The sequence below is a fragment of the Erigeron canadensis genome, chromosome 2 (assembly GCF_010389155.1).
Source record: "Erigeron canadensis isolate Cc75 chromosome 2, C_canadensis_v1, whole genome shotgun sequence".
Taxonomy (NCBI): domain Eukaryota; kingdom Viridiplantae; phylum Streptophyta; class Magnoliopsida; order Asterales; family Asteraceae; genus Erigeron; species Erigeron canadensis.
Window position 1 is genome coordinate 32,620,329 of NC_057762.1, and position 59,982 is coordinate 32,680,310.

The 59,982-nt window shown below is 32.6% G+C and overlaps 6 protein-coding genes and 1 long non-coding RNA gene across 8 annotated transcripts; 1 reads left to right on the top strand and 6 right to left on the bottom strand.

Moving 5' to 3' along the window:
* Nucleotides 1-723: 723 nt before the first annotated feature.
* Nucleotides 724-3,855, bottom strand: LOC122587075. Its single transcript, XM_043759147.1, has 2 exons — nucleotides 3,693-3,855; nucleotides 724-3,055 (listed from the first exon to the last, which is right to left on the bottom strand). Exon 2 carries the CDS (start codon nucleotides 3,018-3,020, stop codon nucleotides 1,125-1,127), a length of 1,896 nt encoding a protein of 631 aa, XP_043615082.1. The 5' UTR covers nucleotides 3,021-3,055; nucleotides 3,693-3,855; the 3' UTR covers nucleotides 724-1,124.
* Nucleotides 3,856-15,031: 11,176 nt separating this feature from the next.
* LOC122588404 (probable galacturonosyltransferase 14) lies at nucleotides 15,032-20,773 on the bottom strand. The gene is made up of 6 exons (XM_043760509.1): nucleotides 20,183-20,773; nucleotides 19,614-19,669; nucleotides 19,333-19,488; nucleotides 18,098-18,688; nucleotides 17,523-17,825; nucleotides 15,032-15,818 (listed from the first exon to the last, which is right to left on the bottom strand). Exons 1-6 carry the CDS (start codon nucleotides 20,385-20,387, stop codon nucleotides 15,537-15,539), a joined length of 1,593 nt encoding a protein of 530 aa, XP_043616444.1. The 5' UTR covers nucleotides 20,388-20,773; the 3' UTR covers nucleotides 15,032-15,536.
* Nucleotides 20,774-28,267: 7,494 nt separating this feature from the next.
* LOC122588104 (zinc finger protein ZAT1-like) lies at nucleotides 28,268-29,398 on the bottom strand. The gene has a single exon (XM_043760244.1). It carries the CDS (start codon nucleotides 29,396-29,398, stop codon nucleotides 28,337-28,339), a length of 1,062 nt encoding a protein of 353 aa, XP_043616179.1. The 3' UTR covers nucleotides 28,268-28,336.
* A 1,620-nt stretch (nucleotides 29,399-31,018) lies between these two features.
* LOC122586394 lies at nucleotides 31,019-31,904 on the bottom strand. The gene is made up of 3 exons (XR_006321973.1): nucleotides 31,861-31,904; nucleotides 31,275-31,484; nucleotides 31,019-31,147 (listed from the first exon to the last, which is right to left on the bottom strand). It is a non-coding gene; the product is annotated as an uncharacterized LOC122586394 (long non-coding RNA).
* Nucleotides 31,905-37,330: 5,426 nt separating this feature from the next.
* On the bottom strand, nucleotides 37,331-39,898 carry LOC122586899 (UDP-glucose 6-dehydrogenase 5). The gene is made up of 2 exons (XM_043758920.1): nucleotides 39,746-39,898; nucleotides 37,331-38,973 (listed from the first exon to the last, which is right to left on the bottom strand). Exon 2 carries the CDS (start codon nucleotides 38,969-38,971, stop codon nucleotides 37,529-37,531), a length of 1,443 nt encoding a protein of 480 aa, XP_043614855.1. The 5' UTR covers nucleotides 38,972-38,973; nucleotides 39,746-39,898; the 3' UTR covers nucleotides 37,331-37,528.
* A 10,287-nt stretch (nucleotides 39,899-50,185) lies between these two features.
* On the top strand, nucleotides 50,186-53,781 carry LOC122589569 (reticulocyte-binding protein 2 homolog a). The gene is made up of 8 exons (XM_043761872.1): nucleotides 50,186-50,955; nucleotides 51,056-51,095; nucleotides 51,200-51,292; nucleotides 52,572-52,691; nucleotides 52,779-52,877; nucleotides 52,999-53,058; nucleotides 53,150-53,244; nucleotides 53,514-53,781. Exons 1-8 carry the CDS (start codon nucleotides 50,279-50,281, stop codon nucleotides 53,623-53,625), a joined length of 1,296 nt encoding a protein of 431 aa, XP_043617807.1. The 5' UTR covers nucleotides 50,186-50,278; the 3' UTR covers nucleotides 53,626-53,781.
* Nucleotides 53,782-53,973: 192 nt separating this feature from the next.
* On the bottom strand, nucleotides 53,974-56,040 carry LOC122587099 (H/ACA ribonucleoprotein complex subunit 4-like). Of its 2 annotated transcripts, XM_043759177.1 has the most exons (2): nucleotides 54,616-56,040; nucleotides 53,974-54,558 (listed from the first exon to the last, which is right to left on the bottom strand). In XM_043759177.1, exons 1-2 carry the CDS (start codon nucleotides 55,906-55,908, stop codon nucleotides 54,160-54,162), a joined length of 1,692 nt encoding a protein of 563 aa, XP_043615112.1. In that variant the 5' UTR covers nucleotides 55,909-56,040; the 3' UTR covers nucleotides 53,974-54,159. The 2 variants fall into 2 exon arrangements, with proteins under 2 accessions (XP_043615112.1, XP_043615111.1); XM_043759176.1 differs by having other exon boundaries at nucleotides 53,974-56,019.
* Nucleotides 56,041-59,982: the final 3,942 nt, after the last annotated feature.

A 59,982-nucleotide genomic window follows, 5' to 3' on the forward strand; every position in this document is an offset into this window, starting at 1 on the left:
CGTTTTGCATCAATTAAGGAAAAGACTTTCTGAATGGGGTATAAGAACTTGGGGTCGCGGATCTCTTCCTTGATGTCGATGGTGTGAAAACACTTCTTGATGTCGATTCCAAAAACCAAGGAGAGGTTCCCCACTTTTCTTTGATCCTCGATCTCTTTTTGTTCTTCTCTCGTGTGAGTTTTGTAATTTTTCTCTGTAAAACCTATTCACGTACCTTTTTTATGATTCCTATACTACTCCGTGTCTACTACGTACCACTGACAATTCAAGACAATATACCAAATGATGCAATGGTATGCATGCATTAAATAACCCATCATGGAATCTCAGCTTGAAATCTTTTCTTCAGTTTGACATACAATTGAATCACTAAGTTCAAATAAATTAACATATCCTTCATTTTAAAACACACATCTACCTCTTTGATAGATATTAGTGACCCGCACAAGGACTAAAAACAAAACCAACGGTTTGAACTTGTATGATGAAAAATGAAAATACCAAGCTATGATAACCATAGCAGTCACCCTAGGGTTGTATATCTGGGACTTCTTGCAAGTTCTCCTTTTTTAGCCGATTACATTGCAAATGAATATCGATCACAACATGATTCAAACCCGATAGACAAACCATTAACCCTAGGTTTTATCGGAACACAATAAAACATACCAACCTTGGTTCATATACATAGAAATATTAACACCTCCAGGAACAGTATATAAATGTTAAGTGAACAAACAAAAGTAACATGATATCACTATAGATTGTCAATATTGTTCTGCAAACCCTAAAAATGATCACCGCAAAACAAAGCCAAAAACATATACAGCTCAAGCACACACTCAACTATGTGCACAAGTTTTCATTAGTAAATCTGATAGTAACAAGACTCTTAACACTGTCATTTGATTTATTTGTGGGTAAGTCATAATACCAAAAGAAGAAAGGAAAAGAAACATGAAAACCGAAACCAAAAGCAGCCACTTACCTCAATTACCAGCAGCACAAATCAGTCCTCAAATCATCCTATTTGTTTGTGTATAACTCCCATCACAATCACCAGGCTTTTCATCTACAATTGCTTTACAAAACCCGAGTTCTTGTGAGCAGTTTTTTTTTTCCCATTATGGTTTGCCATCTTGAAGAGAGATTACAGTTTCAAAAGCACCAACCAACGCCTTCACTTTACTCTTCCTGCTTTCAACAAGCTTACTCGCAGTTTCTTCTATCACATTATTAAAAAGCACTTGAGCATCTTTCTTCTCCTGCTCACCTTGATGCTTTAAGACAACACTTTCAGGGGCATTGTTAGAATCGACCCTGTCTTTGGTGTTTTTCTTATCAAAACTTCTTCTGGCAATGTGTTGATCGGCTTCTTTACCCTCAACGACTCTCCCTTTTCTGAACTTAAGTCTTCTGGGACCGTTATTCTCAGACTTGACATCGAGAATCTTTCCCCTTCTGAACCTCAGCTTTATGGCTTCCTCATCTTTATCTTCTGAAAATGATGTTCTGCCCTTTCTTGTATACTTGTTGGGATTCCCTACAAAGGTCCCCACCTGCTCAGTATTAGTGAGTCCAGTTTCAATCTCTTCTTCTGAAACTTCTACTTCTTCATCATCAGTGTATTCAGACTCGTCATCTAGAGCAACCTCTTCATCATAAAAGGATTCAGAGCTTTCAGACACAGGAGGTGCAATAAACGACTCTCCTTCCAAGACATCTTTATCTGAACATGATTGCAAGCTTTCAGCCACATGAGGTGCAAATGCAGATTCTTCAAAAAGCTTCTTATCTGGAATATCCTCAGAGGTTTCATCAACTGTCAATTCTGCATTTCCAACATTTTGGCCTGGAAAAGACTCAGAAGATGAAGTAACAAAGTCAAACTCCAAAGTCTCGAGCTTGACCTCAGGTTTAGCCTCGACAAACTCTTCTTTTACAACATCTTTGTCCGGAAAAGTCTCTGAAGCTGGATTAATGAAGTCAGCATCCGGATGATTAAAGTCAAACTCCATGCTTTCAGCTTTGACCTCGGATTCAGTCTCAACAAACTCTTCTTCTACAACATTTTTGCCCAAGATAGCCTCAGAAGCCGGGTGAATAAAGCCAAACTGAATGGTCTCGTCTTTGACCACGGATTCAGCCTCAACAAACTCTTCTTCTACAACATTGTTTCCCGAAATAGACTCAGAAGCCGGATGAATAAAGTCAAACTCAATGGTCTCATCTTTGACCTCGGATTCAGCCTCAACACCATGCATTGGCTTTTTTACCTGAATCTTGTCAGAAACAGTTTGCTTGGGTTTAGTTTTTTGCAGCCTGTTTTGATCCTTTAGAGGAGCCACCTGTTTAATGCTCTTATACTTTATCGCTTTCAAACTTGCGGCTCTACTGAAAGAAGCTTTTGGGGACTTTGACTCAATCGGAACTTTCTTAGCAGCAACTGTTTTAGGTGCCATCACCGACTTATTGACAGTTTTAAGGTCTTTCTTTATTATCCCACCACTAGACCCTCCTGAACCATCAAGGCTCATCCTAACTGGACTCGGTTTCACAAGAGAAGTAGACCGTTGAAACAGTTTGGGCTCATTCTTTATAGCTTTTGAAGCCGGTTTCACTACTTGTGCTTTCTTAGACGGTAAAAAAATGTCCTTTTTATTTACCTCAACAGGGGTTTGTGTCTCTAAATCCGTAACAGGTTTAACTTTGGTCAATGTGGTCGGTTTCTTTCCTTCTACGGGCACTTTAGTTTTCGTAACTTTTTCTCTATTCACACTATTTGATGTTTTGAACTTTACAGGTATCGCAGACTTTGACTGTTCGTGTTTCTTACCGTATTTACAAAAATCATGACACGAACCAGTGGAAGCTCTAAGATAATGAGGAACAATATTACCTTCATCCCCAACGCTTTTTCGACTAATACCAATAGACGAAAACCGTCTAGTTTTTCCTCCTGAACCGCTTTCGGATTTCCTTGTCTGGTTTCCAATATCTTCTTCACTTAATGTATCCATGAAAACTAAACTTTTAAGTCCAAGATTTTATACACCTGAGATATACCAAACATCCTATTAACAAATTATATCAAGTTGATCAACAAATATTACTTCCAACATCACAATATGTGTGTGTATATATGCAGAATATATATAGATGTAGGAAAATGGTAAATCAACCTAAAAATGGCCTAAAAATCAGCCTAACAAAATGATGATGACAGTTGATAGATCATATTAATTATTAGTGTTAGATTTTTCTAGCCTATATATTCATTTTCATATTCATATGCATATATAATAATTAGCACATATAAAAGTTGAATCTAGACATAAAAGTTATATAAAAATCAAAAATAATAATAATAACAAAAAGAGAAAGCAATCCTAAATTTAGCAATAATATTAACACTGATTACTGATTACTGATTAATTGATTTCTATAAATAATTGGAAATTAAAAAAAAAATGAATATACAAATTGTTTTAGAAACATACACATTAGTATAAAAAAAAATACCTCAATTTTTTTGATCAGGAAAAATAAATAAATTATGTGTAACAAGCAGGAGATGAGCCGGAATGAATGAATCAATATAATGGGGATTGAATGAACAAAAAAGGAAAGAAAAATAAAAAAATATTAACTTAAAAAAGGGATGAAACTGAACAATCGGAGTGGTAAGCTACCTCTTTTTATTTATTAATTAAATAAGTTTATTACTAATATTATAACTTCGTTTTGGATTGCTTTTTTGAAACTGCAATATATAGCTTAATAACTAAGCTAATATAAATGGGGAGCTGAATTTAATGTATTTGCTGATGATGATGAATTTATTATTATTAAAAAAGAAAAAAGGATCGTAGAAGTAAGGTATTGAAGATGTGTGAGTTGAGCGGAAATGGATGGATTGTTATTTTGTTGTTGGGGGGTGTTGGATGTATGTATATGTATATTTGTATGTATATTTTTGGCGTGTGAATTTGGTAGATGAAAGGGAAAGAAAGAACAAAAGATGGGGGCGGGGAAAGCAAAATATTTGTTTAACAACATGGACGCCAATTGTGGGTCCAACTACGAGTTTCTCTTTGTCAATCTATCATCGCCTTTTCCTAAAATTCCACCGGACAAACTAATGTTTTTGCACATTGTATTTTGATAACTTAATAAAAAATATTCCATAATCTATCAATTAAATACTTGCGTGAACAATTCATATGGGTTAACACGTATAATATGTCACATGATTTAGATAATTTACTAAATTGTCAATATGTAATGTTCCAAAATTTTAATTTATTCTTACTCTATACATTAGGTTATAATTGTTATATTTTGAATACTTAATCTTTAAATAGAGTGAAAAACAATGGAAAAAACATACTCCGTAAACTAATTTACTTAGTAAATATATATGTATATATTTGACTGACTTTTTAAATATCTTTTACCATATATAGTTGGAGTGGCTAAATAATCTTCACCTTCCTCCTTAAGTGTATTATGTTTTTTCTCGTGGTTTATATGGGATGATATCAAAACACAACGTAGTGAAAACCAGTGGTTCAGTTTCCGTTTGGTGGGAGTTTTTCTCGTGTCTTGGGTAACTGTAATTCGTACGAGTTTTTTTTATTCTTTTTGCAATTCTCGCAGTTTAAGTCACGTGATGTGTCTAGATCGGGTATTAGTTTAGGCCTAGATAACGTTAATGTAATTATAATTGTATTTCTTTCTTGTACTAGCTAATCAAACCCGGGCTCAACCCGAGTGTTGATAGATAGCGTTAATGTAATTGTGTTTCTTTCTTGTACTAGCTAATCAAACTCGGGTTCAACACGTGTGTTGAAGTTAAATCGGTTCTAACTCATAATATCGAGAAAAAATTCAGATCAATGTTAGAAAAAAAAAAACTTGAAAAATTCAAAATTTTAATAAAAAAAAAAAGGTTTAATTATCATGTTGATGACTATTCATTTATCATTGTATATATGTTTTAAAAACTATTTATATGAGAATAGAAATAGGGATGAAAGTTTGAGATAAATAAAGAAGTAAAATATTGAGTTTAGGGTAAAAAAAAGCAATACAAAAATAAAAATACATAAAATTATGAAGTCAAATCTATTTAAAAATTATGCTAACAAAAGATGAGAGCTTGTCATTTTTTATTTTTTTTTAAAATAGTTTTTTGAAAATAATTTTATTTTATTAATATAAGAGATTTGGGCTTCTAGTACTTTATTAGAAATCTTTTATATTTTAATTTAATTTAATATTTATATTTGCCATTTTAAAAAAATGTATAGTTATTTTGGTGATGCAACTCGTATCAAAGAGCCAAAATCTTAAAAAGTTAGGTTATAATCATGTAGACATATAAGTAATAACGTAAAAAAGAGCATTAAATAATACTCGTAATTGTTTAAATATATATTCCCATCGACATTGACTGTTTGAGACGATAAGCTGTTTAAGATATCGTGAGAAATTGAGAAATGGCTCACCAAACTTGCCTCGGGGAAGTATATGGATTCCACGTTCGTTGAGACTTCAAAGTTCAAACCGACCATTTCCTTCTTCATTTTCGCTCTTTTTTACTTTTTCATCGTATATTTAATTGAATACGGAGTAATAATTAATAATTCTCTCATAAATAGATTCGGTCCGGAATTTTATTATTCTAAAATGTAAGTTACAAGTATAGTCCTTATATTATGTAAATATCTCGAAAGAGTCCTTCGTGTATCTATCTACATGTGAATGAATGAAATGAAAATCTAAAAAAAAAGATTGAGATCGGTAAATGTAACTGTAATCAGTAAGCTGCTGCACCATTATCATTATGGGATTATGACATTAGCCACGCATAAGAATTTAGAAAGAAAAAAAAAAATCAATAGAAATATGGAAGAAAAAAAAGACAAACCTATTTGTGTTGTGGAACTAATAAAAGTTGTTAACTATGCTTTGAATTTATAACATAGCGATATCCAAATATTTAAAATCGTCTGAGACTTGATATGAAACTAAAGATATGTGAGTTGATAACTTTGATTTGTCGTTTACTTGTTTAGATGAGGGAACATGTTATTTTTAAAGGAGCTAATATTCGTATCACAACAATTAATAAATTTATCATAGCTGCGTAATACATATTTGTGCAACATGTTGTGAAAATTGTACATTGTGATATATGTATCATTTTTTATGGTACGTTTATCATTTTCTTATTTTTAACTTTGATTGATGATGTTCAGTGAAATATGTATTATGCGTACTAAAATGGACCAAATGTATGGCTTAATTTTGTGCTTTTTGAACAATAATATGTAATTTTTGTCAAATTTTAAGTATGTAGAATATGAAATGTAGATAATCATATATCTAATTGGGTAATAGCTCGATGGTTACTAGCCATCACTTTTCAGGAGATACCGGGTTCAAGTTTTGCCAAAGGCAAATTTGAATAATCAAGGAATATTAAGTGGTTGAAATTCACCTGAATACTAGTCTGACTCGATGATTAGTGGATACCAAATGCTACATGGGATTAAAGGGTTTTCATCCAATTACCTTTATATCTATAATCTATATCTATAATTCTTTATAAAGCAAACTGGCCTCCTCCTATTCAAGAAATTCAACGTTTTTATAAATATTCTTAAAATACCCTTAATCACCCTAACACATTAAACATACAATTATGTCCCGCTTTCTCAATGGCTGTAGCAAATGGGGGGCAAAGGGGGCCGATGCCCCATTTGAAATTTAGATTTTGTTATATATTTTTAAATTTTTGTGTGCATTTTTAAAATTATACTATAAGTGTTTAACGTTTTGTTTTGTCCCATTTTAGATTTATTTTTAATTTTGTCCTCTCTAATTTTTTTTTCTAGTATTGTCTCTACTATTTCACACATAAACACTCATAAACAAGTACTTTATAGATTCTTATTTGAACGAGGTACTTAACAAATACATATACGTGAAGTTTGGATCTTGAGTCGTTATTCCCCACCTCGTTTCTAGTTATTATTGTATCTTGGAAGTAACTTGTTCAAAGTATTAATAAATTCATGTATTAATTTTTTATTTTCAATGTGCTCTTGGCAGTATTCAAGTATCCGAGAGAGAGGTGCCAGCCTCCGAGTTCAAATTCGGGTATTTGATTACTAATTTGGTTAAAATTAACTACTAACATTAATATTTTTCGTTAATCAATAATATTCATATTAATATATATTTTTTTAATATCAAAGTCTGATATTACATCAAATATGCCCATGAGTACTATTTTGTTTAAAGTTTGTATGTCACCGAAAGTCAGAAACTATTCAAAGTACTAATTCATTCAAGTGGTATACCACATAATCGCAAAATTATAGCTGTTAAAAATAGCATGCATGCAAAAAAAAAAAAAAAAAAAAAAAAATTAGAAAACATCATATTATATTGTGTAGTAGCAAGATTTTGAAAAAATATACAGTATATATATGGAGAAAAAATATAGCATTTATTTATATGTTTAAGACAAATGTAATACTCGTACAACATTATTAGTGTTTTAACTAAGGAGTTAGGTCTATTTAAAAACTTTGTTAAAGTTATCATTTCTGTATTAAATTCAGAAGTAATCTTTATATATAATAAAAAAAAATTTGTCTTTTAAAACTATTTTTAGAAAAAATATTACGTGGCACGTTCATAGTTTTTCTTAAAAAGATTTTAATTTATTTATGATGTCATATTTACTATTGAACATTTTTAAAAATAAATAATCCATTAAATGTTTGTTTTAAATTTCTATTTAAATTTAAAATGTATTTTATTATTTTTATTAATGCAATAGGTACTTATATCTATGATACTAGGTCTTTTACTCGCACGATGTGCGGATGTTAAAAAATATTTACTAAAAGTTTTATACAAACATTTTTAATTACAAACGTTTTAGTTATTATCGTATTTTTAATATCTTAGTTTTTTTTTCTAAGAACATGGAAAGAAATAAAACAAAAGACAAAATTTTTGATACATCAAGCAATCTAATAACATTATATGAGTTTAAAGAATCTATACTTACATACAAAGCAAGCAACAATTTGGTTGAAGAAGTAATGTCATAATTTTATTTATGAATGATGATTGATAACAAAAACTTGTTAGAAAAAAAAAAGTATTATTTTAAACTAATTAATAAACACTATAAGTTTTAACGCATGAGCATAAAATCCTCAATATATAGATTTAAAATAAAATAAAACATGTAGAAATACACACACCTTGATAAATTGTATGAAACTGAATATATGTTAAATATGTCAAACAAATACGTCCTCTGACAAAAGTCATAAAAAAAATCTGTCACAAAAGATTTATCCCTTACAATCCTCAAAGACATGTAATTTTCAACGTGAATAGGATCAATTATTTGACAGAAACAAAGCCTTTTTTTCTAAACCTACATGATAAAAAAAAATACATCAAAATATAAAAAATATATAATCAAAGTTGTGTTAATTTAGTTGTCTCCAAAAATACTATAAACAAAAGAGGATGTCAATTTAATAAAGAACAAATAAAAATACAAAAAATAAAATATAATAAATAAAGAATAAAAAAATAATGAATTTGTTTCATAATCATAGTTTGATATAATATTTTGTATATGTAAAAAAAGATTTTGAATATTTGTATAGGATTTGGTATTATCATTGTCTATAAACATCTACGACATTTGCAATTTTTTAATAGTTTTTATTTAATAAAAATTCAAATTAACATGGAGATGCCACATAAGAGAAAGCTTATGGGGCAATATTTTAACATAGTTTTAAGATTAAGGAAAGTTTTAGAATGCTAGGATTCCTACTGTTATAATATATATATAGATATAAATATATATATAAAACATAAATTATGTTAACTAATTTAGTATATTTCTAAAAAAAATATTATGTGGCATGTTCATAGTTTTTCTTAAAAAGATTTTAATTTATTTATTATGTCATATATAGTTATCTTTATATTTTTAAAAGAATTTTAATTAATATACCCGGGTTGAACCCGAGTTTATTAGCTAGTGTTGTAATAAGGCTAAAAGGAATGGAGCTAGTTGGAGAGGAGGGGATAAAAGCCATGTGACGCCATGTAAGCAAGAGAGTTTTGGTGGAAAAAGGGAGGAGTGAGACAAGTTTTGAGGTTGGGGGAGTTGCGACACTTGTCACATTATTGGTGGTGGAAAGGAGTAGGGAGTAGGTACCAAAGCTTGGTCAAAGATGATTTTGGGAGAGAAATAAAAAAACGCCTGGAGGGGGTAAGGGGGGCGGTGTTCTGGGCGAGTTTTGGGCAAAAAAAAGGAGAAACACGCCCCACTCCGAATAGCCTAATATTTTATGTTAATTTGTAAGATTAAGGACAATAATAACTTTTACAAAACTTTATGATCTCGGGAGAATATCCACTAACATTTGCCACCATTCATTGAACATGTTATCAACAAAAGATAAGGAGAGTAGGAAACAAAGTTACGATATTTTTTTCATATGGGGCACACTTGATAGTTGATACATTCATCGTTTGCTTTCTTTCTTTGTATCGTTATCCTTGTTAAAAACAATGTTGTTATAACTTAATAAAATTTGGCTTATAACACCTTAGAAGCGGTCAATAATATGCCTAAAGAAACTGATATTTTACATATAAAAGTTCACCTATTTAATTTAATGACAAATTATATGAGTTTTTATACGTATTAAAAAAAACCCATAAAATGTTATTAGCCAAATCGATTATTACTAAAAATAATATAGGTACAGTAATATATTTCCTTGGATCCTTTCGTTCTTTATAATGTAAGGAATGTGGTTATGGATTGGCACTCCTTTCCAAAAGGTCCCCTCCCTTTATCTTATTTTGCATTTTCATTTTCTAAGTGTTAAATCATAGGACCACAAAGTTCATCATTCTTTTGTGAAGGATGTAAAGTAATTATTAAGGAGTTGTTTAATTCACAAAATTTATAAAATAATTGTTTTTACAGGAATGGAATTCGATGAAATAAGATTATAGAATAATGGATTGTAATTAGGGCCGTAAACGAACTGAACGAATACGAACGGGACATTGTTTATGTTTGTTCGCTTAAATTAACGAACGGTTCATGAATGGATAAACGAACATTATGTTATGTTCACGAACGGATAAACAAAGATAATGGTTTGTTCATGTTCGTTCGTTTGTGTTCATGAACGAATGTTCACGAACATAAACAAACGAATACTACTGAACAAACACTAAAGAATGAACACAAACGAACGAACTTAAACAAACACCAATGAACAAACAAATAGTCATAGATATTAGACTTTAAACTCAAGATTACAAAATATCTATCGACTAAAAGTGTTATGGAAAGCTCCCACTTATGATACAGAATATACAACATTTTTCTAATCAAAAAGAGGTTTATATCCTTTCATTTCCAAAAAAATAGGGTTAAAAGCTCCAACTTCAAACCCAATATCACATGATCAAATGTTTTTTAATATAAAAGAAGTATTCACATTTAATTTTTTTAAAAAAAAGTATAGATAACTAGGTATTGACAATTAAATACACATTTATATATAAAAATAAATATTTATATATTTACACTATTTTTTTAAGTATAATTGATTAGGTATTTGTATATTAACGAACATAAATGAATAGATGTTCACGAACATAAACGAACGATTATTCACGAACATAAAGGAACGAACGTTCACTAACATATTATTGAACGTTCATGAACGTAAATGAACGAATAGGGGCTTTGTTCAAGTTCGCTCATTTAATTAAATGAACAGTTTTTTGTGTTCATGTTTGTTTAACTAACTAAACGAACGAACACAAACGAACTTCCCGTTTAACAGATCATGAACTGGTCAGTTCATTTACATCCTTAATTGTAATGGATCAAATTATAAAAATCCATAGCTTTCCTAATTCAACAAATTTTTCCCTAATTTATTATATACTCAATTTATTATATACTCATTCTTAAGTAAATTGGTCACACTTGTTTCAGAGAAGCTAAATAATTATTTTGTTTTTATTGTTATAAATAAATATTTATTTATTTTCATTTGTTTAATTTAAATGATGTTGATTTATTACCATAATTTTTTTAAAACTGTGTTAAATATTTAGCTACGGACTAAGAACATAATATTCTGTCGACATCTCTTCTATATAATCGGTCAAAAAGCGTGTCTGTCAGCCGTCGCAAATTCGTCACAAACTGTGTCCGTCGCTAAACAGGTCGTCCAAAATCCGTTGCAAAAGTGTCCGTTGAGAAACGGTCCGAAAAGGTGTCCGTCGGTAAAAGGTTGTCACAAATCCGTCGGAAAACTTGCCATCGTAAATCCGTTGCTAATATTTAGGGCCGTCCAAGAATCCGTTGAAAAAATTTATCAAGGGTGATTTTTGGGTCGGCAAGAATCCGTTGAAAATTCGTCGAAAAGTGAGTTTAGTGACGGAATTGAGACAGATTTGGCCGTCGGAAATTCCAGATTTTCTAGTAGTGTTATTTAGCACATCCATTATTCATAAAAAATCAGATGAATGAAAAATAAAACTTAAAAGTATTGATGCCTTAATCAAACCTGACTCAACCCATATGACTCATGTTTAAAATTACTTGTTCTGACCCAAACCCATTAGCCAATATTTCAGTTAGTTGATTGAACATGTAGAGAACATCAAATATTATTCACATCATATATGCTTAATAATGAATCACACATATTATGTAATTCACAACAGAATTGATTGTTAAATAATAATGTACTTGTATTATAATATTTATCACTTAAACAATATACCACGTTAAGATAATATCTATTACTTGCAATAAGCAAGATAGTTTATTAGTGAAATGTAATAGAGATTAGTATCTTGCTGTTCAAAAACAAAAAGGGTTTGCTACGGTGCATTTAATGAAGCCAAATTTTCCTTAAATATTTAATTAGATATTTATGATTCATGTAAAAATGATAATTATCAAGTTAAATTAATGAGCATTAAATGTAATTTTTAATAATTTAGGAAAAATTTGACTTCATTACATGCAACATAACTAGTGCCAATCCCAAATAAAAATAAAAAATTAGAGATTAGTATCTCATAATGTAATTAAGTATAGATGAATGGTTATAGTATATAACTAGCTATTAAACCTGGGTTCAACCTGGGCTGGTTAAATAAAAAGTTAAAACGAACAAATATATAGACTTATGTATGTTTGGTTCAACCCTATTTGCTTCTTTGGCTTGCTGGGAGGGGGTTTAGGGGAGTTCTTACACATACCGCTCGTAATTGTTGGATTCCTGCTTGGTTGTATGCACATGGACATGTTTAATAGGTTTAAATGCCCTTTTTACTATGTATTGTTCATTTTGCGCTAAAGTGTGTAATGTGATGTCTGCTATTCTTCTCTAGTTGTAATGTAGTCAGACTATATTCGATCGACATGTATGGCTACTAAACTTTTTACACTCTATCTTTTGCCTCTTTTTGGCCATAAATCCTTTTGGAAGCAACCTCTGTACCTTCGTGTAGGGGTAAGGTTGTCTACATTCTACCTCCCCCAAACTTGGCTTTTGCCGGATTGAGTATCGTTGTTGTTGTATGTAATTTGTTGTCAATCTATTACGGGTATATTTTTTGATATGGAGAAAAAAATATACTTATAAAGATGAAAATTAATATATAAACTGATTAGGGTGATGAAAAAGTAAAAAGTAACTAACATAAATCAATGGTAGATATAAAATTAAAGTTAAAGAGCTTAAGAAAAATAATTTGTAAGAAAATAAAGAGCTTAAAGAGTTTTTGAAAATAAAGAAAAACAATTATGACAGCATAAATTTGTAGAAAATAGCTTAACAAAAAATGTTAGCATGCCACATAAAGAAAAAAGTTCTAGAAACAATTCTCTTTAATTAATATAAGAGAAGCGGTGTACATTAATTTTGTTCATTGTATTTAAGCAACTTCTTACTTTGTCCAATTCATATAATAAACCGGCTAAATCTAGTCGTCTTATGGTTGCACTATGCTAAATCTAGTCGTCTTATGGCGTATGAATACAGCCGAAACGATAATGCATTCAGAGTCTTAGATGTGGTCATGGGAGGAGGTGAAGAAGAAGAAGAAGATACATTCCTAGTGGTGAAAGCTCTGAATAACATCAAGAGGTATAATATTCTGGACCAAAGTTTCACAATTATTCTCTATCCCCGACGACATTGAAAAACGATCCAGATACAAGCAAGTGTATACTCATCGTTACGTCGAGAAGATAGGTTCTTTCTAAGTAACACAAGTGATGTTTGGATATATGTTTTGAAACTAATCATCATATCATGCCTGTGATTGATATTAAAAGTTGAATGAATGGTAACTTCTTCATTCATGCCCAAGACTATATATGGTTTTTGTATGGGACTAGTCCTTATCTTCTACAGTATTTCGTTGTTATAGTGGTTTTATTAGTATCAAGTTAGCAACATAATTTATATATGCATCCTAATTTATTTCAATGTACTTGTTACCCTGTCTCTATAGCCATTTGTCTAGGAAGTTTAACGCAATTACGTACCTTTTAAAGAAAATTGTTTAATTGACCGGGTATAGATTTTAGATTCACTTTTACGCTCCATGAATCATTAATTTGTTGCTTGCTATATATGTTAATTTAGTCGCATCTATCAATCGTTTAACGAAGTCTGGGCCAGAGCCACCTTATATATTAATGGTAGTTGGTTCGATCACTTGGACCTTGCTTTGTACAAAATGGGCAGTTGTATTATAAAAGTCAGCTTGGTACTTTGCCTCTTTTGCCAGATGCCCAGATTGATTAGTAATTAGAAGATGAATTAATTGAACAATATATATAATGGAACTTATCTTTCAGATATTTTTATTATCATGAGTACGTTAATTACACGAGAAAATTACATTTTTGATACTTCACTTGGCAACTTTTGCACTTTTAGTCTCAAACTCAAAAAATTACAGGTTTCATACTTAAAGTTTTGTGTTTTTTTCAGTTTTCGTACCACGTTCATACGACGTTAAATCTTGCCGTTAACGCCTTCACGTGACAAACACATGAGGGGTATTTTAGTCTTTTGACCCCCTTTTTTCTGAAAAAATTACAGTTTTGATACCTCAAGTTATCAATTTTTTCACTTTTGGTACCTCAAGTAGACAACATATTTTTATTACACTCTCCAATTTTCATCTAACACATTAGCACCTATAAAAGAAAACACACTCAAAAATGGTCGGATTGGGATTACCTGCATACGTTTTGCATCCATTTCTTTTTGAAAAAAAATGAAAATTTGATGTAAGTATAAATGTAAACATGATGGTAATAAGATAGATAAAATGATGGAATAAACCAACTTAAAAAGAGGTTAAACGCATTTCAACAACACGTGGTTGACGTTGAACCCATTTGACTAGCCCGATTCGTTTCTGCTTGTTCCATATTCAATCAAGTTTTTAAGCTTGATCCATTCAATCTCTTAGAGATCTAATCTATAACCCAAAGCAACCAGCTTCAAGTAAACGAGCTTGACAAGATAAAATACATGTATGACGGGTTTCTAGCACACTTGGAGACACAACGTATACCTTACAAAATGCTTATGCGCTGCTAAGCAGAATGCGCGCCTTGCATGCTCTCCAACAGATGTTGGAGTTCTCATAAAGATCATACATTCATACTTGAGCCTTGAAAATCAGAAGTAACAAAAAATCAGTCAGTTTCAATCGGCACATAAACGAATACTATATGCACATGACAAAAAGCATCGTTTATGAGACCATATATATAGTACATTGATAAACAAATATGTTTTATCAGAAGATTCAAGGGGCAATGAAGAAAGCACGGATGCTATAAACAACACAAAAGGGTTAATGGCACAAAATCGATATTCATGTTATACAATAAACAAAGGAAGAAAAGTTGGGATAAAAAAGAATCAACTGCACATTATAAATGCTTTTCATGAATAGTACATGGCCACTACTTATAACCTATGAATAATGTTTCCCGCTACAATATTCCCGTAACAAAACAATTTCCAACCATCTATGGCCACTAAAATAGCACAATTATATAAAATCAAAACTTTATATGGGAATAAAGAATCATATCATTTCTGAAGCTAATTGGGCTAAAGTTAAGGACATTCATCTTCTCAATCTCAGGTACTTTCAGGCAAACAGCATTCTTCGACTCAGCCCCATACTTGATTCCTATTATTTCATCCTATCAACTAACGTATACCCAATCACCCTCCTAATCGAGAGGGTTAAATACTGTCTGAATAAAGAAACGGTTGTGCTACAGGTCGAGAGCATGCTGCTATTGATTTGGGCCCCAAGGTCCACAGCCAAGCTTTTTCAAGAGTTGCACTGCCATCTTTTCAATATATGTTGACGATATTCTATAAATTGCTTATCTTTGACTACTCCAAAATGTGACACGTCTTGACAAAATCATTGGAGTAGTTGACATATTTGGACCAAAAAGGACGAAGATGCTCATAGCCTATCTCTAGCCACGGTTTCGATTGGCCATTGTAATGAATTACAGCAGCCTTCTTTACACTCTCAATACTTGTGTTGTTCTGGTAGCCCAAGCCCAGCATGTGCCATGACGGATCAATCGGATGAACATGACCTCTAAATGCAATGAGGGCGGGAGGTAGTGTTCCAAGCTTCCACAATGTTAAATTTGAGTTCAAATTCTGCAGACAATAGTTGAAATTTTTTTAAAATGGCCACATTAGCGAATACATTTTGGTTTAATTAGTACTCCAAAATCAACAGAGGTCCACACAAACACATGAGTAGATAGAGCAAATTACAGGATCACCACCATACCCTATAAACGCAGATTATGCATAATGGTTTAACTAACAGCACAAAAATGGTAGATTCCCCGTTTACCTAACAATGGGTTGATATGTGTTGCATTATATGTCCAATGGGTCAAGCTAGTGCAATTTAGAACCTTGATTAGAACTAAAAGGAGAAAAAACTCACCCAGCCTATAAACAATGTGTACAACCATTTGACAACTTGAACTAATAATTGATCAGTATAACTTTGTTACCGCATTTGACACATTAACTTGTTAAAGAAACAAACAATGTCAGATGGTTAACCCAACAAACTGCTACGGGCTTATGGCCGTACTAGATATAAGTTTCAATCCTTGCAAGTTATCCAACCCAGGAGACAAGTCTTTTTGCCACTTCAGAAAAGACCATCATTAGGCTGTGTTGTGGAAAAATCCCTTTTTTGCTAAAAAACTTATCTATGAAAACTAAAAAACTAGATTACTTTTCTATGAAAAATGAAAAACTAGATTCATTATCAAATCCGTGTTTTTCATAAAAAGTTCCTAAAAACAGTAACATCATTTTCCAACTTATTATTACATTTGGTAAAATTGAATTTTATAGTTTTAAAGAATTTTCATGTACTTTCCAAATTCGAAAATAAGATCATTAAAGATTTCCAGTGATATAAAAAAAAAGCTCATTCATATTTCTAGAAATATGATGATAGAAAATTAGAAGAAGTCTTTACTCTTTAGTAATTGAAGTACAAGTACTAAGCACAACCTTAGGTACTTCAAGTGCAGACATTTCCCGACATACATATAACATATAACAAATCGATCCAAATTTGATTGGGGTATCTACTCAATAGGTAACAGGGGATAGAAGAAAAAGGTTTTGGTGTGATTACACGATCACTGAACACATGCTACAGCTATACTTGTGGTCACAAAACCAAATGGGGCATATAAAACAGGGTAATTAACTCTTACGTATTGCATGCTCTGATAACAAAGTGTTAGCATAAATATATTAGTTAGTGCTAGTTTTGTATATATGTAATACTTTTGTCCTTTAATTAAGTATGGAGGGGTTAGTTTGTAATTAGGGGAGGACTTTGATGTAATTAAGGAAGGGTGTTAAGTGTAACATGTTTCCCTATATAAACCCCTCCACCACAACCTTTGTATGGTTACCACTCTTAATATAATTTCCATACATTCCATATTCGCTCATTCTCTCTCACACACACTTAACCTTTATACATGATTTAGCATTATTACACAAAGAATACCTCTACATACTAAAAAACTTGTATTACTTGGCATCATAATCAGAATACTAGACAAGTGATATTTAGTAGCTTTCCTTGTTCACACACAAGTGGTAGATTTCTCTTATACTAGTCTTTCTCCATGCACGCAAATCAAAGATATTCATACCAAAACAGGGTAACTAAACTTAATTATTGCATTTCCTAAGCATGCTGATTTCGTATGATGCAGATATGATAACAAAGAATACCTCTTCATACTAAGAAACTTGTATTTTTTGACATCATAATCACTAATCAGAATACTAGACTAGTGATATTTGGTAGCTTACCTTTTTCACCCATGAGTGGTATATTTCTCTTATATTAGTCTTTCTCCATGCACGTAAATCAAAGATATTCATACCAAAAGCCCAAGCACATTCCTCTGGATCCAAACTTTTCGCTACAAGTGGGTGAGAAAAGTTGAAATAGATTTTGAACCGCTTGCCCATCACCCACGAGTCTTCACCTTTGCAAGTTTCGACAGCTCCATTAACCTTCCCACGAAGGTCAATATCCCAAAGTGGTGACAAATCACGTTGAATTACAATATCGTCATCCAAGAAAACCACTTTATCAAGGTTCGGGAATAGCTGCGAATAGCATAGCTTATATAAGTAATGCAATACATACACCGACCGGATATAAAAAGTACTGAGATTATAAATTAGAGGTGGTAATTTCACCCCTATTTACTTAAAACATATAATATCTGATTACCCCACCTGCCCACCCGCTCATCTTGCCAACTCTAGTATAATTGATAGAAAAAAGTTTCGGCTCCAAATCCAAATGAATGGAAGAAGGTACATAGAGTGTATATATAATACTGTACAAACTACATAGACCATCAACTTCTGATTACCTCTGGCAAATATATGCGAAGATGATTCAGCAAAGATATGTATTTGGGGCTTCTAGCCTGCAATTTAGAGGCAAATAATCTTGGTGAGGTAACACTGCGATTGGCACCGGCTACATGACTCCCATGGTAGTAATTTCTGACTCCTTGATGATTTTCAACGGCTTCAAGAACAGGAACATTGTCTCTAGTCAACCAGTCAATCTGATGAACACCTTTGACTTCAACAATGCTCGGGAAGATGGGATTTAATGCAAACCATGAGTGCATCCCTGCGTAAGTTTTCTTGTCAGTTATTACATGAAAGACAATCTTCTCGGGCCTAAGAGACGATCGAACGGCTGAAGAGACTACAACTGACGCTGCCAGAATATTATCAGTAAACACACAAAAGTGTTGGTAGGAGTTATCGGAAAGAAGTGGGAGTAGCTCCGGCGGAGGCAACTGTTTCCGTGCATGCGCATTAGAAGAGTACTCATCAGTCAAACGTAAAGAGAGACAATGGATGCCCTTGGGAATTGATGTTGCCGCAAAATGTTTGTTCATTAGTTCTTGAAATTTAGATTCTCTGATCTCCCTCTCAGACCTTTCCATCTGTCAGAGTTTATTAACAATTAAAAAAAGGCTTGGCCGGATAAAAGAACATGGACAAATATAGATGTGTTCAGATAAACGGAAACAGAGTAAATGATCTCACTGTTTACAGAGAGTCTACTATTTACAGAAGTAGAAGGCGCTATTGCATTATAGGGAAACGAACTTGGATCTGATTTTTTGGGTAGTCAATTTCATTTGGATTCGCAAGAAGGGTGGGTCAAGTTCTAAAAGAAAAGGTATTCATTTAGGGTGATACGTTAAGTTAGCCAGTTTCCAGGTGTGAAGTCCAAGAAAAATCAACATCATCAAACGTACTAATAAATCAGTTGCCACATCATCATTTTAATAGAGTAAACGACTAACCAGGTCAGATTACCCGAAAGCAAAAGCTAAAAAAGTTTGAGCCATTTCAACTGATAAATGTGGAAGTTGCTCTTATGAGTGAAAATATAATTGTTACAAAAAACCAAAATCATTCAGAAATCATACAGAAAATTATTACCAATTTATGCAAATACTCAAAATACAAAGCAGAAATTATGATAATTGGATAAGCTAAAACATAGAAACACACAACAGCTAAATATAGGAATACATAACAGCTAAAACATGTAAATGTGACATATTTTGAGTTGACATACCATTCCTTTCAAAATAAATGCAAACTCTTTAGCATTATATGTGTTGCTTTTCAATTCTGAAACAAGTTGATCAAAGTTATCAGGAAGCCTTAGATCATCTGGGACTTCTTCATAATGCACTTGCTCAAGAATCGTATAAAATTCTGTAAGATACCTCTGTTACCATCAACATCAAACTGTTTAAGATGTGCTAGATAAAATAATGTTCTACACAATTAAATAACGATCTGCAGTTTGGACTGATAAATAAACACTCAAAAGACGATATCAAGTAATATTACCTTCGAATCATCTCCCCTCCCAAGAAGCCTTGGCCCCAAACGTCTTCCTAAACAATCTGATGCAAGATAAAAAAAAAAAAAACTTTAATGAGCTACTGACTCCCAAATGTAATATCAGAAGCAATAGGCGAGGAATTCATAAAGATATGCAGCACCAAAGCATAGGTCAATAATGAAAAATCAGAAAGATACGCCAATGATCACAAATATTGAACTCGGCAAAATCATATCACATTTGGCACGGAGGGGGGTACGGAAGCATGCTCATAAGAGTTTGATACAAGAATAGTGAAAAACAGAAACAAATGATAGAGCATAGAAGTTGTAACGAATATGAAGGAAGCGGAAACACCTACAATGACCAACGATCACCTATAATTGGTTACACTATAAACTTTTTCTCGGAACTACTAAGTGATTCCTAAATACGACTGCTAACTGAACGTAGAAACGAGATCCCAATAACCAAAACCTACATCTAAATCATAACTACGGCGATGCAATAAACTAAAGCAAGATCACAATCAAAACCACACATCACTATAACAAAGAGAAAGAAAGCGCCGTACCGATAGACGAGCAGTGGTTGACACCTTCAAGAGTAATAACAGCAGTAAGAATAAAAACAAAAGGCAGTAAAAAAGCCAGGATTAATATCGTATGAAATATATTACGAAACGAAATATGTCGATGACCACTTCTGATCTTCATCAACTCATTAGTAATGAACAATAACATTCCATTATTGGATATTATTTTTATAATATTATTCATAATATATATATATATACACACACACTCCTCCTATATCACTATTACTGTAGCTCCTTCTGCACAGTAACAAACCCCACCGACATTAAAATCCATCTGTTTCAATACTATTACTAATCTCCTTCTCATCTTAATACTAAATCAGATCGTATTATATAGATATAAACTTTTGTATGTATATATTGGTAGGTGATTGAAAAAATAACTTGATTCCTTTTCTGTGTGTGTGTTTTGGATTGGATTGGATTGGATTGGATTGATTTCGGAAATGTGGAATTTTTAGGGGTTTTATAAGGGATTTTAGGTATCTATAGGTTGTATGTATATGTGTATTTATTTATATAATGATGATATGAAAGGAAAATGAGATTTAAAATGTTTGAATTTAAATGAATGAATGAATGAATGATTTCTTTGTGTAAAGAAGAAGATGATGATGATTATGATTTGTTGATGTTCATAGATTTGACTTTTCTTTCCTTTTCTTTTTTTTCTTGTTTCAGAAAGAGAAAGAATATGAAATTAATTTATTATTGCGTAGGCTTTCATTTTCCTAACAAGTTTTTAATAACTGCTTATTATTGGTTTAACAATGTTCAATTATGGTTTAACAATGTTTAATTCATTCATTCGGGCTTTTTTTTTTTATTTCTTCTATTGATTATAACAAAATGTTATAATTTAAGTGGATATGTTAGGTAAAGCAGGGGGATTATGTAAAATTCAGGGGAGGTTATATAAAATTCAGGGGAGACAATGTATGTTTATCAAATTCAAAGGTTTAATTTATAACTTTTTTTAAAGTGGCAATACCTAAGCTTAGATAAATCATTTTCTCATATTTTAATTATTAAGATGATTATTAGTCTAATTTTTTAACATTATATAACATTTTTTGTTTATAGTTCATATTTTATATGTGAAAAAACAAAATAGTTGAATTTTTTTAAATATAAATCAATACTAGCGAATTTACCTGGGTTCAACCCTGGCAGTTTAAATAAACCTATAAAACTATAAAATATGCATGTAATTTTTGTTATTAATTATAAATCGATATGGAGATGATGAATTACAAAACATAATAATTATAAAAAAATTTAATAACATAAATTTTAAATAAGTATTTAGTGAGCTATTTTTAATTAAAAATATTTTAAATTATTTATGACATCATAATTAAAATAAAGACCTTTTTAAAAAATAATGTAGACTTGCCACATCACAATTTTTCTAAAATTACTTTTGAAAGACAATTGTCTTTTATTTAGTATAGAGATACTAATGAAACTTTTAACTGTGAAAAAACTAAACTAAATAACATCGACTTCTTTTATAATCTATAATTGTCAAAATAAAAAAACTATGAATTAAAAAAATAGATTGGAAATGTATGGTTAAATAACTTTATGCGAAACAACTAAGAATTACTTATTTATCTATAATACTGGTATAATATAAGGTTTTAATATCTAGTAGCCACTAGTCGTCACTTTTTAGGTGTGGTTTTGGGTTCGAGTCTTATTAAAGGCAAACTTGAGATAATCAGGAGATTATTAAGTGTATTAAGTGGTTGATAATCACCTGGACATTAGCCTGACTGATGGATTAGTGGGTACCAAATGATACATGGGATCAAAGAGTTTTCATCAAATTACCCTTTTATATAAGATTTTATTAATGACAATCTATAAGACAAATTACTCGCGATTTTGACATTTTTTGAATTATGGATAAGATTTTTTGTGAGATTTTCTTGTACTTGTTAAGATAGCAATCAGATTTTTATGTACTTTTTTTTACTTATGAATTTACCAACAACTTTTCACCATAAACAACACCATAATTTTTTGTTTCCTTCAATTTGCAAAGTAAAAGATATGTTTTTCTTAGCTAATAAGTATTTAGTATTTGTTTGAAATGTAGAGTTAGGATGGAAGTTTGAGGCTGAACTCTTAGTCTTCTTAGGTACTAGTGTGTCACTTAGAACTGAGACGGTTTCTATGTTTTCATTATGGAAAATTGTTATTTAACAAGTGAAAAATTTGCTACTGTTAGTGTTTCTTTGATCATGGTAAAGACATAAATCTAATAACAAAGCTAAGATTAAAATTCATTAAATAGTAATTTCAACAGGTTTTATCAAGAAAATAGACCACGTTATTACTGTACTCGAGTCAGAGGTGTAAACTGGTCAATATTTTATTGTTTAGTGCTTGAAACTTACAGAAACTCGATGATAAATATTTTTGAGCAAACATGTTTTTTAGTTGACTAGAGATAAAAGAAAGTTTCAACTTTATACAGGTCCTTACTTGGCTGGATTATTGATAGTTGGTACTGTTCTTTCAAAAACCCTTGTATCTTTTCAGTAGTTGTTTCTCAACATTGTAAATACAAGATTGGTCCTCGTGGTTTGCCACTTTTTGCAACGGCATTAAATACTAAATACTTATTAGCTAAGAAAGACATACCTTTTACTTTGCAAATTGAAAGAAACAAAAAATTATGGTGTTGTTTATGATGAAAGTTTGTTGGTAAATTCATAAGTAAAAAAAGTACATAAAAATCTGATTGCCATCTTAACAAGTACAAGAAAATCTCACAAAAAATCTTATCCATAAGTCAAAAAAAGTCAGAATCGCAAGCCTTGCTTGCGGATTGCAAGAACTCCTTGCGGATCGCAAAACTTGCTTACGAATCGCAAGGATTCCTTGCGATCCGCAACTCCTCCTTGCAGTCTTGCGATTTTTTGGGTATTTTTGGTGAATTCGAAAAAAATTGGGTATTTCGTATATTGAAAATAGTTTTTAGATATCTAGATTTTTTTCTCTTATGAAAAAGCTTAGGGAATGGTTTTGATGTATAAAGTATTAATTTTTATATATATAATAAGTTACTAATAAGAACCCTTAATTTGTCCTAAAATTTTTCTTTTATTACAAATTATGGAAAATGTTAAATATATCACACAAGGTTATAGTAATAGTAAAACAAACATGATATTGTTATACTTTGGTACTAGCTAATTAGCCTGGGTTGAACCCGGACATATTAATGAAAGTTTTTTAAAAACGTAAGATCATCAGTGAGTTGCAACGAAATGGATTGATTCCACTCTTAAATATCTATGTGATTATTTATTACAACATTTTTTTTATAGTTTTGATAAACAAAATGCATATAGCTATATATATTTTACTTCAAAATATTCTTTTTACTCGGAAATATATAAAAAAATGTCTATATTTTTTAAAGTTTCATCAAGACTTAAATGTAAATTATAATATTATATGAAAATTTAATAAAATAATTAAGATAGTGTTAAGATGGATTAATTTTTAAAGTAAACTAAAATGTTGCTAATATTATAATTTTAAATATGATGTCATAATTTCTAAAATCATTTGTAGGAAAGATTGTAAGTTTGCCACATAAGAATTTTTCTACAAAAATCTTCTAGAAATAATTCTCTTTTATTTATATAAGAGATTTATACATATTTTTAAGAGATGGTTAGATTAAATTATAATAATTTTAACATGTCCTAACAAATTATATATGAGAAAAAATATGTGGTTGTTAGACACTTAAGTTTGGGTGTGTAACCCCTCACATACTAATTTTTTAATATATATATATATATATATACAATTGTTTGGCTTCCATGTTTTTTATAGATTAAAAAAACATGTGAGTGTTTATACGTCCAATCTTAGATATATAACAGCAACATAAACCCCTAACCTCATTATATATTATAATATGTGAATATAATGTGAATAGTAACTCGCCTACGTGGCGAGTTACTGTTCGTCCATATTATAACTCGCACCATTATTCGAGTCACTTCATGGTTTTTTCATATGGTTTTCCTTTCGGGTTTTTAAATAATTATATTGAACACTTAAATTTATTTATTTTTGTAACAATATTCAGATTTTACCACATTGTATATCTTTCAGGTTTAAAATTACGGGTTACTTCTTATTTTTTTTTGGAATGGTCGGGTTACTTCTTGGTTTCTTACATCCTCAATATGTTAAAGATTTTAACAAACATATATAGTAGCACATACTCAATAACAAAACATAATCATTTTCAGGTTTCCAAATAATAGATTAAAAACTATTACTCGTAGAATTTTTGGTGTTTTGTCTTTGATTAAATAACAAAAACTAATCGAACTAATTAAAACCGTGCAACACGCAGATGGAAACTATCGTAGTTTTGCATTTAAATTAATATATTAAATTTATATTTTATATGACTTTTAAACAAAACTATTCATGACAGAATATTTATTAATTCAACGTAAATATACTAAATAACACAATAGTTTTAACACGACAATTCATTCCCCACAATGCGGGGCCGGAAATTTCCATGTTATATATATATAGACTTGGGTTATAGGTTAAAATATAATGATTTTAAGTATGTACTTACAAATTGTATATAGTCTTTGGGTTATTATTATTATTTTTTTTTAATCATTTTTCATATATTATTTACAAGATGTGAGATGTCTTAAAATTTGATAAATAATAGATTAGCTGCCAAAAAACAATAATATAGTTGATTGATAAATAAATAGATATGTAACTTATATTCCCGTTTTATTTTATTCCAAAATAAATAGACATATCTTTTAAATCAATTTACTGTGTACTTCTTTTTTAAAATTAATTTTGTTTAACATATACAGTGTTTTTTCAAAAGCAATATATTTATAAGATTACTATACATTTAATAATTTTTATAAGGTTAGATTATTAAAAGTAGGTTTAAAAATGAAAGTAAATGTGTATTATATATATCCTTTCTATTACGTCTAAAATCTCTATTTTTGCTAATATTTTGTGTCTTTTTATTTATGGTTCTTATGGAGCTACATTGCAACAAATCTTCTTTTTCTGCCGCATTGCTTCTCCTTGTAAACCAATTGTTGACAGAGATGATTAGCTTGGGAAGGTGGCTTGCCTTTTCCTTGTGCTTTGATGCTGGTAGAAATAAGAGAATATATATATATATATATATATATAGGGTAGCACTCCAGTGAGAACAGTTTTAAAATAAGAACGGTGAGAACACTTAAAAACATCATTTTGATGCGTTAAAAGTCCATAAAACTAACATAGTGCATAACTAATTATCATTATTTAAGTGTTTAACAACACATTGATCCGTCAAAACCGAAAAAATCATGTTTTTTGGTGGATGCATCATTTTGAAAAATATGCATCCAAAATGGATGCACAAAAAAAAAATGATTTTTATGATTTTGACAGACAAATGTGTTGTTATACATTTAAATAATGATAATTAGTTATGCACTATGTTAGTTTTATGGACTTTTAATGCATCAAAATGATATTTTTTAAGTGTTCTCACCGTTCTTATTTGATTGTCCCTATATATATATATATATATCATATTTTGTAATAATATATCCTAGCTATGTCTTAATTATGTAAAAATTATATATTTATAATGGTCATCTAGCTTAAAACTAAGTGGCTCAAAACTATGTTATAGCTTTTATTAAATTTGGTTTCAATGTGTTATCATGAGAAACTTTGTATTGAAAGAAAAACTTTTCTAAGGTCAAAAAAGCAACCAAATATACATCAACTTACGTCCAAACTATATCAATTAGAAAAAACGAGACTATGCCTCAATATATTAACCAGGTCCGTTCCCCAACTATATCAACTACGAACTACGACATCAAAATTGCCGTTCTTGTCTATGTTCTTAGGCCAAATTAGTGTCATCAGAACATGAATAACTTTAGTTCCACAAGTAAACGTTTATTACATTATATTTTAAAGTTTTATTTCACAACAAAGGTTGTTATTATTTCTAACATATTGGCTGTAACATCCAATTGCATAATCCATTCAATAAATCTGTTAGATCCTTATTAGTTTCATATAATAATCCCAATCACTTCCGAAATTTAAATTCATCTTTTCTAATAGTATATAATAATGATAATGATAATATCATTTTCATCTTATTATTGATAATAATTAGATTGATTGATTCATATTCGTGCATGTATAAAATTTGATTTTTTGAGTGTTTGTATTCAATGCATTAAATTGGGTTGAATTGAAAATTAGGGGTTTAGAAAAGGATTTAGGAATATTAAGAAAAGATCCGTACATTATATATGTACCCGGTACGTATATATATATGTGTTCTTAAATGTTTGAAGAATAATGATTGTGTTAGAAAATGATTTGTTTATACTATATATGATTTTTTTTTTCTTTTGTTTTGATTTTATTCATCCAGAAAAAGAAAGACATGGATGTTAATTTATTCTTTTGTAGGCTTATAATTTTCCTAAGGTATTAATAACAGCTTATACAATTCGTTACAATGTTAAATGCTCGGATCTAGTTAACTTTTTTATTCCCTGACACAAAACGGCTACGATTTGATTTGTTTTTTACTTCAAAGCAATATGAATATACTTTTGTTGGACTAGTGATTCCTAAGAAAAAAATTACAAAACTAAAGAGTTAATAATTTCTTTGTAAAACTAGTAGATAGCGGCTTCTGTTTTGGATTTTAGTTATAAGCCGAGTTTTTTAGACATGGGAGATGACCATTATTGAGCACGAAAGTTTGAGAAACTCGGGTCTTCCTCTCATATGAACGAAATTTTTTTTTGTAAATTCCATCTTTGACTACCTACTTTTACAACTTGTTTTGGAAACATTACTATTCCAAAAATTCTAATTATATGTCCTAAGAAAGATGATTTGTATTTTTCTTTAGGGATGTTTATCTAACCGTCAAACCAATTGGAAATGGCCGGTTTGAGATTTAGTCAAACCAGATCCGTGAGGTCAGGAACAACCTTAATTTTCTTGGTGTACAACTTATTTTATATGTGTATGATATCAGCCCACAACGGAAGATAAAAACATGGGCTCCCATAAGGTTAGGCCCAGTAGAAAATACTACAGAATTGCAAGAGAGTTTACGTGTGCTATGTGAGTTTGATACCCAGCTCTTATTTCTCAGATTTGGGCCTTCATTTTGTTGTTGGCCTCTTGGGTGTGTCAGTGTGTTATTTTGAGAGTCGAATTCAAAGGTCCTTAATTGATGAATATGTGGTTTGTTAGTCCATCACCCATGGTTGGTTCCGGTGACTCGTATACATGGTTCCTTGTTTCGAGGTTCATTGAGTTTAATAACATATAATTGCTTGATGTTCGTTCATTTGAATTAATGAAAAGCCAACAAACAAGGACAACCGGATACTTCCTAATATATAATTAGAAGTATCACGATGCGAATTAAACATATTAAACATCCAAAATCTGAATTAGTTATCCAACCTGCTTGGCATACAACTGATTCACAAAAGACAATCCCAACAACATACTATAAACATAAAAAGTATATAAGCAACAATTTATCAAGTATTTATAGACGAGAGCCATGTACATATTCGTTTATTAACATGAATTTTTCGTTAAAATTCACTTCGTGGATAATAGTTATGAGGTTAGTTTCTGGATCCTAGCTATAGTAACCATCTTGTTTAACCTGGCAATTTAATCAAATCAAAGAAGGTTTGAACAACAAAAGAACATAGTTATTCTTTTCCATTTCAAAACAATCATTTTTAATGTAACACATGATACCAAACACATGAACTGAATAGAATTTTGTATGACCTTATTTAATAGCAGTAAACCAAAAGCAAATTTTGAAAGCAGACTTCCAAATGAACTACAAAGATTGCATATGTAGAATAAAATATGGTACAAACAAATCATTTCTGCTTTAAGTTTTGTTAACATCTATCATCAAAAATTGTCATATTCCAGTCTATTAACAAAGGGAAACACAAGCTGCATAGCTATAGAGTAAGAACACCACCTAGTTCCACTTGTTATCATTCCTAACCCATGTCAAAAGAATCATCTTCATCCATCCAAATGTCCACGAATATTAAAAGAATCACCAGTTTCTTCGTTAACAGCAGTCTCATTACTTTTATTCACATTGTTATGAGCCCTTTTGTGTCCTCCTAAAGCTTGTCCTGACCTGAATTCCTTGAAACAAACCGAGCATATATGACCCTTAGATTTCCTCATCTCATTGTTAAATTGATCAACACAAGCCTTTCCTTTACCCTTGCCACGGCCATATTCACCAGTTGACTTTGCATTGTTTTTCAGTATATCCGTATTATCTTGAACCGACCCAGATTCACCAAATCCCTCTTTCTTGGTAAACAATATTGACCCATCAGCAGAAAGTACGAGTTCATGGTCAGTAAAACTTAGCCTTTTAGCCCGAACCAAATCCAAATCGGTAAAACCCCTTGAGAGCATCATTAAGCCCAATGCCCCTACTACAGCTTCATTATCATAATCCTCATCATTTGATGGCAAAACACTCATACTAGTACTACTTGAAGCATCATTTGGCTTAGCAGGCTTGTACATTGTCTCTGATCTCTTTTTACTTACTGAATTTGATGTGTCCCTTTTTAACTCCTTATCCAATTTACAATGTTCCAAAAATGAAGAAGAAGATGATGATGTCGATTTTTCACACGGCTGACATTTCTTGATGGTATGGCATCTCATATGCCAATACAAAGCCTTAAATGTATCAAAACTCTTACCGCATTCTACACACATTTTCTTGACTGAGTGAGATTTCATATGCAATTGCTTACAACTTGCATCCGATACCGATTTCAGATTCAAAACTGGAGTTTTCTTGGAGTTTTCTTTCAAACCATAAGAATTGTCCACACAATCTTCATAAAATTTTAAAATTTCTTCATTTTTCTTGATCTTTTCATTAACAAAGTCAACACCCATTCCACCATTAACAGAATCTTGATTGTTTTCGACAATGCTCTGTTTTTTACAACATGAAACCAAAGCCCCCAAATGCTTTTTCATATGAACTTCCAACAGATCACCATTTGAAAAACCATGATTACAGAACTTGCATTTATAATCTTCTTCCATGATTCAAGAATTGTAAAACCCAGAAAAATGTAACCTAAAAAAAATTCAATCTTGAAAATTGGGGAAAAAACGGAGAAATATAAGAAACTTGTAACGAATAAACGAAAAATGAACACCCACTTTACAATTCAGGAAACCTAGATTGAATTATTAACAAAAGATGGAATGTTTAAACATCCACTTCAGTTCCAAGATAAGAAAGCCCAATTTGAATGATCATGAAACAGAGCAATATACCAATACGGCAATACCAAATACAAATATCAAAAACCAAAACCAAATGATCAAGAAAATGAACACTTACTTTGGAATTCAGAAAACCCAGAATGAATTATCTAAAAAAGACAGAATCTTTAAGCACCCACTTCGACAATATGCAATACAACTTTGAATGATCAAGAAACAGGGGAAGCTATGAACACCCACTACAAATATCGAAAACCTTAAGCCCAATGATCAATAAAAAGGGAAAGATACAATGATAGAAGTAAGGAACCCCAAATTGAATTAGTTATAATGAGGGAGAACAAAAAACTAAAAAAAACCCTAATAGGTGTAAAAGTCTGGTAAGGAGAACAGAGTCTTTATTCTTTCAGAAGAATATGATTTGTGAGTTTTAAGGCTGTATATGTGTATGTATAGTTGCAAGTCTTGGAAGGAAGTATAGACGTTGCGAATGGAAAATTGAATTTGTTTTGAATTTCATGGAGTTACAGAAATTTTTAAAATTATATACTCGTGCTGTCTCGTAGTACGAGTATATAACAATTAGGGACATAACATTTCAGGCCTTTCAAAATTTGGTACAGAACTTTTGAGTTTTTATCTTTCACCACCAACTTTTTTCTTATTTATTTCTAACCCTTAAATCTCCTTCAACCGTATACAAGTTCAATTCTCCATATCAATATCGCCGGCCACCGATCTTTACCAGCACCAAAACTGTCTCTTTGACCATCACGGCCAGGCACCATATAACAATTAAAGTCCACTTAAAGACAGTAACCTTTTAGGCCTTTTAACTTTTACCACGGAACTTTTGAGTTTTTAACCAACACCAAAATTGCCAGTTCCTCTCAAGGTTTTCAATGTTGCTTAATTAGCAGGTTCATTGATAGGGTTGAGGCCAAATTTTCCCAACCCAAGAGAATTCAATTTTATTTTCTTGGTATGTAGTTAAACGACGAGCAATTAGGGGATGTTTCAAGAAGAAAAAGGCGGCGTAATTTTTGCTTAAGAGGGATAACGAATTCCATAGTGCCAAAAACAACAAGTAGCCCGTTTACAAATTCCAAATGAAGAAATGCAAGAAGAAAACAATTTATTGTGCCAAATACTTTATGTATCAATCAAATACTGCAACATTGACCTTGATATCAAATATGAGTGCATCTTTCTTAAGCTTAGAAAACTCTCCTGCTTCATGTTTCTTCTGCACTGCATAATCATCCTCTCTGCTTCGTTGAACTTGGGAATAGTTAGTAATAGTTCTCCTTTACTAAATTCAGCCCGGGTACCTCTGATGTCGCCATTCAAATAATATGTATCTTCCGGTAACCAAAATCTGCATTCATACTTGCGATATGTTGCTTTCAATTCATCATACACTACCGCTTCTATGGGAAATGACTCCTTTCATTTCTAAGTAGCAGCAGAGACATTCATCGTTTTCCACGTCTGTTGGCGCAATTACTGTCGCTTTTATACAATAAGCCCTCTCGTTGAATAGCCCGAATCAATTCATTATATCTAATTCATCAAGGAAAATCCATTAGTTAGAGTAGACTATAAATGTATTGTGGTTGCAATATATTTATGTGCATGTTCTATAGCTAGCAAGGTCCAAAAACTAAAATTAAAAAAGTAAATTACGTACTTTCGTATATGAAGTTAGACATCCTATGAACGGCAACGTTACGAACACGGAGGAGATTATTCTTAAAACCGCGACCATCATCGTTGATAGTGGTGGTGCTACAGAAGCAGCGTTGATGAGTAGCCACCAAGGCACGTGATGATGGGATGAGACAGCGGGGAAGCCTGCTGCTGGAGGCTACAATCTTTATTAACGAGCCCATTTCTCCTCCTATGACCTATATATATCAAGATTGAGAATTTATCAGACAAGTCGATAATTAGAATAAAAATAAAAATAAGTTTAGCCTAGATGAATCTCTGATCGAAATGTGTCATCAGTTTATCATACTAATGACAACTTATAATTTAGTGTAAGGGGCTGTTTGGCCTAACTTAGCTTATAGCTTAGTTAATTTTTTTGAGGTTTTTTTTCTTACTAATGAGCTTAGTTTATATAATCAAATGACGAAAAATTCAATCTACAAATAACCTAAATGAAAAAAAACATACGTAGTACAAATTAATCTTATCAAAAATAAGCTAAAACAAACTAGGCCAAACAATCCAGAATTAATAATATGTAAATGACATGATGATGTAAATACCTTAAAAGGGGGCTGCAGAGCAATAGTGTTAGTGTGTGTTTTGGATGACAATCAAATATATGTAAGAAAAACTTTTCAAAAAAAAAAAGTATATATATATATATATATATGTAAGAAAAACCCTATTAAAGTATTAAACCTCGTCCTCCATCCACGGTGATTTGACAATTTGAGAGAGTGTTTTTAAATTGGTCGGGCTAATAAGGGATAAATATTGTCCATTAATTCATATAATATGGCCTGGCCCACTAATTAAATATCATCATCAAACTTTCTTATAAAAAAACTAACCCCAAAATGTTATGTAATAACTTAATTAAGTATGAATTAACCCTAAACATATCTATACGGCGTGTATATAAGAAAAATTGAATTGAATTGATTTGATTTGATAGGAAGGAAGAATGGGACGTGCTTGTTCGTTGAAGCAACTTGCGAAGAATGCTTCCATGTCGGTGACGATCGACAGATCTCAGCCGCAGTTCATCCGTTTTTCATCAGCGTGTATAGCATCGTATTGTGTACCTAAGTTTGAACACGAAATCCCTTCATCGTCTCTCTTTAGTAAGTACTACTGTATGTATGTATGTTTGTATGTATGTCGTATGAATGATCAATGCTGTTTTACACATTTTGTATCTTTACCCTCATAAATTGATACTGACCTTATTAGTTATACTATTTGCATAGATATTGAGTGTTTGTTTGAAACTCTATTTTTTTAATTTTTTTTTTATTTTTATAACTTTGGCCATTTCTTATCATGACGTGGTTATGCCAATTAATATGCCCAAAATGTAATAATACATGCAAATGCTCGCCTAATCAGGTCGGCCGTCTAAAATTTTCCTTGCCAATGACGCACACTGATTATTCCAAAAAATGACCATTTCGGTTTATGCTCTTAGCAATTTTATTTTTTTTGCCTCTTTTGGTTCACCTGTATCGTAAGTAAATAATGCTACTCATATCCCGTTATTATTTGTACATTGTTTTTTGGAAATTGCGTGCTATTATCTATGCTAGCAAAAAAGGTAAAACTTGATATTAAGCAATTTAAAATGGTAAAAGTTTATATCTTTCTTTATATTTTGGAGATTTTTATTTGTGGTTGCAGAGCTACAATTAGATGATGTGTGACTATAAGCTTTCATGATTGGTTAAGTGTGTGTATGTGTTCACTTTTAAATGTTTTATGAATTCTAATTTCTAACCTCGGTCAAGCTCTTCCTACTATTGATGGTCGATATTCTCTTAGTTGTTTGTTGATCCAAATGACTGTGTTAAGTAGTTGTAACAACTGTTAATCTTGGAGGTTAATGTGAGGGAATTGTGTCTGTTTGGTATAGCTTTTGTGCCATCTAACATCTATTCTTTGGCCTGATAAATTCTGAAAACTTGAAATGGATATGAAACCTATGTTTACATATACAGTAGAATACCGAAAGTAGTATAGTTTTACTGGAACCTTTAAGTATGGTTCACATAGACTTGATGGAGTTCTTGAAGAAAATATCAAGGTATCCGTTGAGAAAAACAAAACTGTTACCATCATCGGCGAAGGTGATGGAGTTCTTGAAGCCACCCGCGGCTATAAAAAGTACGTTTGTTATATTGATTTACCAGATATTGATTCACCTGTTAAAATGTATACCACCCGTGGTGTCAAAGCTAATAAGGTGTTCGGTACTGCAATGCTTGAGATCATTATTCCCAAGTTGAAACAACATGAAAAACCAGATGATGAAAATGTAAATGAAAGGACCTTTAATGTCGAGATCAATCGTACTTATGAAGAGGATATAGATGGTGATGAGGACAACTACGATGACGATAACAATGATGAGGATGAGGATGACGATTGCGATGGGCGACATAATTTCTCCTTCACAAGATTTTATGCAAAAGTAAGAAAATTATTATTCTAAAGGATACTCATTTTTTATTTTTTTATTTTTGATTTGCCCCTTTTAAATAATTATGTTATGGTCAAAGAAACACCATCTCGGTTTTGGACCAAAGTCCCCTGTGTAGACCTTTTGAAGTTTCGATGGCAATACGTTGCCCATTTTATAAACTTCCTGAGTAGAAATACACAAATGATCTTGTCACTAACTTGATCACCTTCTTTTTTTACATTTTAATCTTTATAGATGTAGAGATGTTCATTTTAGCATTATTTATACTTGGGTTATGTTATATATTTAGCCAGTCAACTAGCTGATGAAAGAAATCTTATATCGAATTGTGTTGTCTACAGTTATCTTTTTGGTTCCATACCTTCACAATTAGGATACTGAAAAAGCATTATATTTGGGTTTCCCTACAATCTCTCAGTTTCATCCCAGCAGTCTTTGGAACATGCTGCAGTGTAACAAATGTAGAGACAAATAAAAATTACTTTTACTTTTTATTGTTGAAAATAAACTGTGTAACTATTTAGAAATTTGATTATGCTATACGAGAGCAAGTATCCGCGCATTGCGGCGGTGAGATGGTGAGAGTGATAAGTCATAGAATATGATAGGTCATAGAGTGTGATAGCCAAATTCTTTATCCGTACGGGCTCTGTTATCGGGTTTTAAAAATTCGTCGAAAGTATATCGAATGACATCTCTAATGAAAGAGCATGAAATTTTAAAAATATCCATATAGTTTTTATAATTTATCGATGTACGGTTTTTGAGATAAAATATTTTGAATGAATTAGAGGAATAAATGATCTATGGAGGAGAGAGAAAAAAGATTATTAGTTAAGATTTGAGGAAAGAAAAAGAGTATTATAGTTATTTTAGATACTATCTATACTATATTATAAAACAAATTCACTTTTCAACTTTCAACATTCAATTCAACAATATACACATATTAATGCATAATGTACCATACATCAATGCATACAATTTTCTCTCTCCTCCATAAATCATTTTATTCCTCTAATTCTTTCAAAATCTTTTATCTCAAAAACCGTATATCGATAAATTATAAAAAATTATACGGGTGTTCTTTAAATTTCATGTTCTTTCATTAGAAATGTCATTCGATATACTTTCAACGAATTTTTAAATCCGAGGGCGGATCCCGTACGGTTAAGGCATTTGGCTATCACACTCTATGACATATAACCTCATATGACCTATCACACTTTATGACCTATCACCCTCATCATTTTACCGCCGCAACGCACGGGTACTTGCTCTCGTTGATGTACCATACTTCAATGCATACAACTTTCTCTCTCCTCCATAAATCCTTTAATTCTTTCAAAATCTTTTATCTCAAAAACCGTACATCGATAGGTTATAAAAATTATATGGGTGTTCTTAAAATTTCATGCTCTTTCATTAGAGATGTCATTCGATATACTTTCGACGAATTTTTAAATCCGAGGGTGGAGCCCGTACGACTAAGGCATTTGGCTATGACACTCTATGACATATAACCTCCTATGATCTATCACCCTCATCATTTTACCACCGCAACGTGCGGGTATTTGCTCTCGTTTTAGATAAATATAGAATAGATAGGGAAGGCATTTGGAGAAAGTAAATGTTGAAACTTAAAATGTAGACAGGGGAGATTTACTTTATAATATAGTATAGATATAAGTAGACTCAAATTTCTTATGATTAAATGCTACAAGTCTTCAACTGTTTGCTATAAACATGGCAACTCTCTGCTACTAACTTGATTCACTGGAAAGGAAGCCGGAATTTGTTTGAATGACATGCCAAACTGCATGGTGGTGGGTTCACTTGTAAAACCATCGACAACACAAACAGAAGCTAAGTTGTGAAAAATGAGAGAACAAATGGCCGAAAAGCAAGTAATGCCAATGTCATGCATTCTAAAGACACATAAAAGAGGGCAAAGTTTTTGCATGTCTTTGGTTTGAGACGACCTTTACATATCTACAAGATAAGCTACCGAACCCATCAAGGAAAGATAGAATTATTGGACAACATTTTACAAGAAGGGAGCGAGGGGACAGGCGGACAGAAAGGCAGCATCAATCTAGACATAGAGACTAACCTTGAATTGATTATAAGGAAAGATTGATCTCTACTCCCTTTTAGGTCCAAGCAGGCAAGCAGGGGCGGCACTGCAGCATTTAAACTTGGCCAAACTGCAATGGGTCCTAACTCGCCCAATGTGTATTATAACGCTTATAACCACCAAAGACGATTCTAAAATCATAGTACAAGGCTACAAGCGTTATAATGGAAAAAAATAGTACATGATTTTTAAAAACCCAATGTGTATTATAACGCTTACTGATAAATATACACATTGGGTAATTTTTTTATAAAATATACCAGTGGTGGTAATCTTACATACATTCAGATATCAATACATGGAAAAAAGGTTGATGAAGAAGAGGCTGCAGCCGCTGCGCCAGATTTTCAGAATATCACTGTCACATATACACTACTTACGGATGTGAAATATGAAATGCAATTGATATATAGACGGTCAGTTTATGAAAGTGGAGTGATCAGTTAAACAGAAAAACAAAAGAAAGAAGTAGGCGGTCTTTTAAGATACTAAGCAGTAGAAAAATATATACTAATATACAAAGCATTATACGTTATGTTTTTAAGATCGGGAGTTGAAGTTTGAACAGTTGGGTTATTGGCCTTAATATCATTTTCTAAAATCGGGCTTTAGGTATTCACACAAACAGGGTTTCTTATCAGGTGGACTATCATGTAATTCATATAGCTTGATCAAAGTGAGTTCAATACATTGGTGATACTACATTAACAGGCAAAATTGATTTATGTTAAAAGGCAGTGGTAACAACTTTGACCCAGTGGTTGTGGGTCATCTAGATTCGATACGCTCTAAATAAAACTTGTTTCAACCCATTACCCAATTCACCCGCCCGCTACACCAGTGGATCAAAGTCAACTTACAACACATATATAAAAGGATTATAACGGTTGGATCCATCAATGTTAAGAAAGGAAGACCAAAAAACCTAGTTTAAAAAGAGGATACATCAACTGCCATTTAAATGGAAACTTAAAAATTAAATTTGAAAGGAAGATGGAACAACTGACAAGTCCTGTCCAATCCTGCGCCATTATGGTCTTTGGTCCAGTGATTATGATTAGATTAACATGTTTCATTTTTGTTGGCCAGGCTTGCACCGACACAAAAAAGTGTAACCGATAATGAAACAGGCTCCTAATAGATAAGCTTGTAGGGGTTATCTGACTGCTCATTTAGTGGGACTGCGGAAGTCAGTAATGGTTGAGAATCGGCAGCAGCTAGGTGCTTAGCAAGAAGTTAGGTGTTATAGGTATTTGCCATACTCTATCATGTCTGCATTTCACATATATAATGAACATATTTTTTAACACTACACAGATATTCTATATAGGATCAGAAATCACATATAGCCCAAAAAAATGAGAATTGATATCATAAATTTACTCAGAACATTTGTATCATTATCAGCAATTGATTGAAGAAAAAAGGGGTTGAGATTAGGTTATACAAACCCAAGAATTCAATAATATCATCTGTTACACAATGTAAAGTAAATTAAAGGTAAACATAAAATATTCTTAAACAGATATAGCAACACTCTTTTCAACTATATAAAAGAAACAGAAGCCCAAAAGTATTGAGTAAAGAATTCAACTGACTAACCCCCAAGGGTTTAGGCAACAGCCGGCATGTCCTTGAGCCAAGCATCCAGTGGCTTACCAATCGAGTAAACAATGAATCCGATCTCTCTCATCTTCTCAACGTCAACCACATTCCTTCCATCAAATATGAAAGCTGGTTTCTGCATGTTATCATATATCCTCTTGTAGTCTAGACTTTTGAACTCATCCCACTCGGTCAAAATGCAAACGGCATGTGCATCCTTGGTGGCTTCATAAGCATCCCAAACAACAGCCACTTGCTTCACAGCAGTTGGGCTCATTGGCTGAAGGTGAAGAGGATGGTCCCAATCGAACTTGTTCAAGGTCAAGTCTCTTTGGATCTGATCCTCAGTGACTTGTGGGTCGTAGATGCTGACACAAGCCTTATCGCCTAACAATCCCTTGCAGACATCAATGGCAGGGGTTTCACGGGTGTCACCTGTGTCTTTTTTGAAGGCAAATCCAAGAATGGCAATCTTCTTGTTGGAAACTGTGTTAAACATAGAGGCTACAACACGGTTCACAAAACGGGATTTTTGGTAATCGTTGATCTTGATTACTTGTTTCCAGTATTCTGCGACTTCAGGTAGGCCATTGCATTCACAGATGTAGACCAGGTTCAAGATATCCTTTTGGAAGCAAGAACCACCAAATCCGACACTCGCATTTAAGAACTTTGGACCGATTCTAGTATCTTTTCCAACAGCATAAGCCACCTGACTAACATTTGCACCTGTAGCCTCACAGAGAGCTGACATGGCATTAACAGAAGAGATTCTCTGTGCCAAGAAAGCATTGGCAGCGAGCTTTGAGAGCTCTGCAGACCATAAATTGGTGGTGATGATATTTTGTTCTGGGACCCAATGAGCATAAACATCTTTCAAGGCTTGGATTGCTTTCTGCCCTCCAGGGGTTTCCCGTCCACCAATGAGAACCCTGTCGGGTTTAAAAAGATCTTCAATGGCAGTTCCTTCTGCAAGAAATTCCGGGTTGGAGAGAATTTGGAAGTTAATTCCCTTGCTGTTATGGGTCAAGATCTTTTCAATAGCCTCGGCCGTTTTCACTGGGACAGTTGATTTCTCGACTACAATTTTGTCCGATTTTGATACATCAGCTATCATACGAGCCGCACTTTCCCAGTAAGTCAGATCTGCAGCTTTGCCGGCACCAAGACCTCGAGTCTTGGTAGGGGTATTAACAGAAACAAAAACTATATCCGCCTCACACACATGCTTCTCCACATCGGTGCTAAAGAACAGGTTCTTGCCTCGGCATTGCTTCACAACATCATCAAGACCCGGCTCATAAATTGGCAGCTGGTCACTGTTCCAAGCATTGATGCGAGGCACAGAAATATCAACCACAGCCACCTGAACATCCGGGCACTTAAGTGCTATCACAGCCATCGTAGGACCCCCGACATATCCAGCTCCAATACAGCAGATCTTCACCATTTCTGTTGGTTCCAAAAACCACATATTAGTGTATAAGATCTACTAAAAAAGAAGTCTTTTAAATAGCACATCACCAATGCCTCAATCTAACAACCTAAAATCAAACAAAAACAAATACCTGAACCCATCTGATACAATATCAAACATAGTTGTTTCTGACCCGATATCCAACCAGACCCGCCCCGTAAGATTTGTCACCGCTAACAGATACTTCTATGAACATAATTCCCGTAAAATAAACGGATCATCGTTTGAGAACGCATTCAACTTTAGTTCAAAGTCTAGTATCTATCCAACGTATAACGTGCTTTAAATACTACTGTATTTTCATACATACTTTTGCTGACGTGTCATCCATATAAGTTGTCACATGAGCTAAAATATCAAAAGTTACATACAATAACAACATTTAAAGTCGGACTCATATACATTTTGAAACATTTAATCCTATACATTCCAAGCTATAACAGAAAACTTGTAAACTAAAATAAACTCAAAATCAACATCGAAATTCAAATTCTGGTTAGTGATTGCTATAATAAGAGGACAGTCAGATCTACTAAAATTTATGAAGATCACACAAGTATGAATTCGATCTAAGCTGAAAGTAACAGATCTAATGACGAAATTTGAGCTAATAATAATTCAGTGTAATTTTTATGAATTATAGATATGTAATTAGTATTATGAGAAATGGATCTAATAAACAAAAATGTAGATGTGTAAAAAAAGATGCGGAATTGTGAAAAGATAAATTAAGAGGAAATGTTTAACCTGAATGGTAGGAGTCGGTCGATCTAGATCAATAAGATGAAGAAAGAAGTGATGTGTATGTTGTGTCAGAGATGAATGAATCAGAGGCAAACGGGGACATGCATATATAGAGAATTAGAGAGAGTATATATATACACAACCACTACAAGGTGTGTATGATGTGCCTCTGGTAATGTTATTAGAAAAAAAGTGACACTCAACTACCCTATTATCATCAAAAACGGGTAAAAGAAGCGTTTTTTTTTAACTAAAAAGGGTGAATTTTTGATTTAAACGAGAGCAAGTACCCTAAGTCATAGGAAGTTATATGTCATAGAGTGTTATAGCTAAATGCCTTAGTCGTATGTGTTTCACTCTCAGATTTTAAAATTCATCGAAAGTATATCGAATGACATCTCTAATGAAAGAGCATGAAATTTTTAGAACACCTATATAATTTTTATAATTTATCGATGTACGGTTTTTGAGATAAAAGATTTTGAATGAATTAAAGGAATAAAATGATTTATGGATGAAAGAGAAAGTTGTATGCATTGATGTATGGTACATCATGCATTAATATGTGTATATTGTTGAAATTGAATGTTGAAAGTTGAAAAGTGGATTTGCTTTATGATATACGAGAGCAAGTACCCGCGCGTTGCGGTGGTGAGATGGTGGGGGTGATAGGTCATAGAGTGTGATAGCCAAATTCCTTAACCGTACGGGCTTCGCCCTGCGATTTAAAACTTCGTTGAAAGTATATAAAATGACATCTCTAATGAAAGAGCATTAAATTTTAAGAACACCCATATAATTTTTATAATTTATCGATATATGGTTTTTGAGATAAAAGATTTTAAATTAATTGGAAAAAGAAATGATTTAGGGAGGAGAGAAAAAAAAATGATTGGTTGAGATTTGATGAGAGGGAAAGGGTGTTAGATAAATATAGAATCGATATATGGGCATTTTGGGAAAATAAATGTTAAAACTTAAAATGTAAACGGGGAGATCTGCTTTATAATATAGTATAGATAGTATAGATGTATGTAGTTAAAAACTTAAAATATGTTACTTTTAGATGGTTTTGACTTTTGAAGAAGGGAGATGATTAATCTATTTCTATAGGGTTTAGTATTTAGAAGTGTAACGAACTTTTACACTTTTACTATTGTATGAATGTAACTTACATTTGGTGCATTGTAGGAAAAAACTTTGTAAAACTGTTCAAATAATGTAACATTTTAACATGCACCAATCGAAAGATTACACGTGCTAGCTCATATAATTTGCCACGTATACACTTTTACATTATTTGAACAGTTTTATAGAGTTTCTTCTTACCAAATCTAAGTTATATTCATACAATAGGAAAAATGTAAAAGTTTCTTACACTTCTAGATACTAAACCCCTATATCTATATCTATATCTATATCTATATCTATGTTATATTATAAAGCAAAAAACTTTTAAATTTTAAGTTTCAGCATTCACTTTCCCAAAATGATTCCCTATCAATTCTATATTTACCTAAAATAGCTATATTATATTTTCTCTCTCCTCAAATCTCAACCAATCATTTTTTTTCTCTTCTCCATAAATCATTTATACTTCCAATTTATTCAAAATCTTTTATCTCAAAAACCGTACATCGATAAATTATAAAAATTATATGGGTGTTCTTAAAATTTTATGCTCTTTCATTAGAGATGTCATTCGATATACTTTCGAAGAATTTTTAAATCCGAGGGCGGATGGTAAGGAATTTGACTATCCCACTCCATGGCCTATTACCTCCTATGACCAATCACACTCTATGACCTATCACCCCACCATCTCACGGCCACTAACTCGACGTCCGCTGCAACGTGCAGATACCATTCTCGTTTTTTTAAAAAATTAATTTAAAAATTGTCCTTATCATACGATTATGACATATAAAGTGTAACACCACAAAGATTTTAAAGGTAAAAGAAATTAACCCTTTTTCATAGTTTTGACATTAAAGTAATTTCCTAGTATTTTATTTTTGAATATGGGGTTAATTTAGTTGGAACTTTAACGGATAGCAGGGAAAATACCCTCAAAATTTGGAATGGGTCGTGGCACCTTCTGGATGTGCCAGACATCCCTTTTGTTGTTAGAAACCTCCTTCCACCCACTCTTCTCCATTCTCTTCTATTTTCTTCATGCAAGACTAATCTTGTTTCTTCAAAAATCAAAGTAATCCTCTTTAATTCAAGAATAGAAATCACAATAACAATCATCACCAACTTTAGTCTTCATTCAAGAATTTGAAAGCTAGGGTTTGGTGATTTTGGTGAGGGTAGCCGAAAATTGAGAAGAAAGAAAAGGAAGGATTCGTGAATTTAAAATCTCAAGTAATTGTCTTCCATTGTGAGGTAATGAATTTTCCCAATCTAGCTTTGTCAATTCTCTTGAAAATTAGGGTTCATGAGTGAACCAATTTGGGGGTTTTACTAGAAAAAATGATTTATGGTTAATTTTTTTCCCAATTCCTTAGTTAACCTAGTTATCATTGAGTTATATGATATGTTTGATTATGAAAATAATGAGTGCATGTGATAAATTTTAGTTCTTGAGAAAAGATGAGTTTTAACTAGTTATGGAATTGTTGATGAAAATGGTAGATTGAGCTACCTAGTGTGGTTGTTAAAGAAAATGAAACTCAATGACAAATGGGTTGGGTTTTGGGTCTAGGAAGGCTAGTGATTGAGTATGACTAGGTTAAGCTAGCCATAGTTGTGAATGTAAGCTTATGCATTTTTACGATATGATCATAGGTTGAAGATTGCTTGTGCTTGTTCATTTAGCGTTATTACCTTTGTTGCGGAGGAGGTGAGTATTCTTGCATACCTTTATGTATACATTGGGCCAATTACCATGAGATGTGAATGTTCCAAGCATGGTAATTGGTTCGGCGTTAAGCCCATGTGGGGCATTGTTTATGAGGCCTAAGAACCTCCGGGGCCTAAGAATCCCGATAGTTAATGTGATATGAGGCCTAAGAACCTCCGGGGCTTAAGAATCTCGATAGATATGATTTGTTATGATTGTTTAGCTTATATGGGTCTATATATGTATTGTTTGTGTGCAAGGTGAATATGTAAATGTGACATGATGATGCCATAGGTTACATGTGAAAGTCCTTGTACTATGCCCTCCTTCATATTCGTAAATGTATGCAAGTATATTCACTAAGCCTTTGCTTATATTTTAGACGTTTACCCTCTTATATAGGTAGTTCCGGAGGAAGGAACTAGTGATTGTTGATTGAAGATAGTTGATTTAGAGTTTGAAGCGATTTTTGGACGTCTTGAAGGTAATTAGGTCATTCCCGGGCGAATGACGATCTTTTGGTATAGAAGCTTAGTTGTCCCTCATTTCTTGGCCCTTGGTACATTTTAGTTTGGGGTCATGCTTTTGGGTAAATTTCTGTAAATGTTCCAGTTATAAAGTTTTTGGATAGTTGTGAATTCATAATTTTGGTCAAAAAGGTGTCAAAGTGGGTAAATGACCCATTTGATGGAAATCTTGATTTTGCGTACTCGTTGATGTTGTAAATGTGTTTGAAATGTGTCTTTATAGTTGTTAGAATATTTGAAATTTAGTTTGTGGAAGTTGGGCAAATGAATATTATAGTTTGGAGTTGTTTGGTGTGTTAAATGACTGGTTTTTGCATCAGGTGCAGGTCAGAAAGTGCCCACTGCGGCGCAGTGGGGGGTTTTTCACCTCGCAGGTCAGAAGTTTCCCACTGAGTCGCAGTGGGAGGTGTCCAACCCCACTGCGGCGCAGTGGGAGGTTTTTCACCTCGCAGGTCAGAAGTTTCCCACTGAGTCGCAGTGGGAGGTGTCCAACCCCACTGCGGCGCAGTGGGAGGTGTCCTAACCCCACTGAGTCGCAGTGGGGGTAAAAAAAAAAAATTTCTTGTATTTTCGGTTTATCAAGTCGGGTCCTTTCATAAAGAAATAAAAAATAAGAGTTAGAAGAAACATTAGAGGAGATGAAGAAAGATAATAGTTGGATCACACATATCAAGCTTTGATGTTATTAAGAGGAATTTTAAGCTATTTTTTATGATGATAAGTTTTCACCATTTTAAAATGTTGGTTAACATATTTCCAACACATGAGATGTTTTTGGCGACGATGCGTCTTTATGATAATAATTTATACGTTATCGAAAAACTTTTAAAGTAAAAGTTTTATTTTCTAAATCACACTATTTAAAAGGTCTAATAATTACACGTTGATATCATTTTTGTAATTATACTTTTAATTTTGCGTAATATGAGAAAGTTAATAAGGTATATCTAGCATTTCTCAATAACAAAATCATGTAGTTTACGACTAATTAAAATAATATAGTAGAAAGTTAGTTTGGGATAAAAGTAAAATATTTGTACACATGAAATAAACTTGTGTCTACATGAATCATGATGCACAACATGTAATTGTATTTCAAGCTGAAGGGTTAATGGTGACATGATGACCATCTTGTTACTTATAAGAAAAGTTATATACTTATAGTTATGGGAAATGTTAAATACAAAGGGCTGTATTTAACGTGTATAAAAAAACTTGTACATTTCATATTAAAAACACGCCCCCTGATTTTCATGGTAAATGTACAAACAATTTATACATCTTAAACACAGCCCTAAGGGTTGTATTTAGCAAACTCCTATATTTATATGGGTTCATAGTTTCATACACAAATAGTAACACACATCAAATAAAATCTTATTTTCTCATATTTATTGACTATTTATTTAAACTGATGTATTGACATTATTGTTTAATGAGAAATAATTAGATAGTACCTCAATAACACAATAGTACTTCAATAATCTGTTAATGATTTAAATTTTTCGTTAAAAAAATCATCTCTAATCATTAGAGCTTTATGTCATCCCTAAACAATATCTATCGTTAAAATCAAAATGGATGTTATATATCCTTGCCCTCTATATTTTCGGTTAAAGGACCATAAAACCTCTTTTATGCATCTAGGTACAAACCACGTTTTATATCAAAAGCAAATGAAACTTTTCAATCAAAAACTATATTTAACTTGATTCCGATCTTGGATAAACATAAATTTTAACAAGCCTTCGGTTTTATTCTCTGTCTTCTTCTTTTTTTGCGATCGTTTGTATTTAAAAGTTTGGGTGTAAGTTTGTAACGGTCTGTTTTACACAAGGGAAGGTATTAAGTCACTAAAAACGTGCCTGTGGAGTGTTCGGTACGTACTTGGAAAATTTTGTCGTGCAATTGGATCCACTTGTTTTTTGCTAAATATTTAGTTCATATATTTTATATAACTATAGTTTGGCAACCTCTATTTAGGCAGCAAATGGAAAAGGAAAAGATAGCGTAAAATGAATTTGAATTTTGTTAATCGTAATTTAGCTTCAATGATTTTATTTTAACAGCCTAACGAACCAATAAATCCGGCTATACAGGGTAACCCATTGCAAAAGAAGGACCCAAATGCGCGTAAAAAGGAGACTGAACTGTGAAGCCCAATCCACCCTCTTCAATCATGAAGAAAACTTATCGCCGGAGTACGCACTATAATAGAACCCGTCGTTGCTCACAAGGCCGGTTAAGGGGTAGGACAAAGTGGACGACAGACCGAGACTCGATTTTTAGGGGGGCCCGATTTTTTTTACGTGTATATATATAAATTAATATTAATGTAATCTATTTAGCTCATTACAAATCCTAACAATTAACCAAAAACTAAGCCATATAACTTAATTTACATAAAATAAAAAGTCCACTTACACATATTTTTATAGGTAAAAAAAAGCTATATTTTTCAATCTCGCAATGTAATCGCAAGCTACTCTAATGTCCTTATAGACCTAGACTACTATTAAATAAAGTAACAATGTAAAATATTATTACATCTTTTTTTTTTGAAACATACAATGTATAAGTGTATTATGAATGTATTCAACTTGTATTAGTTTTTTGTTCCGTTAAATATAATTTGTAAAATGATATATATTTTTTAAGATTATCTTAATAATCTTCATAAAACTACAAAATGATGACAAATGGATTCTACTAAATCTACTTTTTAATGTTATCTATTGATTTTTTTTACATGTCATTGAAAAATAACTTTTGTTATGTTTATTAATACTGTATACTGTAATTTTTATTTGTCATTTTATAAAAATAGTTTATGTACAATAGAATCTTTGAATATTTTGTACGGATAGGACTATATTTTCCGCCATTGGTGTAACTAGGAACTTCTCCCAATATATTTGTAAAACTAGGAAGTCCGGTGTTGTAGACACCGAACTTGTTCACGTACATTGAAGTTCGGTATTGTAGACACCGAACTTGTTCACGTACATTGAAGTCCGGTGTTGTAGACACCGAACTTGGTCTAGGTGGCACTCAGAAAGCATGTGCGGTTTGATGCCAATTGAGGTAGTTTTTGTCCACGTGGGCAAGTTCGGTGTCTACAACACCGGACTTCAATGTACGTGAACAAGTTCGGTGTCTACAACACCGGACTTCCTAGTTTTACAAATATATTGAGTCTTTTTCCTAGTTACACCAATTGAAGTAGTTTTTGTCCCATCCGTACAAATTTTTCTAGCTAGTCTATAAATTTATACTCGATAACTTAATAACCTCAATAAAATTAATAATATGAATCGTTGCGTCTAACTTAAAGGTCTTTTTTCTGGCTCGTCCTAGGTATAAATTTTCAGAGACGACATTGGTTGCTCATAATTAATCCATTTTATCATTGCCCCATACCACTAAACCATATTGGTGGTGGTTAAATTCGTAGAAAATTGTTGGGTTTTATAACTAATTATCACAACAAATCACAAAGCACGCAACGGAAGACAAGATCTATGTAGCTTAAATAATTAACCAAGTATAGAATTTGTACCTTATAATGGAGAGATTGAAGACAAGAATAAGGTTTAACTTAACCTCTCTACGATTGCACACTCAACGGTGGAACGTATGTATGTTAGTACTTGATCACGAACCGAACAACCCTTTGTTTTTATTCTTGAATTTCGACCTAAACAAAAGCCAAAACCCTTTGTTTTTCTTGTGCTAGTCGACCGAACCAAGAGAAGGAGAGAGAGAAGAGATTTTTAGGGTTTTAGAAAACCTAATTAATTGTGTGTGAAAAACAATTAACCTAGGCTCTTATTTATAGGCTTAGGAAACTTAATGGCCAAGTCTTGAGGGTTTTGAGCCCTTGGTCGACCGTCCCCCCCCCCTAGAACATTCTAAAGGGGTTTCCTAATTGTTTCATAATTCCAACTCTTCTTCGTTAAGTCTGTTAATTAAGTACCGTTAACTTTTAACTCTTTTAACGAACCCCCGTTAGTTTTTCGTGATCAAATTAATCAATAAATTACATTTAATATATTAATTAATTTATAGTTACCCCGTAGATTTAAATATTTTTCGGACATACGTTCATTTTACGTGATCATATTCCAACAAAAATGATAGTTAATGGATAGTTTCTATAAAACATTGTTAATTTCCTTTTACTCCGGTGCTTAGAACCATAAATGAAATTGTCATTGCTTGTTAACATGTTTTACGGCTACTTTAACAGTAAAGTATTTATGCACATTTCAAGTTTGAAACATAGCCCATTTTGAATGTAATTGTACTTTCATTAATTCATAAAACACAGATTACAAGCAATTATACTTCTTACTTCCTTTTTTTTTTTTTTAAGACCCACATCTATACTATCTTATAATAATTATCACTTTTTCTTTCATAAAAGTGTCAAATGGAAAATTATCATTTTACTATTTATAAATTAATATACATAATTAATCTTTTATCTTCTAAATTATATCTACTATCACTTTACATCAATTACATTTACACAAATTACTTACAGAGTTGCACCCACCATGAACAACACTACCACGACCACCGTCACCACCGCCAATCGTCGTCACCACCAAACCGCCGCCGCATCGCACGTGTACAATGCTAGTATCATATATTTTAATAAAAAGTCCACATGGATAATGGATTGTTATCATGATATTAGCTTGAAAACTAAGATTCAATCTTGCTTTCTTGTTCAAAAGGTGCTCACACTAAAGTGAACTCCAAGTCTCAAATGTTAGAAATTTGAACCAATATTAAAATTTGTATATATCGTAAATGATTATTTATATTTGTTTATTAATTCAAATATCAGTAGTCCAGTATTCATAAATGATGACACGTTCGATCTATGTTACAAAACAACCGTATATCTTGCTGTTAAAAAAAAAAAAAAAAAACAACCGTATAAGTGTCATACCATGCTGTGGGTATTTTCCAAGACATTTGGTGAATTCAATTTTTATATCAATCAATCCGCTTGATATACTTCCAATTTTTTTTCCCCAAATATCCAAGAGGGTATAATTGAATCCATTGAACAAAACTTTTTTCTATAATTTTGATTAAAAGTTTCAAATTTAAATAAAATTGTATATAAGTCCCATGGCTTCATCCTTATGCATTACTAGTTCTTATCTCGAATTTGCTCAGATGAATATTATGATTTTAGCCTGTTAAAAATAATATGTTTTAATAGTACAAGTTTTGAAGTAATCTTTCTTTTAACTCTTGCAGACTATAGTCCTACAAAACCATACGTAAATACAATATATGTATCAAGTATAAATGACTCATGAATGAGTGAATTTATGAATGTAGGAAACAAAGTTAACCATCAATATTTGTATCATGTGTAATAATTTTTTAGTCGAAACTTAATTGCTATTATATACATTTTTTACTAGCTAAAGAACCTGGGTTAAATCAGGGTTATATAATAAAAATTTTGAAATGAGAAAAGTGATAATGGCTGTATATATTCATGAAATAATGAAATGTGAACTGATTGATTTAATTTTGTCAAGTTGATCGAAAAATATATATTTTAAGAATTGCATAAAGATATTTATTAAACTATATGATAAAAATTTAAAAGGAATATAATAAATTAAGTAATTTAGTTTTAATGTTATAATGATGTCATAAATTATTTAGTTAAAAATATTTTAAAAATAATTTAGAGTTGTCAACTAAGATATTTAGACAAAATGATGATGTAATCACAATTGTTTTTTAATTATACGAGATATAGTGCTCGCGCGTTGCAACGGTAAGATGGTGGGAGTGGTAGGTAATAGAAGGTGATAAGACATAGAGTGTGATAACCAAATGTCTTAGTCGTACGCCCTTAAATTTGAAAATTCGTCAAAAGTATATCGAATGACATCTCTAATGAAAGAGTACGAAATTTTAATAACACTCATACAATTTTTATAATTTATCGATATACGGTTTTTAAGATAAAAGATCTTAAATAAATTAAAGGAATAAAATGATTTATGGAGGAGAAAGAAAAAATGAGTGGTTGAGATTTGAGAAGAGAGAGAAAAATGAGTAGTTGAGATTTAAGGGTATTAGGGGGTGTTTGGTAGGAGGGAATCATAGAGAATGGAAATGTAATAGAGAATGGAAATAGTGAGAAAGAGAATGAATATTTGGAAAGAGAATGTATTTCGTTGTTTGGTACCCACATAGAATGAATATATATAAAAAATAAAATTTTAAATAATAATACATTTATTACATATAACATATTTAAAAAAAAAAATTTTTTTTTTCCATTCTCACCCATTCTCTACAATTTGTAGAGAATGAAATTGATTCCCCTTTCTCCTTTCTCATTCCATCATACCAAACACCCCCTTATAGGTATATTAGATAGAGATGCTTAAATTAGTGAATAAAAAAAAACAATTTAGGTACTTCAATTCATCTTTTGAAAATTTCAAAAAAAAGAGTCCTCCTTTATAATATAGTATTAGATATATAGAAATAGAGATTTCCTTATATATAACGTCCAAGATATTTTACTACTTTTAATTTCTTTTTTCTTTTTTATTTTGTCATAGAATTCTAAAATTCTCTTATAAATTATTAAGTTTTGTTCTGAATTAAATATCTTTTTCATAGATTTTTTTAATTTTGCTTTTTTTTTTTCTTTTTTTTTTCCTTTTGATCCATTCTATTTTTTTTTTTTTATATTTTTTTTTCTAAAATACGGTGTTGTTTACATAGATTGTATTAATCTCTTTTCTTACTACTTTATAACATTTGATCTTGCTTCAAGTATCATAATTATCACTATCATTTTTCATAAAATAACAAAACGGCAACTAGATGCAAATCACCCGATTTAACATTTTTTTTTTTTAAAAAACAACTTATACATGACAATTGACATCCAAATATGGTCGTTTAAACAAAACCCGATCCATAAAGTAGCCGTTACAAAAGAGATCAGAGCGTCCATTATTTCTCAACAAAAATCAATTCATTTCATTTTTCATTTTTTCCCCCCACCGTCGATGATCATCCGATAAACACACAGTCACACACACGCGCATATATACACTCTTTTTTGTATCTATAACCTAATCAATTTCATCCTCCTATTATCCGGCAATGGAATCAAACTGCGAAACAGTGACGTTGACACCGTCAAAGTCAAAGCTATCAAATCAGTCAAAATTAACAGAAAACACAAACCCTAACGTTGTAAGCCCTAATCCAAAGAAAACCGAGAAATCCGAAACAAAGAAATCGATCTGTTCGACTTCGCCAAAGCAGAAGATTCGAGAAAGGAAGTTTGTTGTTGTTGCGAAAAAGAAGAAAAATTCAAAAGTAGAAAATGATGTTAACAATAATAATAAAAATAATAATAATAATGATAAAACCTTAATTTCTGCTTATGAGTCACTTAGGGCTTCACAGGAAGATTTTTTTAGGGTTATAAATTTTAGTAATAAAAATGATGATCAAGTGGAAGGATCAAACCCTAATGTAGCGGTATCGAATGCCGACGATGACGAGAAAGAAGTCGGTGTTGAGGTGAGTGGTGAGAAGAGGAAGAGTATACCGGAACCGGGGTCTGGGAGAGTGAAGGATTTGGTTAAGGCGTTTGAGAATAAGCTTACTTTGCCGAAAACGGATGATGAAAAAGAGGAGGAGGATGAGGTGAAAAGGGATTCGAGCTGGGAGATGTCGTCGGTTTCTTTTTGTGCATCGGATCTTTTACTAACTGCGGAGAATTTGGGGTTGGGTTCTCGGGTTTCTTCTTCGTTGGATGGCAGTAATGGGAGGTAACGTCTTTTTATCGATAAATTGAAATGAATGAATTTAAGTTTATTTTGTTGAGTTTTATTGATCATGAGTTGTTTGTTTGTATGTTATTTTAAACAGGATTACGAGTATTGGAGGCGGCAGACAAATTAGAAGAAATGTATGTAGTTATCCGTGTTATAGTTTTGTTTATCGAATTGAGATTGTGTTTTTGCTTTTTTGTTGATTTGGGGTAATTGAGATTTTTAAGTGTTGGTTATGCAGAATTCTGAATTAGCTTCAAGTTTAGGTGGTGGTAAATGGAAAAGGAGGACGGTTAGGTCTACTTCCCTGCAGCCGTTCAAGCTCAGAACAGAGGTTAGGCTTTGCAGTCCTTTATGAGTTTGTATTATATAGCCCATATTTCATTATGTGATTACTGAATGATGCTCCCTGGTTGAGAGGTCCCCAAACAGATTAAACAAATATATGTGATGCGAAAATGTCATCACAATTGCCACACTTTATAAATTAGTGTTTTGGTCTAGAAGTATAACTGTATAAGTATCGAAGTATGTTTTCCATATTGCATTCATGTTTCCATGTTTCAAAGTTCTCTTATTTTTGCAAAGTATTGTGTATCTCGGATCTTGACAAAGCACAATTAGTTTCCAACGGAATGCCGTGTCTTATGGTTCCATTTTAATAGTTAGTCACTTCATTTAGCATCCGTAGAGATCTCAGCTTCTTTTGATAGCTTATGGCTTTAGCTTATCAGCCATTGCCTTCTCATAATGCCAAAATAAAGAACTTAAGCTTATGGTTTATTCCTTTGTGAAAAAAGCTCATAAGCTCACATAGATAACCTCACTCACACAAAAATGGGCACTTTTAACTTAAAAAGTATAAGCTTAGGCCATCAACTCTTAATATAAGCTTACCCAAACACCCCTGGTAGTAAGTTTATAAGTTTAGACTTTAGGGTTGACCACAACACATCAATAAGAATAAGCTTAGACCATAATTACTTAAAATAACTTACCCAAACAACCCTTATAGCAAGCTTACAAATTCAAACTTTTAGGCGTGTTGCATTCTCAAGCAAAAATCAATAGAAATTTCAAAAATCTTGATCACGTTACCTCTTCTGGTGAGTTGCCAAGTTAAATTTTAAGGGCTAGTTTTTTAGTTCTCTTCTGATTGGATCTGGTTGGAATTATAGTTTTCTATGCTGTTTTGCCAACCATCGGTTACACAATTGTCCACTAGTTTTTGAATTCTCTTCTGATTTGCAATCCTTAGCTCTTATAAATTTAAGCGTATAATAGAATCAAAATGCTAATGTGTAATGGATAGATACTTGGCAAAGAGTGAAAAGAAGGACAATGAACTGTGTTGATAATGCTTAATGAATGTGATTCTGATAGTTTGTATGGTTTACATGATACTAAAGCCAAAAGGTGGAATTGTTACAAGTAACCAGTTCAAGTAGTGTGGTATAATTCTTAAAATGTGTTTCAACTTTAAAAATTTCTCACTGTTCTTCCAATTCACTATACCATTGTGATAAAACTGCAAGTAAACCAGCAATAACATGTATTTGTATCTTTGCCCTCATTATTTATCAACTCACTGCTGTTGTATTACGTGCCTGCAGCAAAGGGGAAGATCAAAGCAAGAAGAGTTCATGAAGAAAGTCCAGGAGATGATGATCGAGCAGGAAAAGCAGCGGATTCCTGTTGCTCAAGGCTTACCATATACAACAGATGAACCAGAGGTGTGAATTTTATACTACTGCTAGAATCCAAAAGTTCAGAATTATTTCCCTAGTTCGCTTAATGATTGTGACTTTGGCTAATTTCAGTGCCTGGTGAAACCACCTGTGAAAGAAAGTACAAGACCAGTTGATTTGGTATTGCATAGTGATGTGAGAGCTGTGGAGCGTGCTGAGTTTGATCAACAGGTGTTTTTTTCTCTTACATCTTTACTGATAGAAAATGTCCAGCTTGTGACTAGTTTTTATGGATAATTCTCGATTGGAGGCAAGTAAATCAAAATTATACTGTCTATGATTTTAACACCAGGTGCAAGAAAAGCTTTCTTTTATTGAACAATACAAGCTGGAAAGAGAAAGGCAGCAGAAGGTACATAACGGCATAGTTTTTGATCTATCATATGGCGTATTTATACATTAACACCGCCCCCAGTTGATACATATTATCTTTTGAGTTGTAGTTACTAGAAGAGGAAGAACTGAGGAGACTAAGGAAGGAACTTGTACCAAAGGCTCAACCCATGCCTTACTTTGATAGACCTTTCATTCCAAGAAGGTAAATTGTTATATTAATAAGAAGCAATATCAACATTCACTAATATTCTTTAAGAAATCACCAATGGTGCTTTTAGACATGTCGAATCGAAGTCACTCTCAAAGTGCATTTTTTTTTTTTGAACATCAAAGTGCATATCATATAGCACCTCTCAGGTCTCAGCAATTAAATGTTAACTTGTGAATGGAAACTCTATTTATTAATGACCTAAATGAATTTGAACTTATGGTCAGTTTTATTTATGTTTGTTATTCATATGGCTTTTTTAGGTCGGAAAGGCAACCTACCATACCAAAAGAGCCAAGGTTTCACAACCCACAGCATAAGAAGTTCCGGTGCTGCATGTCTTGGAGTGACATGTCTGCTTGCCAGCATCACTGACTCTCTCTTCTTATTCCCTTTCTGTTCACTCTTTTCGTATTGGAATTCTGTGTATATGTTGCAATTAAACTGATTGCATTTTTGGGCGAACAATGTTGATTTGTTTACACATGAACATGTTTTGTCTCATTCTATAATAAAATTCCTATTTCTTTATTATTCGTGTTGGATTATTTGTGTCAATGTTATTAAACTGATTGCATTTTTTTTTTGGATATGACCAAATGATAAGTGTATCAACCAATGACAAACAATACCATCATGGTCAAAATGATAACTCTATCAACCATTGGCAAGCAAGACCTGTACCATAAAATCCCAAGAGCCAAAACTTAAGACACCTTCAAGTTCAAAAGTACCAAAATTTTCAACTTATAACCAACAAAGATAACATTTATGGAATGCTACAGGTGCAGACCTAAGATGCTGAGCTAAAAACTAAATAAAACAAAGACAATGCGAAAAACCGGCTCTCTAGAAATGTGCAGCACAACACAGCATAGGAGCGATCAGGCGCTTTGGAATTCCTTCCGATCACTCATCTTGAGCATCTTTTTTTTTCTTTTTCTTCTCCTTTTTCTTTGAGCTCTTGTTTGCTTCATCATCACTTACAGCAGCTGATCGGGTTACAGGGGCATCACCATTTTCTTTATCCTTCTTTTTCTTCTTCTTTTCAGATTTATCCCCATCAGATAATACGACGACCTCCTCGCCCTCTTTCTTCTTTTTCTTTTTCTTCTTCTCACCTTCTACAACTTCTTCAGTTGCCTCCTTCACTTCTTCAACCTTGCGTTTCTTGGAAGTTATTGGCGTTTCAGTAACATCCGCCTCTTCTAACTTCCTCTTTTGCCCTTCGTCGCTATCTTCAGTACCCTTTTCCTTCTTCTTTTTCTTCTTCTCACCGTCAACCTTCACATCATCGGTAACTTCCACCTTTTCCTTCTTTTTCTTCTTCTCACCGTCAACCTTCACATCATCGGTAACTTCCACTTTTTGTTCCGTTACTGGTGCAGCTGCAATACTAGCAACCACAGAATCCCCACCAGTAGGCAAAACAACGTTCCTCAGCCACTCAGCCGGTGTCTTCTCATTCGGTTTCCCATGCTTACTCAACTTCCCCTCAGTAATCAACTTCTTCTTCATCGAAGCCGTAGGACCCAACCCCCATTTCCTCGGATAAGTATCTCTATCCATCACAACCCTCTTAATCTTCGCCACAACCCCATGATCACAAGTAGCCATAACAGCAGTAGTCATCTCGGCTATTCCCAACGCAATCGCCTCCCCTTTAGTAGTCATCAAAACAACTTCCTCGCCATTCTCGATATCATTCTCAAACCTCAACAATCCCGGAATCATCAACTTAGCACCATAACAAATCGCATTCACAGCCGAATCCTTGACAACCAACCTCTTATAACTCGTTAACAAAACCTCCAACGGCATAATTAATCTCCTTAAATACGTCTCATCTCTATAATTATCATACATCCATTGCCCATCCATGACATCATGCATTGTCACCATATTATCCTTTTCGCCCATAATTCCAGACCGAACCCTTCTCAACTCCTGCATATGTCCCCCAACTCCTAAAATCAAACCCAAATGAACACACAAAGTCCTCACATAAGTCCCCGCCTCACACGATATCCAAAACACAACCAAATGTTTGTCAGCATCATACTCTAACAACTTACTTTCATAAATAGTCCTAATTCTAAGCTGTCTTTTAACAGCCGAAATCAAAGGGGGTCGTTGAAAAACGGCCCCTGTTAACGTCTCTAACGCCCTCGCCACTTTGGCGACATCGGGCACACTAGAATGTAACCGGGCCACACAAACATATTCCTTACCAGCCCCTTGTTGGGACTTAACTAACCTAGTAGCTCTATCAATACAAACAATCAAATTGCCAGTAACTTTAGGATCAAGGGTCCCACTATGACCGGTTTTTTCGACACGAAGAATACGTTTAATCCAAGCAACAACTTCATGTGAACTGGGGTTAGCTGGTTTATCAAGATTAATAACACCATACCTTATGTATTCAGCTAACGGGCGTTTAAGTGGTGAAAAACCGGATGGAAGTGGAGTGTAGTGGCCGGTTCGGACATTGAGCCGGTCGTAGTTTTTAAGCAGGATTGGCCAGTCTGATGTGTTGATTGATGGAGTGAATGTTTGTGGTTTTATGAGATAGTCATCAGTTGTTTGGTCGGTTTCTGAAGATGTTTTGGATTTGGTTTTCTTTTTGTTTGATTTACTTGTATCGATTTCTGACATTTTCTTTGTTGTGAATGAGAAAAAGGGTGGTGGTGGCTAGGGTTTTTGGAGGAAGATGGTGAAAGTGAGGGTTTAGGTTGTAATGTTATCTTTTTGTTATTTTTACTAATTAACTTTTTTGTTATTTTGTTTTGTTAAGTTGTGTACACGGGTTTCGCCCGTCTTTTGGGGGAAGATGGTGAAGGTGAGGGTTTAGGTTGTAATGTTATCTTTTTGTTATTTTTACTAATTAACTTTTTTGTTATTTTGTTTTGTTAATTTGTGTACACGGGTTTCGCCCGTCGAGAGGGATTCCTTAAGTCAAGTTAACCTTGATTTTCATAATAAATCTTACTCTGATTTTCATTCAAATGTTAAGATCTTCAAGTTGAGAAAACTTTAAATAATCTTAATCTTTAGCCTGTTTGGGTTTTGATATAGTTTGAGTGTGACTTGTGAGTGAGTGAGTGTGTAGGACGAGTTTTGAATGGTTGTTGCCACTAGTGAGTTGACACGTGTAGTTTAAAAAATATAAAAAGTTAGTAGTTTGTTTGAAGTTTTGGATGATCGGATTAGGTAAAAGTGAAATCACTTTAGAAAGTTGAAGATCTCAATTAGACTTGGATTTTGGATTTCTATTGTATGGGGTTGTACGTGTTTATATATGTTGTAGATTCTGAATTCATGTAAAATTCAAAGGCTTTTTTAAACGCGGATTAAATAATTAATGAATATTTTTGAACATAACTTAGACTCGAAAATTAGTATTAAAAGCTATATAAATCAAAATATATATAGAAAGATTTGATCTTGATTTAACACAACTCGATTTTTTAAACATAACTTAACTATAAAAGTTGTTATATAGTGGGTTTTGATAATTCTATTCCCATGAAAAGTATAATGAAGTTACGATACTATTCGTTCATACGCATGGAAGCATGTAATGTTTTATCGCAAGGTTTTCAAAATAGTTTCCGACTTGATTATCAAAGTTTCAAGATAATTTGAGTAGTTAGATAGCTAGACTGAGATTTAGTCTAGTTGTGATAAGAAAGATAAACATTATTAGTTGCAACAATAACTATATTTGAATGAGATGAAATAGTTAGTTTGATGCATAGTTTCAAAGGTAACTTAATATAAAAATTTCATAGAGAAGTTGAAAAAGAAAAAAATTAGACTTATGTGGACTTTCAAAAGTCAAAATTGCAAAAGTAAGTGATCTTCCATCCAGGATTCCTACATCCAAAGAAGGTTAGTTCTTACATATCTAGTTTAATAAGCAGATACATGACAATCTGATTATAAGCTAGATTTGGAGTAGATGTTAAAGGTGAACGGTTTCAAATGGTTTCCAAAATGATAAAAATGAATCTCTAAAAACGATTTTCTAAAATTTAATGGCATTCTTGAAATCCCATATTTCTTTGCAATCTCAAAACCTCAAAAGGGATCAATATTCCATAAAAAGACAGATTCCATGAAAAGACAGAGCTTATTATCACCACCATCTTAATTAATAAAGTTTTATGTTCAATGTTAGATAAGAAGCCATATCACCAACTTCCAATCTCTGCCCCCACCACCTCTTTGATGTATCCACCTCTGGCCGCTGCAACGATGCCGCCACCATGTTGCTCCGACACTACTACGTCGGAAGCCCATAACATCATCTCCTTTGTGTATCAAATCTATTACGTGTGTTTTCTTTAAATGTGTGCGTTTTTTCCTTCCTTAGATATGATTCGTTATTGTAAATCTTTTAGTTTTATTTGTGGCCATTGCATGTGGGGTATAGAGGTCGTTGTTGCATGCGGGAGGTCCAAGTGAATTTATCATTTATAGCTGACAAAGAAATGAAAGAGAAAGACGATGTCCGTTACGAAGGTTACGTCAGGTGGGAGTTCCCGGATTATACATATGAACACACATGACACATATACATGAACCACCAAATCTCCGGCATCCACGAAGATCGACCACCTTAGGAAAAAACCAGCATGAATAAGTTATACGCGGTGCTTAAGAATTTGTACTATGAAAAGTTTGGTTGTTTTTGTTTTTTTGATTGTATACTCTGTGTCAATAAGTCATTTTGAATCGTTGAAGAGGGTAAATTTATTGGTTTTGGGTGTTGTTTGTTTAAAGTCAAAAAAAAATCCAAAAAAAGAAAGTGAAACGCTTTGAAACGTCGACTTTCACCCCTAAAGTCCAAACCTTGACCCACTCCACCATTTAAGTAGTGACAAAAAGTAATTGTTCATCCTTCCATTCTTCTTAATAGAGGTATATAACTAGCGGGGTTTTAAAGCCCGTAATGCGGGCTTCAATTATTGCATTTGCGTCCACAACCACGTTCAAATGTTTCATATATAGAATTAAAAAAACAAATAGGAAGAAAGTTAAAAACGTATAAAAGAATATCAATATAAGTGTATATATTTAAAAGCGATGCTACAACCACATAAAAAAAATTTTGCAATACAAAATATGTAAATATATGTCTACCTAAAGATAATACCATAACCATGTTCAAAACTTTATCATATCAACTATATATAAATAAATAAATATAAAGTCAATGACTCAATGGTGTTAGTGACCCATTGATAAATTTTGTACGATGTAAATGTATGTCGTGAATATCTCCCCTTAATTCAAACTCCTTAACACCCATAAGTTTTCTGAAATGCATAAACTTCTCCCTGGACAAGGCTTTAGTTAAAATATCAGCAGCTTGATCATTGGTACCACAAAACTTCAGCTTAACCACTTTTTGCTACACCATTTCTCTAACAAAATGATGGCGAAGTTCAATATGCTTTGAACGACTATGCATCACCGGATCCTTTGACAGATTGATAGTAGATTGATTATCACAGAAGATTAGTGTAGGATCAGTTTGCTTCAAACCCAAATTTGCAAGTACTCTTCTCAACCAAATAGCTTGACTGCTTGACAACTTGCACTAGTGGCTGATATGTACTCAGCTTCAGTACTCGAAAGAGCAACCGTGTGTTGTTTTTTAGAACTCCACACTACCTAGTGAGAAAACATATGCCGAGACACTTTTTCTATCATCCATGCAACTCACCCAATCACTGTCACTATAACTGACAAGTGACACACTTTTGGTTTTCGATTTCCATACCACAAGCCAAAGCCAAGCGTCCCAGCAATATATCTCAAGATTCTACGTGCAGCTCCAAACTGATTCTTAGTAGGTTGTTGCATGAATCGAGAGACATAACCAACAGCATAGGCCAAGTCAGACCGTGTGTAGGTCAGATAGATAAGCCCACCAACAAGACTGCGATAAACTTGAGCATTAGCCATACCTGACCCATCATTGAGGTGGAGCTTTTCATTCATGTTCATTGGAGTGACTTTCAACATACAACCAGTCATACCAAAGCGATCTATCAACTGTCTTGAATACTTTTCTTGACGCAAAAAAATACCTTCTTTAGCTTGTTTCACTTCAAGACCAAGAAAATACTTAAGAAGCCCCATGTCGGTCATCTCGTAACCATCTTTCGTGCCTTGCTTAAATTCAGAAATACGTTTGGAACAAGATGAAGTACAGATAATATCATCTACATAAAGACACATAGATAATATTTCCATTACCTTCTCTTTTGATATAGAGAGTTGGCTCATTCCGGCTTCGAAGATAACCATGCTTGGGGAAGTACCCATCAATCTTTGAGTACCAGGCACCACGTGCCTGCTTCAACCTGTACAATGCTTTCTTAAGGCGATACACCTTGTTGCTCATACTTTCAATCTCAAATCCCTTGGGCTGCTCAAAATATATATCTTCCATTGAGTCACCATTCAATAAAGCAGATTTGACGTCCAATTGATGTACCTTCCACCCGTAGTGTGTAACACCCCAACAAGGCGGAATCATGAGGGTTACATACTAAGCATAACACGACATGGAAATTAAGTAGAGACAAGTCTAGATGCATTAAAAGGATTGGAAATCCATACAAATCATTTAATTTCAAATACTGGATCATACAAAAATGCATAAGAAGCACGCCCATCAAACGTTTACAGAATAATAGTTTAAAAGATGGTAAATGA

Coding starts and splice junctions, on each gene's coding strand:
- LOC122588104 (XM_043760244.1), bottom strand. CDS start 29,398: ATGGAAGAAGATTATAAATGCAAGTTCTGTAATCATGGTTTTTCAAAT.
- LOC122587099 (XM_043759176.1), bottom strand. CDS start 55,908: ATGTCAGAAATCGATACAAGTAAATCAAACAAAAAGAAAACCAAATCC.
- LOC122589569 (XM_043761872.1), top strand. CDS start 50,279: ATGGAATCAAACTGCGAAACAGTGACGTTGACACCGTCAAAGTCAAAG. Junction 53,059..53,149: donor AAAGAGAAAGGCAGCAGAAG/GTACATAACGGC, acceptor TTTGAGTTGTAG/TTACTAGAAGAGGAAGAACT. Junction 53,245..53,513: donor AGACCTTTCATTCCAAGAAG/GTAAATTGTTAT, acceptor TGGCTTTTTTAG/GTCGGAAAGGCAACCTACCA.
- LOC122587075 (XM_043759147.1), bottom strand. CDS start 3,020: ATGGATACATTAAGTGAAGAAGATATTGGAAACCAGACAAGGAAATCC.
- LOC122586899 (XM_043758920.1), bottom strand. CDS start 38,971: ATGGTGAAGATCTGCTGTATTGGAGCTGGATATGTCGGGGGTCCTACG.
- LOC122588404 (XM_043760509.1), bottom strand. CDS start 20,387: ATGAATAATATTATAAAAATAATATCCAATAATGGAATGTTATTGTTC. Junction 19,670..20,182: donor CAACCACTGCTCGTCTATCG/GTACGGCGCTTT, acceptor ATCTTGCATCAG/ATTGTTTAGGAAGACGTTTG. Junction 15,819..17,522: donor ACCACTCATGGGTGAAAAAG/GTAAGCTACCAA, acceptor TATTGTCTGCAG/AATTTGAACTCAAATTTAAC.